Genomic DNA, 72,089 nt, shown 5'->3' with positions numbered 1-72,089 from the left:
CATGTATAGTCCGCGGAATGTTGTCCAAGAAATGCTACACTGCTACACAAAAGCAGGCTTCTGGCTAGCTATGCTCGTGCATATTTATTTTCACTGACTGAACAATGTGCATTTACTGAATCCTCATTTCTTAATCATTGAACCTAGTTCAATTTTATGTTATGGGAACTTTAAGGAACGCCAGGGCGTGATTGGGGTTGCATTATTTCATTTTATTATTTTCATTTCTATGACTAGTTAGGCGATTATTTCATAAACGATATGTGATCGAATTTGCCTCACTGTAATTAGTAAGTAGACGTTTCTTCATAGCTCTTATAATAAGTAGGTAACGAGAACACTCTTATTTGAGTAATTGATATTTTATTGATGAAACAAAAATCATTGTATTTTTCCAAGAATAAGTGCTACGAATTATCGATAATTTTATACTTGATCATATTTTATGTGTAGTTTGACTTTGCTTTATAATGTAAATGGTATCATGTAATATTTGTTACATATATGTTGCCCCTTTTCGCCCAGTATTATGCTAAAACTAATCCGGGTGACGATATTTAGAAATATTTTCAATTCGTTATGTTTCGTATTTACATTCTCACAGCACGCTAAGTTGAAACGCGCGATCAGTTACCGTTTTCTTCAGCTGTCACAGTTTCGTGCTTATAAGCGTATCTGAAATTTACAGGTTACATCCATAGATTTTTGCGCAATGCACGTAAGGAGGCCTACTAACGATATGAAACTGGTGCTCGAAGAAGTACTTCGAGCGTTACTTGTGTATGTGGCACACCGTGAAATAGAAACGAACACACATGCCTTTCCATATACCAAATTCAATAAACAAGCTAAAAAATATAATGTATTCAATAATGACAGCAATCATTTCATCTATAAAAAAAGATTTAAAAAGCAGCTATAACTAGCAAAAAAAAAAACAAAGAGGAATGCATCAAACGGCAATTTCAATCAAGGGCATCGGCCACGACTGCAATAAAAAACGTGCATTGCACTGTTGATTATATTGTTGTGGTGGTGCACATAAAACAAATTAAAACTCGCCAGAAATAACGTCTTCTATCTTAAAATCCTATATTAAAGAAAAGAATTACTTGGAGCTATATATATTTTGATTCTGGGAATAATTATTGGAATCCGCAATGCAGGCCTCAGCAGAAAAAAAGACGCAGGGTACCTTTTTGTGTTTTACGTTTTATACATACCTGCAACGCTCAAACGTGTTGCAGGTATATATATACAAAGGAAAAAATTCGCAGTTGACGCGCGCTTTATATTGTTTCATGCATATATGAAGCATAATTTAGTGATACAATGTAACTAAATATTAATGCTTTCATTAAGATATCTTACCCAAATGTTTATTGCAAATATAAGCCGCCCATGGAGAACTCTCGCTACTTTTTTAAAGTAAAAAATATCACAATATTTATGCATTTTATACAGGCACTGATACGCCTGTATAAAATGCATAAATAATTTGGTTTACCATATTTATTTCTTTTTGTTTTACCATATTTATTTTATTTTTCGGAAGACGGTATAATCTGAATTATGAATAATCGCTTCGCGAAAGGGCTAACTTCTCGCTACTTTAATATAATAATTTTATAATGCCAGTGTTTTATATATTTTTTTCTTTTTTACAAATTAAGTTTATTATTTAAGACTTTTCAAAATTGGGCGTGCCTTGCTGCAGTCATTTTGCTTGGAAGTGTTAAAAAGTGAGCAGGTATTCTGCGCACATTCGAGTAACGTAAAAAATTAAAAAAACTCTGTGTACTCAATGAGTGCAAGCTCCTCTCAGTCAACACAGGTTGTAAGCAAACAAATTAGAAGTATATTTGTTACCATACGTGTGTTTATAATTTTACCGCTTGAATTCTTCTAGGGCTAAATGAATGTTTAGGGGGGCATACGTTGCCCAGTTCAATTCCAGTTGGAGTTACACTAGCTTCTCCAGATTACGTTGCCAATTACGCAAATTAACATATGTTTGGTAGCAGCAGTCCTGTAGTCAGTGGCACCTTGAGAAACGTAAGGTGCGACTTAATGGGGCTGTGCAACGACATTGGGTAGGAGTATTTCTTACTTTACACCAGCTTCCTGGCACTAGTGGGACCCAAGAATACTCAGACGCAACACCACTGACCAAGAAGCGTCTTCGTCGCGGCGGGATTCAAAGGATGAAAGCGGAGCTTTTCTTGCAGTCTCTCCTTTCAAATCAGCCTTTTGCTCCTTCGCGAAATTTCATGACGGAGCTGTGGGGACAATGGCAACTGTGCGATCCCCGGGAATGCGTCTTGGAGCTTTGCGGTGACGATATTCAAATGCTGCTCACACAGTAGATGCAAAGACTGCGCGCGCTTTCTATCTGGGCTCGTGGCAACCGATGCCTCGACACGCATTTGGGTAGTGGCCCGTGTCCAGTGGCTGCAACGACGACAATAGCCGAGCCATAACAATGTCTGGAACTCAGCGCGTGTCCTGCGCTTTGCCAATTCCAGCGCGTGGCTATGATCAACAATGGCGGCCTATAATCTGCTACAGATCACGTGGCCGCTTGTTCTGGCTGCGAGTTGAGGGGGTGAACGGTGCTCGTTTTTCTTTAATTTTTTTCTGGAACTTCTATTGCGTGGGGTGAAAAACAAACGCATGTTTCATGGGTCAATAACGTCAGGGATCCGTTTTAAGCGGTATTTGCGCAAAGTACCAATATTGTTGCGTCGCCCCTTTATACTTCGTCTCATCTTAGTATGGACTATTGTTAGCCGCGCGTGCTAAAAGCGCGAGCTAGTCGCTTTGAATGAAGCCTTGGCGTCTGCACGAGCGCTCGTGCAGCAAGTGCCCTAGTCAGAGGCTGTCAAGGCTGGCCGCTCGCGCTAGCACAGCCTTCGCGGTTAGTCCATGCTAGGGTGAGACGAAGTATAGTTTTATTCTCACGCCTCCTGCTCTGTTTCTTTTTTGCGTTGTTAATTGTTATTGACAACATTACGTTCGCTGGGGAGCGAGAATATGGTGCTCGGGTCACGCTAAGACTTTGGTTTCTGGGACTGTCTGTGAGTGTAGGTATAACCGTATAATCACCTAACTGTATTTGTAACTTAATTAAATTGAATAACAAGTTAGAACACTTAATTAATCCGACTGTTACAGCTCTGCTACAGGCACAGGGGGCTCTAGCTGGAACGACCATATCGTCGGCAGTGATAGAGTGCAGGCGAGCTGGTAATTAATCAACATCTAGTAGATTGTCTCCGGGTCTACAAGATGTTCATATCGTCAGTCGTAAAATATTGAGGTAAACAAAACCAAAACGAACATGAACGTACTGAACATAAAATAAACCCCGAGAGTGCAAATAAAAATAGAAAAAAGCAAGACAACCATTGAGACGTCTTTTTGTTACGGGGCGTACTGAGGCACTTTTTAGAAAAAGAAATCAGCTGTGTTTGTGATTTTTCCATATTTGTGACGTCTTTTAACTAAAAACTCTGTTTTTTTTATGATTAATCTACACCAGCTCCTTTGCGTACTTACATTTAGTTTATGAATGCAATGTTTAAAACTAAGCCCGCGAACTTGTACGGTGGTTCTCAAAACGCAAATCAACGTGTAAACAGTCTCCTGTTTTTTTGCAAGTACGAAATTGATTTTTTAATGAAGGTTTGATTCTGTCGTCTGTCAAAAGGTCAATGTATCTTAGTTTTCTTTTTAACTTGTCCGTCCAAGCATGGCATACATTGTGGTCGTGATGGGATTATTCGCATTGCCTATACAGAGACAAGATACGGCGCAAGCCAAATCAGTCGAAACCCGGTTTTTTGACCCGCGTGAACACACTACGAATAACAGAGAGCTGAAAAATTCTGCAAATGCGAAGTCAATTGGGGTGCACGAAATGCAATTTTTCACGAAGGTGTTAATACGATCAAAAGAGAAATATAAATATTGTATTATGAGTACGCACTTGCTTAGGCCTCGGATTGCTTCAACGAAGAAATTACATTATAGGCCTCTGTGGGGTTTATTTCGGCGGGACATTGCGTGATCAACAAAGCCAATAAATTCCTCAGGCGCCCACAATTCCCTTTCCTTGTTGGACGAATATGAGGCATAAACAACCCTCAACTTAAGCCGAAAAAAAAAACTTTTTTTTTTAGTTTATTAAGCGGAAATGTTTTCGAATTTCCGCGTTCTATAGCCGCCATTAGCGTAACATTTACACAAACTTTCAGATTTTTGGGGATTAAGTGATTAAAAATACTGACTGAACAACTGGTGTCATTTTCACTCTCTCATCCTGTAGATAGCAGAAGTAACTTTCGCTTGCTAGGATAGTGTAGCGAATATTAGATATGGGTCCTGTTATGTCTGATATTTGTTTTGTGCGCATGTAAAACTACAAAATGCTTTCAATAAAACGTTTACAACAGAATCTACCTTTTCATTTTACGTCCATACGAGGTTCCGCCTTTTCGATGTCACTTCGAAAAGTGCGGTGGTAGTTTACTGTCTGACATATAAATTTATGAATACCCGGAACAACAGAGTTGTCGAAATGTTGTTATTTTCTTCCTATTCCTTTTCTTGTTTTGCATAACTAAAGTAATCAGTAGCGCGCAACGAACTTTTTTTTGTCTTTAACACGAAAAAGGCATAACTGCGCATTGATCTGTTGAAAACGTTATATTTTCATTTCTGAATCTCTACTGATAAAACCGGTTTCTTCTATCTTTTCACAAAAACATTTAAATCATAAACCCACCGATCAATGTGCAATGCAGACCTAAAGCTCTCCACTGCACTCATTGGACGCGTTCGAATGTGAAGCGAAACATCGGACGCCATCGTCTGCGTTCTAACGCGTTCGAGGAGTGCAGTGGATAAGAAGGCAGATAGATTTACGTCTACCCTCTGATCCCTCCAATCAGAGCTCGACATTCTGACGTCTCCGCGCGCTCTCGTCTCCTTCTCTCCCGCAGTTTCTCGGCGCATAAAGTTTGGTTTGACAAGTGGCGCCATTCTATAGGGAAGTCCCGCAACTCTGAGGCGGTTCGAGTCCGCAATCAATGGACCCGATCTCCAGCACGAACACCGTAGTGCACTGTCCAACTGAGACCCAGCACTCGTGTCCAATCATTCGGTGGCATCTACAGCACGAAGTTGCCCTTTTTAAACACTAGCTGCACTGACCAGCAGCCGACCGAGACGCCCTCTGTTGACTTCCCAGGGGAACCGATTTTGGTCAGCGAGAGAGCGTAATCGAATTCGCCTCTCGCGGAGCGGGCGAAGATAGCGCTCGTAGACAGTTCGTCTGCTAACGTGTTGGAAGAACGAGGTTTGTCGGCTACGAAGCGCCACTCGCAGACCGAAATTATACGAGAAAACGCCGTTGGTCTTCTGCTAACGGAACCGGAAAAAAGTGTTGACCGTCTGCTACAAATCGAGCACCCCGGCGAAGTGATTTCGGACGCCTTCGGGAGTTCTGGTTGTCCGTTATTTCACATTGTACGCAGTTGACAATTCGCGCTTTGCTGGCGAATCTCAAGTTGTTCTGCTACCATACAGAAGCTGAGTTCACCACTTGAATAAAGTAGTACTAAGAGCAAAAATTACACCCGAAGCCTAGATACCTTTCTCACTATCTGTATGTTGGTGAGACGTTCTCAGCATTATTTTGGGTGACTTTTAACTCACGAACGGGTCCAAAAAATTTTCACGTGCAAACTGTGACGTCACGTCCAATCAACAGCCGAGAGCGCTCTCGCTCTCACCCTGACCAATGTCGGGCACCAGAGGCCCTTGAGGGGGAGACGCAACTGTCGCGCCTCTAGCGGCTAAGTTAAGAACTAAACATATACGGGTACAAAAACTTGCATTATTTGCTCCGACTTCTGACGCAAGGCTCCGCTGAAGTAGACGATTGTTGCGCCAGCTTCCGGCTGACAATGGTGTTGACTCAGTGAAGCGCCAATTGAACAGGAGTTCCGGTCGAACCCGGGTGCCGCATTCGTCTCCGAGCTATGCCCAGTGCTCGATTCAGGAAGATCACGTAAAGAATAGAGTCCACGGTCTTTCTGTTATGTAAATAGGGAGTTTTCGTAGACCGCGCTGCGCCCTCCGCTAAGCGTTCCGCAACGAAGAAGTTGCTACTGCGCCTGCGCGTCGATAGCCTTGACTGTGGAGTTCCCGCTATCGTAGCGGGTTGCGGAGGGCCTTGCGGGACGGCGAAAACGATCTACGAAAACTCCCTAATCACGAGCTCCGGGTTAGCGAGCTGTAGAGGGTCGCCCCTAGAGCTTTTATCTCCTAGCCAATAGCCCTATACAGGGAGTTCCAGAGAAAATGTATTCGCGTTTTTCGGCCCAGGGGTAAATAAGTTTGAGAACGCAAGACGTTACCTGAATGCGAAAAGTTATTCAGAAAAAAAACAATGCCTGTATGGGCTGCCGTCCTCCTAAGCCTAATATTGTCAAAATAAGAACACACATTCTGGAAGCTTGTGCGATTTATGTCAGTTACCAAACACTTGCCAGCAGGGAAACGTTATTTTCTTTCTTTCTCAAGAGTTGTATTCACGGAAAAAGATGTTGAAGGTGCCCACAATGACATTTCTGCTTTTGGTGGTATTAGGCTTAGGTGAACGCCGGCTCATAGAGAAATTCAGTTTTTCCTAATTATTTTGTTATCCAGATAACGTCATCTTCTCAAACTTTCGCGTTTAATACAAACCGCTAATGTGACATCATGACGGGGTTTTAGCTTTCTGTGATGCATTGCCTATTTAGTCGGGCCAAAAAACACGGTTCTTTTTTTTTCGGGAACTCCCGGTACTTCTTAGATAAGCTATATTCCTGTAGCTCGCCTAAACACGTGTTGCGATTTATTTACTTTAGGCAGTCTTGATATGGATCACGCGAAATTGAGGTCTGGCTTTGCGGGTGTTCTTGATTAAAAACCCTTATTGTATACGCGCTCACTCCATGTCATTGCTTAAGAATCTAATATTTAAAAAGCGTGTGCGATATATTCAAGAAGCTTAGCAGCCTTCGTTTGAGTTTATACCCAGGTCGCTCAGGTAAACACAATATTATATCTTTGAATAGTAAGGAAAACATATATGATCGAAGTTTTAATCCTTCTTATTACCCTTATGTCATTTTTCGCCATCTTTGAGCTGATTGTTTCTGAAAAATAAAGAAACTATAACTCACGCTAAGCATAAAGGTATTTATACCACCCCGTTTCTTTCCAAACCAAATATCAAACCTTACAAAAATAACTTTTCATCGAATTTTAATCATTTATTCTAAGCACCGACATAGTGTTTACCTGAGAAGACAAAAAAAGTTTCTCCTAATGATCTATCTCCCAGACTTGTTTTGTAAATTTATTTTGTGTTGTTTAAACTTGAGGTACAGGCTCTCAAAAATGGAAGTTCTAAAACAAAACAAAGAACAAAAAGCGAAGGGATTAGTTCGAAATTTGTAGATAGAAAAAATACCTTCCTCATAATAATGGAAAATTTAAAATTAAGCGTGCTCTTCATTTTGCAAAGTCAGTCTCATTTTTGGTTGTCCTTAATATCCGGTGCAGGAGTTTGTTATTTGGCGGAACATTTCGGGCTCACCATTTTTTCCTCCGATGAATAATTACCTTTGTAGAGGCTTCATGGAAAATTAATTACAATTTCTTTCGGGGAGGCTTAACGAAGGTACGACAAGGTGTATCACACGACAAGGACACATGTTCAGGAAGCCATTTTACCCTGCTGGGCATTCACATATGTCATCGTTTTTGTACCTTCTAATATAAATATTTAATTGTGATATGCGCGCCCTTGTATTGTATAGGCGCTCCAGAATCCTTTCACCGTTCTTGTGATTGTGTATCTTTGAAGGGCACACAGGCCATTTTTGTTCCCATAAACGCCTGGCTCACAACGCACGCCATCTTCACAGTCCAGATTGAACGAGTTATTCGCTCGAAGCCTCAGGCACACTGGTGACACCTCAGACTAAAAACACGGTGTGCCCAGCAGGCCTGATGACATAATCATCTGCGGACAAGACTCTGGTATGTTCGAATTAAGCGGGTTGCCTTCACGCATATATGTATGCTTCAAACGTGTCTGTACACAGAGTTGTTGTATGACCAATGTGACAAGACAGTTACGCCAGGATGAAACAAGGCTCAGACAGTGTATGCAGACTGCTTCTTTTCTGATGTATTAGCAGTGTTGCCGCCACTTTAATGGAGCACTGAAGTGAAAAAAAAAAAATGCTTGTATAGTTTTTAATATTTTTTAGTAAATGTTTCCACTCCAAAGTAGGTTTTCAGCAATAATTGCGCCTTGAGCCGCAATTTAGTGCGGTAACCTTGCTTTAGGCCCCGCCCGGTGCTTACAAAACTAAGCACATTTGCTTGGCTCTCATTGGTTGGATAGATGATGGACGTGTGAAAGGTTTGTTGCAAAATTCTTTCCGTGCCACCAAAATTTTTGAATTCACAATATATATATATATATATATATATATATATATATATATATATATATATATATATATATATATATATATATATATATATATATATATATTGTTTTGTTTTGGGGGTGGGGAACAAATAATTTAGATGGGCTCATGATTGTTTACAAAAATATCCCGAGATTGCTTCGGTTTCAACTGATAACAAGCATGGCTGCCGACGTCTACGGACTGATCAACAGGAGTAGGGATGTCGAGCTCGTCTGCTTTAATGAGTGCGAGTCATTCTGCGTTCACCGAGGTGTTTAGACGACGATCTTAACGGACATAGTTTGTTGCAAACAGCTGTCACAAGTACAGGCCTTCCTAAACGCTATAGCCGCTGTGCGAGTGCTTGGGTTTATAACGGGCGGCAGTGGGACTAGCCTAGGCCTAGCGTCTCACTTGAGCTATGTTGTTTGATCTGGTTCGGTCTGTTTTCTTCTTGAATGTTGATGCTGAATAAAGATATTGGTTCCCGTAAAATCGGCCCCCCTGCTGTGCGAATTTCGTGACCGTTGTGATTGTAACCATAGTTTCAGTACCGAGAAGATACCTACAGAAGTTTTTTCGAGCGATTTGGCTGGACCTGAACGGGCATTCGGCTTGTGAGAAGTTTGTTCAGGTCTGTCCCCGTCATTTTGCTTTGAAAGTGAAGTATAGCTCCATGTTTAGCAGGGCACCAGCCCTGCCAATGGGAAGATTTTTGGGTCCCGTTTTAGTTGAGCGTCATGATGGTCACGTTCCTTGATATCGGATGCCGCACGATAAAATATATAACAGAAAACCTGGAAGGGCTACATACTTATTTTATTCATTTATTAAAATCCTCTCGGTCGCTTATTACCGCCCATGGATAAAAACTGAGAGGCGCTTGTATTTGACCGTACGTCATGCATGATGGAACGCTAGAACGCCGCTTTCATGGTCGCGTCTTGCGAGCGTCGCAGACGTTTTTAGACGGGAGCGGAAGAGCAGACGGACGAAGTCGGAAACGGACGCCGAAGCGCAGCTTTCATGTCCGCATCTGCGTATGGCAGATGACGACATACGATGATGTGAAATAACAGACGATGATGCCGGAGGCTGCCGTGCGTCTGCTCCCACGACTAGCAGGTTCTGTAAGACTTCCAGACCAGATGCACCGGATGTCGGGAAAATGGAGACAACAGGCTTCCTACCGTGTTCGGTCGAGCAGCCAAGTAAGTCCAGTAGTAATCGGCGGGGCCACTGATCTGTGGACAGGGAACGGGCCGTGACCACTACCAACATTGCGTCTAATGCGTTTAAATATCGCCACCAAAGTTTTCTTTTCTTCCAAATATTATGAAACAAATTTGTCCAAACTATGCCCTTAAAAAAATTGTTGTTTCTTTTCGGTTTAGTGATTTTTTAAGGCTGGAACTGGCTGCATCTATCGTTCGTAGTTCCTTCACACGGACCGTCGTGTTTTGGTCATCTGCGGACTAAAATACCGTAAACCTCCCTCTTCTGGTGTTCTGTATTTGTGTTAGAAGTTCAAGCGTAAACTGCTGCACACATACCAAAGCCGCATTAGGAAAGAATGACAATATAAAGACGTCTTTTGTCAGTCGAATTAATCGGGCTGTTTGTGTATTTGCATTCGGCTACGTCGAGGCCTGCTACTGGTGAAAACAGCTGTGTTATTCCTCTTGCGTGTTCTTTACGTGTGTGACAAGCTCATTCCCTTCCGTGTGCGTGCCGGTTTGGAGATGTGTGACTAAGGTGTAAGAATTTCAAGGCATCACTTCCGATCAGCTGATCAGCGAGGATTGGTGTGCGTATATTTGTAGATTTACGTGTGAACGTGGCGGTACATATTAGAACCGTTATTTTACAGTACCTGCTACAGCTTCGCGGCAGCAGTGCACGAATTGAGACATCCTCGTTGTGCTGTGTGAAACGAGTTCATTTGTGGAAGTGTGTGCACGCTCCATGTGGCTGACAGCAACATGCTTGTTGACGTGTTCAAAAGCGCGTGTTAATTTGAAGTCGCTTTATGTTAACTACTATTTTCGTAACGTTGCAGCTGTCCATAAATGATAATGTTGTTTTATTGATCTCGTGACGTTTCTGCGATCTACCTACAGCCAAAATAAAGTCTTTTTGGCTACCCTGAGAATGCGACATAGGAAGGCGGGGGTTCACATACCATCTGTTAAAACTACAATGGCTCTTCGTTGTAACGCAAATGCTCTTCTGCGCGAGATACATCAACCTAGAGACGACGGAGAAGGTGTCAGTAGCAAACAAGAAAGCTCGCGTCCTGTGATCACCAACTACAGGCATTTTCAGTCCTGGTGTCTTGCATTCTGCTCGCAATCTTTTTCATGCAAAGAGAAATAAACGTTGCACAGTATTCATCTGCAATTTTAGCGTTGATTTGTGTTAACAAATAAAGGGCAGAAACCGTATTTTATTAGTTTTCTTGTGACAAGTAGGAGCGTTTATCGAGAACTGCATACCGCGCTGACAGCGCACGCGCCAATGTGAGAGACATCAACTATGATATAAATCTAGGTGTACTTTGATATTACACGAACATAGAATCACACTCGGATGCTAGACCCAAAGCTAGGCGCCCACTGATTTCCCTACACACCCCCTAGGGGGGAGTATACCACCCCCCCCCCCTCCTTGTTTTTTTTAAGGCACCGTTTAATTCACGATGGCTCCACTATTCTCAATGCCCCCCCCCTTTCTATGCTGCTATCCAATGAATTATAGAGTGAAGAAATAGTTAGCGTGCATAATTAAAATTGTGACTGCAACAGAATCTACTTGCAGAGTCCATTTCTTAAAAAGAAGTGCGCAAGGGCCGCCGAAGTGCGGCCGACCGCCTGATCTCGCAATGAAAAGCCAGCGTCTCGAGCTTGCCCAGAGCTTGGTCGGCCTTCTGGGCCGGTCGGGCTACGACGACAGCACCACTAGGCTCGCGCGAACGGAGGGGGCCGGCTTTTCGAAGCGCGGCTAATGCGGAGCTTGTCAACTGAGCTGATCTAGTACCGTTGTGGTTTAACTGGGAGCCAACTGGTGCAAACTGGGACTCAACTGGTGCAAACTGGGACTCAACTGGTCCCAGCTGAGAGTCAACTGGTCCCAGCTGGGAGTCAACTGGTGCCCCCAGCAGGAAGTCGGGGGTTGCAATTCCCAAGTTAGCAGGGACCAGATAATTGACTGGACCATTTAAAAGCCACTATTTTGAGTTGAGCCGTGAAAATAACAAAATACCTCATGCTAATGCACCCGCCTAATCACGGAGCATATTTTATATTTCACGGGCTCCCTGAAAAGCACAGAATGTATGATGTTGCAAACACATTAATCGGGTTTCTTTTAAAAGTGCCCTAGTTTCCAATAAAACTTCGGTGAATTAGTATGAATTATTTATGCCCAAGTCAAAAAAGATATTTGCATGTGCTCTCACTTTGCTAGTAACGCAGTGGTTTTCATTTACCCAGAATGCTCCATTTTTTTTTATAAAGCTGCAAGCATATCAAATGGCACACCCGGTACAGCAGACATGTTATTCACGTGGGAAAAAATGTACAAAGTAACTGAATACTTTTTCATACTGTTTATTTGGGGTGTTCAAAAGATGATTCACCCCAATGATAGTATAAAATAGTGTGAACAGTATGGCAACCAAGTGACCACCATTTCTTTGAAGCAATCTAAAAACACAGGCACAATAAAATGTTATGAATTTCCTAAAGCTCTTTTTTTTTTTTTAAATCAACACGAAAAACATCTACGCAGGAGTTTTGGCAACTGGATTAAACGCCTTGATTATAGCACAATGTATTTGATGCAAGATGCGGTTGGTGTGCATTCACTGTCTGAGATCTGGGGAAATGAATTTGAATGAAATTTTATGTCCTACACCAGGTGGGTAGGACAAATCCCCAAAATTCTGATGTATACAGACTATACAGACATGGCTTACATTTCATATGCAAAAATAAAAATATTTCGTGTTCTGAGTCTGCAAGACTCTTATGAACAGAAGCAGGACCACCGTAGGCATTATTGGACGGGTCACAAAAAATAACCCCTTGTCTGACTCTATCAAAAAACAATATGACATTATTTTTGGTAAATATGGGGCGACACATAAGAAATAAAATTTACTTCCTTGGACAAGGCCACAGCAAGGGTTAGGTATAGACCGACACGCGGAGCGGCTCTCTTTACCAACACGGCCGGAAGGCCGCGCATGCGCGGTAGCTGTGTGGGCAAAAGCGGCCCGGTTCTCCGTGTTTTCGCCATTGCGTTGTGTGGCGTGCGCTCGTTGTTGACGCTGTAGGGACGCTTCTAGCGTTATTTTTGCGTCGTATTTTCTGACAAGGTATGTCGTATGCTATGCCCCACTATTTGAGCAATCTACCCGAGCCTGAACGGCAGCGGTACCGAAACAAACTGTGCGTGGACGGCGTTGCCTACGAGGATCCGTACGCCGTAAACAAGGCCTGCGGGACTTCCGACGTGAAGTTGCTGCCACCGAAGTCGAAGGCTCACGTCGTCGTTTATTTAGTTTTTTCGCCAAGCCAGTTCCATGGCCGGCACGGTGCAGGCGTACAAGTCTCTCGAGGCCTACGATTGCTTCGAGTTGGTTTCCGCACTGCCGGCGGGATCAGCAGACTGTGGGCCAACGGAAGTGTATTTTATAATTGATTAAACACACAAAGCGTCTTGAAGTCAAGGTATGACATTTTTCCTACCCTCATGACCACAAGGCATGACAAGCGGTAACACTTTGTCCGTTCTGCAGTCTTGGCGGTAACACATTACAAGTAACGGCGTTACCAGGAACGCGTTAGTTTTTTCATGAACGCAGTAACCTACTCATTACTTTTTCGAAACAGTAACGGGTAACGTACTTACGTTACTCGTTAGTACTTCCCAAGTCTTAAAATAATTACACTTCAATATTTTACGTGTTTTTAGGCATCAAGCCGTGTTTTTCTTTGCGTTTTTTCTCCTGAGTATTTAGGTGAAACCGTAAAAAAAGATAAAGCAATTATGTTAAGTTTCTGCACGAACATAATGTTTCTTGATATATGAGCTTATGCATATCTTTATCGTAAAAACCGTGAAACGTATAAATCGTAGTTTAAAAAGCAACGCAGAAGTAACGTGCGTTACTTTTTATCGGTAGCGGTAACGCGTTCCTTTTATTTTTAGGTAATGCAGCTCGGTTACACGTACCGTTGATTTGCAAGTAACGAGTAACGTATTTCGTTACTTTTTTTTCGGTAACACCTACAACACTCCCGTTCTGTCGCCGATCCCCTTCTGCTGGTTAGCACGGCTATAGCGAGCCTCTGACGAGCGCTCGGCCGGTGCTTTCTGCACGAATACCGTGGGAACGAAATCCCGGTGGTCTTGATCAGACGACGGTTTTCCTGCACATAAGCAAGCCTCAGCACGGGGGTTGAAATTTAAGCCGCAGTTGCCTTCAAGAAAGTGCTTGCTGCACAAACGATCGTTCGCACGAGGCGACCATTTTTTTTCGACCCACGGATATTATCCACCTTCTATATACGCCCTTCAGAGTCTGCCGGGATCTTATGGAAACTCACTCCACTACTTCTCTTGTGCATTTCGGTGCAATTAACAACTACACAGCTTCGTGGCATGCTGAAATGCTATGACGCCCATGCGAAACGTGCGCCTCTTTGCCCACACCAGCCGGCTCCGGCGCGATCGCGGCGCCGCCGCAGCTCCGTGATGTCAAGCCCGCGTGTCGGTCTGTATAAGAACATGGAGAGTATGGGCCTTCAATTCACAACTAAACGTACATGCCACATAAAGGCCCAGTACTATGTGAAGAATGGACATTGAATTAGAAAATGTTGGTGCCAAGACAATGAAGGATAACTGGTGTGTCCCAGCCAAGGAAAGAAATATTCATTTAGACTACATGGGAATATTGGGAGGTGCAGCCAAAAGCTCAGCTTCCTTGATCGTTACCAAACCTACTCCGGGTTGCTAGAAGAAATTTATTACTGTTTCTTCAAGACGAGGTATTTACCTTCGAACTTACTGAGAGCACAACGGCCTGGTGCAGTTTCCAGTGCGCGTGTACCCCACAAAAACTAACACCCCAGAAAAAAGCTCTGTAGCAACCAGTGTGTCGAACCTAAAAAAATACGGGTTCGGTTACGGTTCAGGTTCAGGTAAATTTATTTTGTTCCGGTTCAGTTCCGGTTCAATTAATTCGATCCGCGAACCAGTTCGCGAACCGGTTCGCGAACCGGTTCGGGGCGCTGAACCGGTTCGCGAACCGGTTCGGAAATTATAAATTACAAATTGCAACATCAAAAGAAATTACAAATAAAACATCTGAAATCAGCACATACGAAACGGGATACATCGTAGTGTAAGGCTCAGGGATTCCTACCAGGAATGGTTTCTTTATGTGCACTCAAAGGTTACCTCACCGACGTTTACGCATTCGGACTTCATCTAATTGGGTCCGACGCAGTAGCTGTAAAATCCGCGACCTCCTTACAAACTCATTTACAAGTAGAACTTGCTAACTATCCCGCCACCTCGGCGTGTAAGCAATTGAAGGAACAGTGGGGAGAAAATACAGCTTTCGTTATTTGAACTAGCCTTCGGTAACTCAAATTAGACCCTTAAAGAAGTTTTCATTAAACAAGATACGGAATATGAAAAACACTTCACCGAACGCAACGCCAGAATGACGTAATAGAATAAATATTAAAATAGAAGACTTCGCTGTCTCACAAATATGTTAGCTTCTAAGTGCCTATACGAAACCGGATGCATTATTATCAAACTCCACAGCCTTTTCTTTTCTCATTCCGATGGAAGCAAGCTTCAAGAACTCGCGCGTTCTAGAAACGTGTTATGAAATGAGCACACAGCAGCATTTAGGATTTACGAGATTGTAGGAAAATGAAAACCTGTGACGCGATTTTCTTTTTTTTTTTGCACAGTTTTCCAATTTTTTTTTCTTCCATGCAAGCCGCGACCAGCGCAGTACTGGTTCCTATGTCAAGATTCATGGATGCAGCGTTTGTCAACATTCATGGATGCAGCGTTTATATTCCTAAGACTGAGTGGAGAAGAAAAATGTGTAAGCGAGGTGTGTGTCAGTCGACGGCACTTAAAAAACAAATGGCATTGATAGCACATTCATTGTCAACAGCGCGTGGCCGAACCGTTTTGACATGAGCCGGTAACCGTTATTTTTTTTCCGGTTCAGTTCCGGTTCGGGTTCATCGCGATAACAATATAACGGTTTGGGTTCGGGTTCAGTTCCGGAAAAAATACCGGTTCGGTTCCGGTTCGACACCCTGGTAGTAACACAACAATAACGGGGACGAAATCAAAACCTTAACCATAATCTACACACGACACTCACATGATATAAAAGTATATTGTTAAAGCACAAAATCTTCTGTAAGAAAAGTCAAGATAGGAACAGAAGATAAAAAACGGTCTTCCCAACAAACAAAAAAATCGAGAAGGCAAGAATACTTAGGTTAAATAATGAAAAGTGAAAAAAAACTGTTAATATACAAAACAATATCATTAAAAAATGCTTAAGGTAAAACACAACTCACAAGGTTTCAAAGAAAAAACAAATTTCCCTTACACTCTAGTTAGAGGCATCCAACTGTCCTGGCATTAATCTCAGTCACCTTCTGCGACGACCACCTCTCAATTTTTATAATACGAGTGGTGCCGAATGACGCGGAGGCAGCATATTTTCCAGTAACTAGAAAGACCCTATTCTGGTCACTGCAGCTCACAAATACAATGTGCTCAATTTTGGCGCACACATCGCACACATTGTTTGACAACTTTACTGCTGTGCAGTCAGTTTTGTCTGGCCTCCGGTACTGTTTGCTGTGGAAAAGACGTCCAGAGATGCGAACTCTGTCGTGTTCCACAACAGGGCCAGTGGTCTGCTGAGTAACTTGCCTCTCAACCAATCTCAACAAAGCCCCCTCCACAGGCCTTGGCATGCCAAGAAGGGCAACGGGCTCCTCCCTCAGGTGCTCCACATTCGAGAAAGTCCCGAACGTGAGGACTTGCAACCGCCTTGCATGCAGTGACTCTGTGTGTCATCATCACACGAGTCATCACTTGGTGAGGTACGCCTTTCGCTGAGGGGACGAGGCTCTTCAGCATCCCCATGTTCGCTTCAAAAGTGAGGAATGAATGTGCCCAAATTGGCCCCTGTAGCACCACACTCTTTGCAAGATGTAGGAACAGATGAACATTAGATGCCATTTCTTTCTCCGAGTAAAGAAATTGAAAGCCTACAACAAACTGCACCAGGCAGTCTGTGCTGTCAGAAATGTTGACAGTAGATACCTCATCTTGGAGAAGCAAAAATATACCCCCCACCAGCAGGCTGAAGTGGTTCACGTAACGATCGGGCAAACTGCCTTCTACACATACCATGCTGAAATAAAGCCGACACTGCTGCCACTCGGAAGCCTTCCAGAACTTCCATAGGAGCAAAGACCTGGGCAGACGTGCCATGCACTATGGGGGCTTGATGTGACACAGTCGCTCGTCAATGTCCTTAAGGAGTTGTGGCGATCCAATGTAGTATGGTGCACCAGCATTGGAAAGCCATAACATCAGAAACTGCCGTGCCACGCCAAGCAGCACACAGTGCATGTAGTCTGGGCTGAAGCTCCATACAATGTCGAAGCCCGGCAAGTTTATCAACGCCGATGGCCCCTTTACGCCACGAACCAGTGCACTGGTCTCAAATGCTTCTGCCATGTCGCTCTCCGTGCCCTCTTTTGTCCTGTCAGGCGTACTGGCTGCAGCAACAGGGTACTTGACAGTCCCTTTTAAATACATTTGAGGAAAAACATTATAATATCTACTATAGCCAGAAAAGACACCAATATCTGTGCATCGTTCACTAGTTAAACTACACCTTGAATATGCACGTGCAGTATGAGACCCGCAAAAAAAAACATCTCATAGACAAGATAGAGGGCATTCAGAATCGTGATGTTAGATTTATTGTAATTAAGTATTCTCGAGCAGAAAGTGTGACAGAGATAAAAGCTTGTATGGGTATCGAATCTCTTGAAAGAAGGCGTAAGAAAAACACTTAAAATTATCTACGCTATTAATAATGATTGAACTGAAATCAACAAATCAAATTATCCTCAAATGCCCTATTATATGTAGAGCAAGAGGGATCATGAGAAGAAAATGCGCCAAATAAAATGTCAAACTATATGATGTTTTTTTGGTTTTTTTTTTCGAGAACTATACCGGAATGGAGTGAGCTACCTCCGGATATTGTACTAGCTGACAGTGCATCGTTTATGAACCTGATCAATGCAATGTGAACTTCCTTGTTAGTATTTTTGGCGTTATTAAATTTTTGAAATTTTATTATTGTGTGTTCTTTTGAATTTTGTTTATTTATTTTGTTGGTTGCTGGCTTGTGTGCATTATGTGTGAGTTTCCGACGTATAAATGTGATCTGTAACCCACTCCTCTGCTGTAATGCTACAAATAAATAAATAAATATTGATTTACAAGCTTATCCCTTTTAGATATAAAACATACATCTTGGCTCCTGTATTTCAGTGAAATAACAAAACACATATCAATATAAGGGGCAAACAAATAACTTTTCTTATTTTCTACTTCCATCCAGTGCTAGACATTAGTCAGTATCCATGTTTAACATAAATTCTCTTAAATTCAACAGAGGTGCCTGGGTGCAAGCACCACCCACACCCGAAGTACCTGTTGTACGTCATCATGTTCTGCATGATGGTCCTGGCTGGGAACCAGCGGAGCAGTTGAGATAGTACACCTGTTAAAAAAGTAACTTAAATTAAATGTGTTTTTTTACCGCATGAAGGAAACAAAATACGGAATACGAGCCATTTTTCATGCTTCAGATATTACTCGCTGATAATAAGTATGCAATGTCACCTCACTGGTTCATACTGACGAAAAGCGTATCTTTACAGCAGTAACACAAATGAGTGTATTAGATGATTTCCATGAGAAAAAAAAAGAAAAATCACAGACAAACTGCCTTCAAGTAGACTGAAACTGTTATCACAGAAAAAAAATGAAAATAAGTGTTTCGTTCGTATGTGCTTTAGAACTTTTACTAGGAAAACACTCAGCTTGCCAAATATTTATTGAAGGAAAGAAAGCTTTATCTGTCGAACCAGGTGCTGACCTGCACCTGGAATATGTATTTAGAAAGAATAAGAGTGAAAGATGTAAAACTGATGTAAAAAAGGCACTTCAGAAAATGAAAATAATTCCTTCCTTCCGGGTTTGAAGTAACAAGTTTGATTCTTTTGGTTTAATGAAAGCTCCAAGACACGTACGGCTAAAATGAAAACCAAAAACTGCAATTTTCAGTACAATTAAATAAATACAATATTACCTTTGAGTGGACGGTCTTCCTATCGCAGGTCCATTCCACGCCCGTCTGGGCTAGTAAGTTCATTTGCTTGGTAAATGCCTGGAGCACCATAGTCATATCGGGATGGCACTGGCCATACCAGAGGAGAAATATGGTCACATTATTGTTTCGGAGATGTGGAGGCAGCTCGCTGATTGTCATCTGGACAGGCCGAATAGAAAACTTCGACGAATTGAACGAGGGCTACCACCAGAGTTCATTGTCATGCTTAGGTCCATCTTGCTGAACTTGAGCTCTTCTAGTTGCTTGCGGTATAACGGTCCATCTGTAATGTCAGAAACGACAGCTCGGTCACCACGCTCGGATATCTCCAAGAAGCACTTCAGCAGTCTGGCCACTTCTTGAGACGAGAGCACAGAAGCGAGCTGCTGCTCGATAGGAAGGCTCACAAACAAATTGCCATCTCTTGTAAGAGCTTCTGCGGGATACTTCTCATTGCCCTTACCACACGTCATCTGCACCTTTTGCCCCCTCTTAAGATCGCCTTCACATTCAGCACTGATAACTATGCAGTTGGGGGAGTGAAAATGAAATGTTAAGCTGTCCAGCGAAATCCCTGCGAATTTTTTTAAGCGGAACTTCATGTCAGGAAGATCGTTTATTTTCAAGAGGAAACACACAAGCTTCATGAGCTTCTCCAGCTGTGTCCACGGCGATCCCGAGGTGGCCGCGACGTCCATGACCAGTGTAACTAGGTCTTCTACCGAAAAGTCGGAGTCGGAGTCGGAGTCGGAATCGGAGTAGGAGTCGGAAGGGAATGCGCCGCTGCTCTCTTCCTGGTTCAACGCCCGTTTGCCGCATCCTTCGGAGTCATCTTGCTCGTCCACGACCAGGCTGCCAGATACTTGGCAGCCATCTTGCTCGTCTGCCGCCAGGCAACCAGACTGTACGTAGTCGACTACCTCGTGCACAGCTTGCCTATCATCGGGAGCACTGTTGTTCAGGGAGCAGTTCCCAGGAGCCTATGGATCATTGACGGATGCGGTCGACACACCGCAGTCATCATGTATCCTTTGTGCGTGACTTCCTTCGGCACGATCTGCCCTGCATTTCGTCAATTTTAAAAAAACCTGCCTCGTCAAAAAAAAACAAAAAAAAACGGCTTCAAATAGGCTTCCGCCACTTTGGTGGCTCAGCCATGTCGGTGGTCTAACACGTTTTTGGACATTCTCTCCTTAGGCCTCACCTGAGCTTTCGCACGCAGCGGCAAAATCAAATTCCAGAAGCATGCGGATTTCGTCGGCTAATTCTGAGACTAAATGGCGCCGTGTCAAATAAGGTTTGATATCTTATTTCTATTCATTATGCTTGAAAACATAAAATAAAGTGCGTTTTAAGCTAATATATCATTTAAGCAACTTTGATAAGACTTATATGACCAACATTTTCGGTGAAGCGGCATGGAGTTGGATGTTGGGTTCTGTCAAATTTGGCATCCGGCAACGCTGAAAACGTTTATGTAAGTTCTTGAACTTTGTTTTTGCCTTTTTTTTTATTTTTTTCCTGTTTTCTTGCCGCAATCATTCTCTGACTTTTTTGTGCTTTGATTAACGTATTTCCTTGTAGTATTTTTTGTTTGTTTATATTTTACGTTTTTCACGCGATGCATGCGCTGGTTCGATTTCTCAAAAACCAGGACAACCACTGCCATGTGCTACCTGTGCGCGATATCTGCAATTTTGCTCCAGGACACACGGTGGACTTTGACAACAAACCTGTATACCGGTCTTTTGCAATGTCGACGTGGACAGTGGAAACACGTGAGACTACTCCGCTAAAATTCTCATACTCGGCGGTAAGCATTCATTATTACGCCTCGTTTAGGTTCCATTTGCACCTCAAAAATGCTTAATTGTTTTTCCCTCGTTTTGCAGTTTTTTTAAGAAGAGGTGCGGGAATGCCCAAGAGAGTTCCAGTGCCCATAGTGACGGTGAATGAGAGCTCCGAGGACGAGACGTCCACTCAGAAAAGGAATAAAGAGGTGATTTTCAATCCCGAACTTCCTTTTAGCTACTACATTCATTTCGACCGGAGAGAACTGTAAAAAACCGGACGAACGCGTCCTGAGATGCCTTGGCCCCCTTTTCATTTCCGAAGCAAATCAGTGTTTGGCACTTACTTAATTCCCTTTCCAGCAAATTCCTAGGTTATTTGATTGGCGCTGCTCTGGCCAAACTAATTGTAATCCTTTATTGCATCACTTTCACTCACAGGCAGCAAAAAAGAAGAAAGCTAATCAGGCTGCTGCCAAGAAAGATAGCTACGAGGCTATCCTTCGGAATCAGCTGAGCCAGGCTCACCAGAATAATTCTGGAATCATTCACCATGGAGTACTGCGAATTGTGTGACAATTCAAAATCTTTGTTACTCTGTCTCATTCTAGCAGGATGGCATTAATCAGCTTTTTTGTATGTTTCGAAATAATGTACAGCAGAAAAGACAGCGGGCTTCCATTAGCACATCGGGCTCGGATAACTCGCTGGTTTCCAGCAGCGAGGTGCATGGAGCCACAAGGAAGGCAAAATAGTGGAAGGTCAGGTGTAAGGAGCTGCGGGAAGACAATATCTTCACACAAAAACAAGTGCGTTCCGGGGCTGCGAGCTCTTTAGAAGTGAGTAAGACTGAGTTGGCTTTTGCTTGTCTGTTTTGCTTTTGAACCTATTACATTGTAAGGTTTACTCTGCAAGTTGTTAATTATAATATGTAATGTCTGTGATCAATTGTTCTTCATAAATAAATTTTTATTAAATTGTTTTGACAGTGGAAGAGCAGCAGAATCAAAACAAGGTGGCAGCTCTGGATCACGGCAGTCCAGGCATGGATTAGGTTTCTGATGGTATAAGTGTCGTAGAGCTAGCAAATTTGCATCTATGTGGTTTGATCTGTCTGTTTTGGTTTCATCCTCAGAGTCTAACTTAAAGGGACACTGACAGGGTATTTATACTCGCCGAGGTTTTTAGTTGTACGTGACATATGAAAGCTCAACTACCCAGAATAGAATTTGCGGCTCGAAATTCGGTTTCTTTCCGCCCGAAAATCGCCGATCAAGAACTGGCCGGTTCGAGTCTCGCTCACTCTCTTTTTCGCGGTCACGGGCCGTTTTCCAAGGTATCGATGCGACCACCAAATTTAATCAAAATTGTGGGTCACTGAAGGTACACACTGAATATTAAAAATAGAAAAAAATATGAAACCCATTTTTTGTGGCTTCTAAAAAGCTGTAAATACACACTAAACTTTTTTACACCCCTTAGGGGTGTAAAGCACTTGTCCCAGGACGAGCACCCTTTGAGGGTGCAAACGAGCACCCCTGTACCAAAGCACCCTATAGGGGTGTGAAGTGTATAGGGTGCTAGGTGCAATGCACCCCAATCCAAGGGTGCTGATGCTGATTTTAATGGGTGCTCGAGGATGATTCATTCTAATCGAAATAGACTTTTGTAAAACAAAACTTATCTTATTTACACAGATGATCTCGTTACAGATGAGCACTTAGCCAAGCCGACACTTTGTACAGGCAGGCTGGCACTAAAAGTGGACTATTATCTAAAATTAGTTGATTAACTTTTTCAATTACTGGTTCGAGAGCTGTTTCGAACTTGAAGACAGTCACCTCCTTAAACCAGTCAATTTTCTATAAATCCTAAAATGAGCACACAGGCCAAAAAAAAAAAGAGAAAATATAATTTCACCAAATGTAGCGGTCCAGAAAGTACTGTATCTCACAACCCGTTTTGTGTGCAAGAATCTTTCTCAATCGTTTTTCTAAGGTTAGTGCTCATTTCACGAAAAATAAGCTGGTCTAAGGTGACTGCCCCATTTTCACAATATGTGCTGGTGTCATCAAAGCAGTCACTAAAAAGCTAATCCATGGATTTTATGCAATAAGTCCACTTTTAGCTGTCATCTTGCCTCTATAAAGTGTCTGCCAGGACCACTATAACTCAACTGTAAAAAGATAATTTGCATAAAACTGAAGTTTAATTTTACAAGAATCTGTTCCAATGAGAATGAATCACCCTGTATCTCAGCACCTGTCAAACTGGGTTCAGTATACCAGGTATGGCAACCAGAAAACCACGAAGTATGCAGACCAGATAAGTGATGAAATAAGGAGATGCAAAAGTACAGTGCCAGCATAGGACCTCGTTACAGAAACTGGATTCATTATTTGATATGTGTGCAATGCATCGGCACACATGCTACTTGAAGCAGCTGTGCCTAGATGCACTGTCCGATAATGAAGGCAAGATGTGCATGGCAGAAAAGGTAATATTTCAATGTGAATCTTAACTTATGTGCAAACGGAAGTTACAGGAAAATCTTGCGTGATTTAAGTTTTAGTTCCCACAAAATTTGGAAGGAAAATAAAAAAAATATCCCAGAATTTGTTCCATGGCTAAAGCTTCTGAATTTATTAATTGCTTGATGGTCTTAATACTCGTATACTAGAAAAGATCAGTGGGAGATATTCTCAAACATCATATTAAAGAAGGAGTCTGCCACCAATCTCAATGTGTCATTAAAAGTGCCCAATTGTCAAACTGCCAACACAGAAGTGTGATATGCATCACATGCATGATCAGCACTTGCTCATGCAAACTATGCAATGTGAGAAAGTGTATGGTACAAACATAAACAACAAGGAGCTTAGCTTGTTCAATCCCGATACTTGGTCCTTGCATCCCGCTCTGGCTCGTCGGTCATTTGCCTTGCATATGAAGTGGTTACGAGTCGTCATACTTGGTATGCCGTAGTACCGTTACACATTCGCCCAAGGCATGGCGAGTGGCATCAGCTGCATACAAACAGCATGTGATTAAGCTGCAAGTAAATAAAAGTCGTTATAAAATGAGAAACAGAAAACTGAAAGGAAAACTATATTAATAACTATTTATTGAGCTATTATGCGACCACAAAAAAATAATGAGGGATGTCCTCCACACACATATCAAAATACAATACTTGAGGCATTCTGTCAAATATCACAGCATATATAGGCCTAGATGCTAGTAAAAATCGAGAAACAATTGGGGGGTTTGAGTCAATAAAAGCCAAATTAAATGAATACTCATTTATTGAACTATTATGTGAGCACAACAAAATAACCAGCTATGTCCTCCATACAAATAAGCAAATATATTTTCTTTAAATATCACAGCATAGGCTTAAGATGCTAGTAAAAATAAGAAAAAAAACAAAAATCAATACAGATTACCTCAGTACATCACAATGGTTCTTGATAAAAATGACTATAACAGAAGAACAATCTAGATGCCTTCCGTTTCGAGTGTATACTTTTTGTTCCACTGCACATGCGACTTTCCTTCAGGACCCTAAAGTTGCATAAAAATCAAGCTACACTTCCTTTAGTTTAGGACTTAAAACATTAAAACAAGCTACCATGTTTTCCAGACTATAGTACACAATCCGTTGTATAATGCGCAAGGGTAAATTTCGGCTAAAAAGAAAAAGTATTTTCTTAGATAGTCTGCACTCGGTGTATAATCCTCGGGGAAAACTTCAGGCTGGAGAACTCCACAAAAGGGATATCTGCGGATGAATGTCAGGGGGCTTTCTGTGATCCGCTCGTCAGCCAATCGCAGAGCTCCTCAAGATTAAGCTTGACCTGAGTTGGTTGCTTGCAGGCTCCCAAGCAAACATGTCAGATGCGAGGTATCGAAAGCCTGGGAAACAGACTGACAGTAGGAGGTTGTCTTGATTACTTTATCCCAGCGTAAAATATCTAAAACACGGCAATCTGGCCTAACCAGTTTTGTAATAATGAACAATCTTGAAACAAAAATTGTAGAGTCCACACCTGTAGATAGACTGTACGATGTAAAATATCAACTTTTAGACATGTATAGTTTGTGCACTATAGTCTGGAAAGTATGGTACATTTATTTTAGTTTAGAGTTAGAAAGTTAAAAGTTAAATGGGTGCTGGTACTGAAATTAGACTTCACAAAACAAGGCACCAGAAGCACACAGTGGGATGCTACAGACCCCAAAACACCACTCATGCAGCAGTATCTCAACTGGATGGGCATATTTTCGAAAAAGAGAAGAGGAGAATACAGATGTCGCAAGCTGTGTTCAATCATGCTCATATTTTCCAAAAAGTACTGCCATCCATTAGAGATACCGTCATATGAGTTATGTTCTAAGGTTTGCAGCATCCCACCTAGTGCTCCTGCCTGGTTTCGTGCCATCCAAATCTCGGTTCAGCATCCCTTTGGTACTAGAACGGTTGTTTGTCGGCCTCATTGATTTTACGCTCTTGCAACCTTGTTCAGGAATTTCATCACAACTGGCCTCAGAGTAGTGCTGCTGAGGCCGACAAACAACCGTTCTAGAAGAGCAACTGTGTTTGCTGCCTTTTTCAAGTACTTATATTAAAAAGCCAGTAAGCCAACATGATGGCAGTGATGTCGTCCTCTGCATTCTTCACGGACAAAAACCGCTGCTTATCGACAGCGAGGTACAAAAAGTCAGCCCCCTCGGCGTCATTGCCAGAGTACACGTCGCACGGCATTGCCGGGATGTCTTGCTCCTTTGTTAGCAAACAAAATCAATGCAATGTAAGGCAGGCACCATGCGTGATAGTCTTCTCTAAATCATCACAGTTAATATATTACTATATACCAGCGAGCTAGTCCACTGTTATTTGCTATAGTCACTTGATCTATGTTAAATATGTAATACCCCCACCCCCTGCAGGCCTGATTACAGTTGTGCAGAACGCAACTTAGACAAGTGGCAGTAAATCATGCTTTGCCAGCACTGAAAAATATGCAAGATCGTCAGTGCAACAGGGACACCTGCATTATCTCTGCGATTAGTAAAATTTCGGCAATGCTAGCCAGAAGTCTGGTTCCACATAGAGACGTAAACGTTGCTTTGGCTTGCTCATTGCAAAAAAGCCACAATCAGTCAACAGGAGCCCACATTCTCCTTGTATGATCTCCTGATCTGCAATTACTTCACCTCCCATGTACATTTTGGCCAAAATATTTTGCTTTAGATGGTTAGAAATCTTGTGGAAACTACTTTTGGCCATGATATTTCCAACCATCAGTGTGTCAGGAAAGACAGCCACTGGATCTTTTGTACCTTTCTAGAAGAGTGTGCCGTGCAGTGATTAGAAAGCTTGTTTGTCGAAGTTGTAGTCAAACATGTGAAGCAGTGCCATCAGCATCATATTGGCTCCCCTGAGACCATGCGACTTCTAAACATCACCTCCAACTGCATAACTTTGCTAAACTCTGATCTAGATGAGGGCTAAACTAGGTACAAGCATGGAACATGGCTCTATCTGTTGTGCAAGAAAGGTGCTAGTTTGTAGTGTACTGCATGCTTGGCTGCCATTAAAAAAAAAGAAAATGGAAAACTTTAATAAGATGGCTACATTCACAATTGAATATGGGTGATTCCACGTCAGTTCATGCAATGGTTTTCCGGGTCATAATTTTGATATTTTTGTTAAAAATATATATGAAAGCCATGTTCTTGGGAGGAACATTCCGCTACATATGAACGCCGTAACGTTTTTTTTCACTGAGATATAAAATAGAGAAGCTCGAGGCGTGGAAATTGAGAAGATTTCACTATGCTACTTTGCACAGTCGTCATTTTCTCATCGAAGCTTTCACGTTACCATAACTTTTTTAATAAATTCCACAAGAGATATACAACACATACCCAAAAAAGTAAAAATATCAATAACATATTTCTATGCAAACAAAAAAGTCAAACATGGCATAAAAACACGTTTTAGAGACATATTCACAATTTTTTTTTTTTTTTTTGCAAATAAACTATCCTCTATAATACTTCACGAAACATATCAAAATGCGCGCCTTTGAATTATCCTTACGAATGTATAAAGATAATATGGGCCCATCCTTAATTGACTTTTTGTTATTAACGCGGAAATGCGGCTGATTTCACAAAATGTGTCAAGATTGGGCGTCGATATTTAAAAAAACTCCATCTTTTATTTTTTTAAAACTCCCCTTGGCAGTTTGCAGTGACATGAACTAACCTGTGATGGCAAAACATTGAGTAACATATGACCTCCGAACGGGAAAAGCTGCGACAAACCTTCACTCGGAACGAGCCGACGTCTCGTTATAGCGGCTTTGCCGCATAACGTCCCCTTGATGGAAGCGTCAAAAGCTGGAAAGCGGGACTCTGTCGTAGAGAGCGGAAAGTCGTGCTGTTCCGAGCATTGCTTTATCGTTGTGTGACTATACCCCCCCCCCCCCTTCCCCCCGCCCTGCCCTCTTCTTCCCGCCCCTTAACATGAGCAAGAAACGCCTGCGAACGTCACTGCTTGCGGTAGTTAGTAATCGTAAGCACATCACATTGCCTTGAAACCCAAAGCTGTGAAGAGTCAATTACGGCAAAATAAGGCGAGAGTAGTTGTAAGGAAAAATATGCATGTCAGTTGGTCAGGAAACATTTCAATCTAAACCCAGAGACGAGGAAAAACAAAAATAACGGACAGTGCGAAACGAACTCTCAAACGCAGCTGAAGTTATTCAGAACAAGAACGACAATAAATGCATGTCCACGCGGAAAGAAATAAAATAGGGAAGATCAAGACATGCGACCGCAAAGACTTGACCGAACCTAACCAGACAAACTAAATCACTCCAAGGTTGAGGACAGCAACGGGAACGGGCACCTCTCCCAAGGACCTGAACAGATGGGTTGCACCACGCTATGCGAACCGACCAAGACCGAACCCCTAACCCTCTCTTCTATTTTGCTGCCGTAACCCCCTTCCCCAACACACACACACACACACACACACACACACACACACACACACACACACACACACACACACACACACACACACACACACACACACACACGCACACACGCACACACGCACACACGCACGCACGCACGCACGCACGCACGCACGCACGCACGCACGCACGCACGCACGCACGCACGCACGCACGCACGCACGCACGCACGCACGCACGCACGCACGCACGCACGCACGCACGCACACGCATGCACGCAAACTACACTCCAACACCGAAAACCCCAAAAACGTTACAATATAAAAAGCTTTTAGAAAAGAAAAAAAAAAGAAAAAAAGACGGCTGACTATCGCTATGCTTACAGGAGACTCGGTGTCTTTGGTGCTCAATAAGTGGTACTACAAACAAACAACACCAGCTTAACCATGCGCGACGCACCGATTATATCTACAATGGAAGACAGAAGTTGATAACCACAAGGACATTTTCTTTCCGAACTCTGACCGGATATTCGGAGCCGGGAGAGAGGAATTCAGAACCCCTCAAATAGGCGTTTGCGAGGAGGTTTGAAGTTCTGTCATTTACGAAGCGAGTAAGAGTCTAGTGTCAAATCGAACAGCCATGGCCCAACGATTCAGCACCGTGCGATTGTTCTGTGTGGACTATCTACGGAGACACAAGAAGAAAGTGTATAGCGATAAGCACCTCGTATCGGTAGGGAGACTCAACCAAGTGCGGTTGGAAAAGCTACTAGCTCCACGGACAGTGAACGAATCTGACCTTTTATGCCAACATTGCTACAAATACCTCCAGAATGAGATTGCTTCTCCTCACAACGTGAGTACATCAGACTCTTCTTTCCGGGACTCTGATGAAGTTCTGGCTAATGTGAGTCAAGAATTGTGTGCTGCTAGTCCGTCGGTAACTCCATTGAAACCACGTAAAACCATTAAAAAAAAAAGGCGCGAAGCGTATTTGAAGAAAAAACAAGCTCAAGTGAGTTCTTCCATTAGAAGAAAGCTGTCAGGCGTTTATGGCATGAAAACCGGCGAAGACAGTTGTGAGCACTGCGCGGAGTGGTTTGACGCATTCTGCGAAGCGCTGAAGGCATGCAGTTCCCACCAGGAACGCAAGCTATTGTACACGCTTCTGCCACCAAGCATCTCGAAAAAAGAAATATTGCGTCTGGTGCCAGAAGCGACTGCCTACATGATTGATCAAACGTAAAAACTGAAGCGTAAAGGTGGTGTATGGGCAACGCCTGATCCCTACATGGGGAAAAAGGCGAATGCCGAAGACGTGAGAGTTGCACTTGAGTACTACACACGCGACGACCTCGCATGCTCTATTCAAAGCCCCAACAAAAAGGACGTCGTCAAAGCCATGATCAACGACAACAAGACCAAAGTCGTAAAAAGGTTTATGACCCGCTCTGTTAAGGAAACTTACCAGCTGTTTGGGAAGGACCATCCCCATCGAGAACTAGGCATCTCTAAGTTCTATTCCCTACGACCAAAATGGGTAAAAAAGAGTCCCGAGCATGAGGTGTGCGCTTGCATATGTTGCGTCAATTTTCAGTTGCTTTTAACGGCAATAACAAATGCCTCACAGGAGACATTTACTGAAGACGACTTCAAGCGCATCTACCTCTGCAGCCCTCCACAAAACGATTGCTTCCTGCGCCGTTGCGAAAAGTGCCCAAAAATGCAGAGCATCTCGCTGCAGTCGCTCCATCTCGATGAAGACGAAGAGATCTGTTACGCGTTATGGGACGCCGGCGAACTCGTCAAAAAGGTTATGGACACTTCCGCTTTCCTAAAGGAACTGGAGTCATCGAGCGAAAAGTATATGAGGCATTCTTACATCCGTGACCTTCAACGAAGCCTGATACGTGACACAAGAACCGCCTTACCACCCAAGGCAGTGATGTTCCACTTCGATTTTGCGGAAAATTGGACAGTCATCTTCCCAACCGAAGTGCAGAGTTTTCATTGGAAAAAAACTCAAGTGTCTCTCCTCACATGTGTGGTTACGTCCACGCAAGGCACGGAAAGCTTTGCCGTTGTCAGCGATGACACGATACATGACACAGCTCACGCTCTTCTAGCCACAAATCCATAGAAGAGTATGTTGATGAACATTACCCGCTCTTTTCTGAAATAATTTTTGTATCAGACGGAGCGGCGGCGCATTTCAAGAATCGCTTCCCATTGCACGAATTATCTCGGAAGCCGTACTCTTTGGCAAGATGGATCCTTTCAGCCACTGGACATGGAAAAAGCGCTTGTGATGGAGTAGGTGGTGTTCTTAAACACCACGCAACGCTCACCAACTTGAGATCTTCGCTCAACTCAACGATTGTCACCGCTAAAGACTTTGTGGAAGTGCTGCGTGAAAAAGTAACAAATGTCTGAATGTTCCACCTGTCTGCGGAACGGGTTCGAGAGTTTCGTGTGGTGAAGCAAGAAGAGTGGGCCACCGTAAAACCTGTGAGAGGAATCCAGGCATCTCATCTGTGGAAGTCATCATATGCCGAGAGGCCGGATGTATACATGGCCACTTGCGCAACTGAGAGTTTTAAGCTTAGGTATGCATAGTTAGCGAATTTGCAGAGTGGGGCCATTTTGTTTTTGTGAATTGTAAACTAAGTAATGGTATTCCAGCCTAAAGTACATTTTCGTGTCAGTTATACTAACCCCTTCTGAAAAAAAGAATTTGAAAAATATAAAATGCATGCCATAACTAACGCTCAAAATATTTGACGCTGTGCGGCAAAGCCACTATGACAAAGACGTCGGCTCGCTCCGAGTGAAGCTGTGTCGTAGCTTTTCCCGTTTGGAGGTCATATGTTACTCAATGTTTTGCCATCACAAGTTAGTTCAAGTCACTGCAGAGTGCAGAGGAAAGTTAAAAAAAAATAAAAGATGGAGTTTTTGAAATATTGACGCCCAATCTTGCCACATTTCGAGAAATCAGCTGCATTTCCGCATTAATAACAAGAAGACAATTAAGGGTAGACATATTATCTCTATACATTCGCAAAGACTATTTATAGGCACGCATTTTGATATGTTTTGTGAAGTATTATGACAAATGGTTTATTTGCAAAGAAAATTGTGAATATGTCTCTGAAACGCGCTTTTTTGTTATGTTTGATAGTTTTGTTTGCATAGAAATAATTTATTGATATTTTTACTTTTTTGTGTATGTGTTGTATATCTTTTGTAAAATGCATTAAAAAAGTTATGGTGACGTGAAAGCTTTGGTGAGAAAATGACGACTGCGCAAAGTAGCATAGTGAAATCTTCTCGATTTCCACGCCACGAGCTTCTCTATTTTATATCTCAGCGAAAAAATTTGTTACGGCATTCATATATAGCTTAATGTTCCTCCCAAGAACATGGCTTTCATATATATTTTTAACGAAAATATCAAAATTATGACCCGGACCATCATTGCATGAACTGACGTGGAATCACCCATATGTGCCCCAATGTTGCCTAAACATTTGCTTAGAAAGATTGTGCGCAAGGGAGTTCATAAAAGCGCTAGGTTACATTTCGCAACCTATGCTAGAAAGGATAGTTGAGAGCTTACCTCCTCTCCAACAAACAGATGTGACAGTGCCATGGTTTCCTTGACATTGTAAACCACGATCATCGTAGCCGCTACTGCCAAGATGTCTGAAAAATAGTAGCACCGTTCCAGTATAAGGTTAGTAAAAATTCTCTACAGTTTTTATGCCCTTGGCGCCGTGGAGGGCTCGCCTTCCACGGCGCTTGCCTACATGATTTGCAAGGTCCATCGAAGTTGGAGCTTCGGGCACTAAAAGGAGTGTGGAGCTGGATGCAGTGCTGTACAAGCATACTTCTTGTAAGCGTCTAAAGCGCACTAGCGAAGACTCTTGGCTCTAGCCGATATCAGGGGCAGCAGAAGACGACCAAGACCATGCTAATGTTCCGAGCATGCCTACTTACAGCGCCCGGCGAGTCGAAGGCACAGATTGGCGAGCATTTGTTGCATTAGTCCCATAACCACCTGTTGCACAAAATTAAGGAGCTTGGTTCTAAGCAGTTTCCTGCGATCACACAGGTGTAATCGCAGCCACTGCACAGCTGTGACAACTGCTCAAGTCACCTTTACTGCTGAGAGCTACTGTGGTGCACCCCCTGTTCCACCGCTTCATGGCGGGTGTGTTGATGATTTGATGTTTTCGTTGCTTTCAGATGTTCCTTGTTTATCTGCAATATTAAATAAAAAGTACCTTAATAAATAACTGGAGCAGCTCCCTGATTATAATATTCATTTTGCTTTAAAAAAGACATAGCGGGTCTGACCCATCGTAGTTGCTTCATGAGGCATCGCCAATGCGTCGCAAGTCACGTGCATTCGGCATTATGTGACGCCACTGCAGCACAAGCTGGTTCTGCCTTGTTCAATTAAAACATAATGCACTAGTAACATAATTCTCTCCTTATTGCCTAGGTTGCCCAAACCACCAATACAGGGATTCTAAGGATTCTTTTTATCTGAAGAAGCTGAAATGGAAGGTCATAAATAGCGACAAAAAAAATGCTCCTTCATCGTCTTTTGCCCAGTACAAACTGACATGTCTAGCTAATTGCTTCAGGGAGCCCAACGACGTCACAACGCACAAAATGAAAGCAACTGCATGGCAACTCCATCGGTAGTGGATTATTCTTTCCGTCTTGTTTTTCTGTATTATTGTTCTGTCGTGTGTGCATTCAATTTTGTTATCCTCTGCCTGCATTCCTCCAGGGCAATTTCTCGGCCACTAATACATATTATAGATTTTTGGATCCAATTAATTTGAAGGATATGAACTCCAGCTTTCCCAGTGGCACAGAGGCATTGCCAGCGCCTGTCCTACTCAAAAGATAACGAAAGCCCATCATCTCTCCGCTTCCCCCCCCCCCCCCCCCCTCCCCAAAGTCTTCCATTTTGCTGGGGCCTCTTCTCCCCCATCCCCCTCATACAGCATTTTGTCATGGGTGCCGCCGAATCAAGATTTTGGTTACGTGGCTGGCTTGCTCTCATTTTTCTGTTTGTTCATTACTGTAGGATTTAACTGTAAGCACAGTGTTAACGCAGGGTAAAAAATAGCAGCATATTCTTGTTGGCTAGTGCTGATGATTGGGCCAGTTGGTAGACAATTATTAAAAATAAATTGTGAAGAATATGGGAACAGAGCATACGGACATGGCACAGCACTGTGTTCATCTCCTCCTCCTTGTCTGTGCGACTCCCATTCTTTGTTTCTAATAATAATTCATTTTTAATGATTTTGTTTGGTATCATGTGTATGGGGGTTCACTGTAACGACCCACCTGCCATTGCATTCACTTTGGGGGCAGCTCCCTCTTCCTTATGGTGCCATCGTAGAGGAAGTGCAGGGTGGGCGTCACTCTCACCCTTGTGGTGCAGTTCTCCAGGTTCCCATAGGTTGCAAGCTGCCAGCCAAACTGAGTCAGGCCTGCGGGAAATGTCAATTCCACTCTTTTAGACGTAGACACCCACGTTTTGAGTGTACCTGAAAAAAAGCTTTAATAGAGAGGAAACAAAATAATTAGCCCTTTTTGAATGCATCTTTTTCTTTCGCTCGGAACATACATAAAAGTCACAAGCTATTGTACATTCAGTGGTGCGGCTTAATTTACGATGAGCATTTTTTATATAACTTCAAGCATTTAGAGAAAACATACAATATAATGGGTCGGACATAAATTGTTCCTGTGAACTATCCTATACATTTACACATTACCTGATATCATGAAAGCAACAGAGCAGGGTAGACTGTACTGCTTGAATTACACATGATTTATAACCAATTAGAAGTTGGTATTTATTTCATTTATTACTATTGGCTATCATTTTTTTACAGAAAGAATAACTGGGCGAGTCGGTACGTTGGTAGTCTTTCAACACCATCGAATATTCAGGAGCGTGCCGCTTCGCCATACGCGAAGAGACAGCGCGTCTCTGCGGCACAGGCATAGGTAAGAAATCATGCTGCTCGCTCTTGTAACGTTTTTTCTCGCTCCCGCTTTACGAAACGAATCGGTGGCGAGCGGCTGTTGAGACCACACGGCAGAACTAGCATGACCTGTGATTGCTTGAACTGCCGTCAGACTGCACTTGAACGCTCCGCAAAATGCGTCATCGGACGAACGTCGTAGAACGGCGCCCAGAACAGCCTCTCGGCTCCGCCGCACACGAATCTTTCTCACCCTGCGGAGCAAGCCATAGGTTTTGAACAACGTACGCTCTTTTTAATTAACGAAATAACACCGGCCAGAAGCATCGTTAGAATCAAGCATAGCTTAGCAAGCACATGGTACACGACAAAGTTTCAAAACAGCGACGCAGTTCGCAAAAACAGAAGTGCTCACCGGTGTTTGCAGCAGTGTTGATGGACTGTCCGCAACTTGCGTTGGTAAGACGCAGCGTCTCCCAGCTCTCAGTCATCCCTTGCTACGCTTGAACACGTTATTCGTAAGGAAGATATCTAAAATATCGGCTAAAACGTAAAAAGGAAGCGATCCTCGAAGCCTGCCTAACTTCCAACGGCTGCCAACGGTAGCTGAGTGCAATAGCGATGGGCCTTGCGCAGTCTTCAAAAGGCTCTTCTTTTTTTTTTTTTTGAAAACAAAACTAAGCAAATAAGTATTATGTTACTATTAATAGTGTCACTATAATGTTGTAGAAAGTTAACAAAAATTTAGCCTATCTTAGGTTTTATCTAAGTTTTAGGTTTTCTTTTTAAACACGAAACCGAAACTATAGCTCAAGCACGTTTCGTTCGTCGTATTCATTTCCGTGCGTGTGTGCGTGTGTGCGTGCATGCTCCCGTGCTCGTGTGCGCGTGTGGATACGTCCGCGTGGTTGTTTGTGCGTGCGTCTGCGTCTGCGTGCGTTTGCGCGTGTACATGCTTGCGTACGCGCGTGAGCGCGTGTATGTGTGTGTGCGCGCGCGCAAGCATATCTGTTTATGCATTCTATTGAACTACGCTAGCAAGAAGGCCAATAGATCGATCTCACCAAGCGTTCCACGCATGCGTGACGCCGCCATAGCTGTAGTTTGTAGGAGGCAGACGCCAATTCACGAGATAGCTCATGCCGCCTCGTGCTCTGCTCGCGCAGAACTCTAGCAGGGTTGTCGCGTGTGCAGAAAGACTACAGCTCCCACGATGCATGTCGGCAGCGGTGGCGTACTCAAACTAGCTGTGGGATCGGTCTATTGAATGTCCCTGGGCACTGCAAAAAACAATAAATGATTTTATTTTTATTGTTATTATTGAACTATGCCAGCGTGAAATCCAGTGATTCTTCCTTAACTCTGCAGTAAATACTAGTTGATTGATTGATTGATTGAGCTTTATTTTTGCTGGTCGTAATTTGAAATAGATGCCGATCGGATTTTCGGAGTATACAGATTTTGGTTGATTAGCCATAAATAAAAATAAAATGAATAAAAAAATATACTGTGGTTCATCAATTCATTTAATGTACGCTGAGCCTAGTTATATAAACTGAAGACGACATACAGATATCTATCGCTTCCTTTTTTTTCTAAATTATGCTGTTAAAAATAAAGAACACCCTTGACCCAATAACTGAGCACTGTTCCAACACCCTTCCAGCTCTCAGCACCCCTCACAGTGAATCGGAAGGGTGCTCGCGCAAAAGCACCCTCGCGCTCGTCGTGAGGGGTGCTAACCCTGCAAGAAATAGGGTGCTAGACGGCTAAGTGAAGGGTACAAACCCCCTGCAGCACCCCTAAAGGGTGCTGTAGCACCCTTAAAGGGTGTAAAAAAGTTAAGTGTGTACGTTGTTTGAAAAAAAAAGTTCCACAGACAACCGGAAGCATTCTGTGCGTTCGTCGTTTCGCGTATCGTGGGACTCGCGGGGACGGCGATGGTAGCGAACGACGGGCGTGGGACCTCTATTTCAGAACTGTCGTTCGCGGTACCAGCGAATTCTGTCTACCGTTAAAAGAGAAATTTGGAACTGATCAAAAGAATTGGTATTCATCCCGTACGACACGCCCGGCCACCAAGCCGATTTGCACGAAGACGTCGCCGAGCCGTCGCTCCCTTCTCGTGGCTGAAGACATCGCTCGCGCAAACGTCAAGCACGACGTGTCTACTTCGAGTTGAATATGCGCGCGTACGATTTCTTTACTAGGTGCGAATGTCCCCAAAGCGTGGTGCTTCCCGACTTCGACCCGGGAGTGATTTTGCTAGAGAAAAATCGACAGCAAGTTTTCCAACTTACACTTAACCGGCTGAATTATTACTAAAGAAAGAGATCCACCAGGAGAGAGATGCCCCAGTAGCTCAGTGGGAAAGACGTCCGGTTCACACGCGGTAGGACCGGGTTCGATCCCCCGTGAATTTTTTTTTCTTTTTTTTTTCAAACATTTTTTGATGCTTACATATCTTTTTCTCTTTTTTTGCAATCATCACTGAAGAAACAAACAAAAAAATAACAAACAAATGTTGTGGACGATACTTCGCTGAATAAATGGTACGGGATTTCCGTTTCGACACCTGCGAACTCAATGTAATCACTTTCCACAAAATGCAAGGAGCATATAAATCAGGTAGCGTCCGCTTTCCGAGGTGCCCGTATATGTTCGACAAGAATTGCAGCCAGCCATTGGTCCCGATCCCGTTGATCTTTCGGAAACTCTGTCGCACAATGCCACTTTTTTTTGGATGCAGGACATGTGAGCCAGCTCTTCACGCAACATCTTGGTTGTATTCTTTTCGAAGCCGATCATGGAAATTCACCACGGGCACTCACTACTCATCTCCAACTCCTCAATGTACAAAATAACTCATCTTGGAGTACAGAACAACGAACGGAACAAACATAACTGCAAAAGAATAGCACGGCGAGCAGTTCCCGCACGCCGCATCGCACGCCGCATGTCGTGTCGTCTGCTACGGAGAGGAGAAAAAAAAAAAACGCACGGTCGGGTGTAGCACGTGACTTCCGCCACTCACTCTCTTCTCTCCACTTCTCCGACCTCCGTCGGGTTTCGGTTTCGAGCAGTTGCGTCTTTTGGCTTTATTAAAAAAATACGCTACTCTGTTGCAAAATATTAATTGGGTAGTCCTCCGACACCATAATAAAGCGCCTGGCAAAAAATAAAAAAAAAAAATTTTGGAGGGTGTCAGTGTCCCTTCAAGACTAATTAGCTTAGCTTATGTAAATATTTACCTAGCTGTTCACCGGAATGTATGAGTTGGCACACATTATTTGTAATGAATCCATGCATAAAGTTCTTGGGGGGCCTTTAGCTATTGTTGCAATGGTTTAGTATGTAATAAGATTCTAAGGAGGGGCAACAATCGCATGACGACTTCGCATTCTTGAAGTAGCTTCTTTTATGACACAGCACAAGAGAGTGACATGCTTGCCAAGTCTTGTCAAGCTGCACAGGGGTTGAAACCCAGAGCAGAGGGTAAGTTCGTCGGACATATGACCCTTTATATGACACTTCATTCTTAATGTATTGTATATATTTACAGCAAACCCGAGGCTGCCGGTTCAGAGAACTATGAAAAAGAGGTCCTCCGTAGAAGTTTAGTTGGCATTTGTGCAGCTTTTATACGTGAAACATAATATATTTTATGTGCTGCATATATTTTCAGCTAGCGAAGGTAGTCATAGACAAGCTCCTTGCGCGAGTGCTTCCATCACCGGCGAGTTGAAATTTACGCAGCTTTTTTGCATCTGAAACTGACTGATCTGAGTGCACTGTTTATAATTTCAGCAAAAGCTGCAGCTGCACAGTGTTCTGAGGCTGGTTCTGGCGCAGATGAATTGTTGGCATTTACGAAGCTTTTTGCATCCGAAACCCACCGTTCTCAGTGCACTGCATACATTTACAGCTAAACAAGCCGGGGCTGCGAGTGCCTTTCTTGCCAGTACTCGTGCAGGTAAGTTGACATTTACACAGTCTTTGCTGAGTGTACTTTATGTAGATATCCGAGGTGTGCTGCATGGAGTTCTTGGGCCAATAGTTCTATGACAATCGATTTTGCTCTGTGAATGTAGCATTTCTCCGTGAGACACGCTGACCTGCATTATCTATGTGCAGCACATGGAGGGCTGGCTGCACAAGCATCTCAAGCTCTGGGTCCTGTTACAGGTGCGCTGACTCTTGCCACTCCAAAAAAAATTACCTCCCTTTGAAACTTTAGTAATCTTGTTTGATTTTATTTCTTCCTGCTTGCATGCGTGACTTGAGAAGACAGAGTTGTGAATTGTGTCAAAGGTAAATTGCCTAAATGTTTGACTAAATTATAATTTCAGCATTGACTGGCTGATGCCCTGCAGAGTTTACCTACATGGCTGATGGTCGTGTAAGTGTCTTTCTTCTTGTCTTTTAAGGTGTAAGTGGAAACGTTAGTGCCACGAAAAGAAATAGGAAAATATCTGGCTCAACAGCTATAACATTTATGTGCAAGGTACCAAGATCAAAAAGCTTATTTTCTGCATGAGCTACATTACACCTAAGAATATAAGCTGTCTGCTTATATGTTTGTTTTCTGAAGCTATATGGCAGTGTGTGAAAGCACGACTTTTGTAGTGCCGCGCCCAGAGATGAAAAGATCAATACCTTTCTTGATTACCTTTGAATGAGGCACCCTGTAATCTGACATGCATTTCTTTGAGCGAGCCTATTCAAAAGCAATTAATCGGGGTATTGCTTTTTCGTGTCAGTGTGCAGCACTGCAAAAGTTCTGTTTTCACACATTGGCAGATGGCTTCGGAAAACAAAGTGATAGACTCCAAACAGCAGGGTATCGGCCATCTGCCTTAGATGGGACAGGCACCCTGTTGAAGAGGGGATACCGACCACAGTACAGAAAAAAAACCGTCGCAGGGTGTTTCAGATTTAAAAAAAAAAAATGTTGAAAGCCGATTTGAAGTTCCAGTGGTCTATTCAGTACCCCCCGAAAACAACTCAATTATTTGCTAGTGTCAATGCAAAGGCCAAGAGACTATCTGGAAACAAGTGCACCAAGAAGCATGTCAGACTGTTTGTTTAGTGCTGTTTGGGAGTTGTGTACAGCATTCCACTCCTGTGTGGCCGCAACTACGTTGGCCAGACGGGGCAGTGTCTGAACGACAGACTCCGAGGACACTCTTGGTTTCCTAGAGCCACAGTGTAGGATATGTTCTAATTCACTTTATGGAGTGCGATTGTGGACCTTCCTTCCACAGCACTACTATTTTAGGCAGGAACAAGGACGAGACAACGTATGAAGTGATGGAGGCCTATCGTATTAACAGCAATGGAAGTGACCGTGTGATCCATACATCAGGTATTGTCAGATGAAGAGTTGGAATTTCTAAAGTGGATAACGAAGGTTTCATGCATGCCAGTGTGAACTTGAAAATAAGTTATTATGAGACTGTGGCAGACACACTTGTAGCAGTTTAAGTATACTTTGTCTTCATTCTCTCCTAGTAAATCATATGCTTGTGAATCAGCGCCTTTCCTGTCGTGTATGTCCCTTACTGTCCTCATCATCTAGTAGCACGTACTGTTTAACATAATTGCGGCTTCACCTCCAGAGGAGAATAATTCTTACGCCAACCAAGGCAAAACGAGTGATGGCTCACACCAAGCCGTCTCTCGTCTCGAAGGAGACCGCCCAGTTTATTTGGACTGCACCTGGCTTGGCAAGACGAAGCATGTCAGGCCAGCTGCCAGACAACAAGAGGGGCTCGGGGGAACAACCCAAGCCGGCATTGACCCCAGAAAAGATCAATGTTGTTGAAGGTGGGTACGTAATCTGAGCAACATGAAACAAAAGATAATGTTTGGCCGATTCATTTGCGGCGACCTTGCACCATTGGCCAGCGGTAAAGAAGGCGGACGTCACTGCAGTGGTCTCCAACCTTGCAAATATCCTGACCGAGAAAATAAAGATTCCATTAAATCAGCGTGGCTCAAGGAGGCATGCCAAAAGATTAAATGAGCGTCTTCCTGCAGCTCTCATCTGCTGAATAAATTGCAAACAAAATGCATTTGCATCGCATTTCATTATTTTGACTAGTTTGGAGAGGATTTTCTAGTGTCAAGCGACCAGCGACATCGGACCAGCAGCTACTAAGATTAGGCTGGTCCTGGTTGCAGCTGAGATCTGACTGGTCGCAGTTAGATCCCAGTTGCAGCTGGTCCCAGTTAGATCCCAGCTGGTCCAGCTGGTCCAACTGGGAATTGTTCTTAAACCAGTTTAACTGGGACCAGTTGGATACCAGTTGAACTGGGCCAGCTGGTCCCAGATAGATCCCAGCTGGTCCAGCTGGTCCAACTGGGAGTTGTTCCTTAAACCAGTTGAACTGGGACCAGTTGGATACCAGTTGGAAAATTTTCACCTGGGCAATTTATGATTTAATCACGATTAAATTTTGAATCACGTAATCCGTTCAATTTTGACAAACGAAAAAGTAAAAATGTAACGCTTTCACCACGCAGTTGTATACGAGTACACCTGTATGAAGGCAAACTTTAGGTGAAAATTTGACCTAAAGTAAGCTTTAGGGGCGAGAAGTGTGACTCGAAAGAGATGGAGAAGGTACTATGTGCCCCCAGCCACTTTAGCGCCATGCGATTGCCCGTCTAGCGCAGCTGAGTCTATAGACCTATTACTAAATTACCCAACCATCAAGGAGAATGCCGGGAATGGTGTTCCACGTGCCGCACGTGCTGACGTCTGCAGCGGTGACTGTCCTAAAGAAAAAGCCTAAAAAAAGGCATTTTGCACGCGCGTTCATTAACGCTTTATTTTAGTTGTTTACCTCGAATCGTTTATACGCGGAAGGCGTGCGCGTGTGGCGCGTGGAACACCATTTCCTGCATTCTCCTTGAAGCTCGGGTAATTTAGCATTAAGTCTATTGTGATTAATCAAAGGAGTTTCTTATTGCTGAAAAATATTTACGAACCTGTTTGCTTCTGAGGCTGAAGTAAAAACTTGTGAGTGCGGCTGTCTTTTGACTGTTCTCAAATACACATCAAAGTAGACTTAAAATTTGAAATTGTACATTTTGCCGTTTATCACAAATTTAACAAAGGCAAACAAAAAATTTCATTTTGGCTTTTTCTTAAATATGATGCATGGCAATGCATCAAATTTAAGAAATAGACCTAATAGACCTATCGCTATATTACCTTAGCATTAAGGAGAATGCAGGGATTGGCGTTCCACGTGCCGCATTTGCTGGCCTCAGCCGTAGTAACCTTTCCAAAGCAAATACCTAAAAGAAATGGCATCTTGCACGCGCGTTCGTCAAGGCTTTATTTTGATTATTTACGTCGAATATTTTATACGGGGAAGGCATGCGCGTGTGGCCCGTGGAAAATTAATCCCTGCATTCTCCTTGATGATTGGGTAATATAGCAATAGGTCTATTGATTACTTATTATATTAAAACTGACGCTCAGTCCTAGTTATAACTTAGTCCGTGGGACATCTGTGCTTCCTATGTCGCATGCAAATCTACTCTTTGAATTCGATCCCCAGACTCAATCGAACCACGAATGTCCCGTGGACTTTGAACTTAGTGTACAACGCTCGCAGAGCTGCTCGCGCCAGCATGGGATTTAATCTCGCAGATACTTTGCACGTGTTATCGCGCAAACGAAACCATGAATGAAGCCACGTGCCCGCGCCAGTAACCGAGTATATGACTTTCCATAAAAATGTACCAGGGCGCGTTCATTGCTGTGTTTGTGTGTTATGCACGTGTACTTTCTGGCTGGCAGCAACTGCGTTCGAGCGTTGGCTGGATTGTGATTTAGCATGCGGGCTCTGTGCTTTTTGTGGACAGTGTAAACGTGCGCAGAGGGCGAGAGACGCACTGTCGTTGTAAAGTCCCTCGATGCAATTCACTCTTACAAGTACCGCCAATCATTGTAGCGGAAACGCGGAATACACGTGCCACGAGGGGGTGTTGATCCGCCGTTATTCGCTTCCAAGGGCCGCTCATTTCAGTTTGGCGTCGCCATTTGCTTCCAAGGGCCGCTCGAGGCAGATGTCTCGTGCACTGGAGAATTTGACGCAAATTGCAAGACAAACGCCAACACGCCGATCGGCTTTATATCTGTGGCCACCTCAGCATTCACTGCCAAGACTTTTGCTCTTTTCTGGAACATGCAGACTCTTCGACCTCGGCGTACTATTTCAACAATATCGGAGTGGTTATTTATAAGGTCAGATAATTGGTAATCAAATTTAATCAAGCTATCATCAAAATGAAGAGTTATATAGAGCGCCCCTCTGAACACCCGTCTAGAAAAAAAAAGTATGCTATTGCTTGTTTTATCATAGATCAAAATGCAGTCAAAGACTATAAGGTACACAAGCACAAACACGCATACTAAAAGCGCAAGGCCATGGTGCATGGTTTGCGCTTGATTTCTTTGACCGGTGTTAACAAACGCACCATAAGACGTTGAGATCCGTGACATAGTGTTTTTGACTTTACTTGATTGGCCTTATTGACCTGTTATGTCGGCTGCGCTCTTACTCACAGCGAAAATTAATTTAAAAGTTTATGTCGTGCATAAGCTCTTTAATTCACGAAATGCTGACAAGGTATGTCTTATATATGTTCTTTATCGTTTGATAACATTCTTCATTGATTCATTGACTACGTTTTTATTTCTTGAATAATTGAAACGATAGCTACTGGCTTGTGAGCTTCTAACAAAATGGCTTTGCCAAACCTGCAGCGTGGAACAAGGACAGTATCAAAGAACAAATTTTGCCCAGTTAGGCACTCTCACTCGGGTCGATGAGCTAGCTGGGCTCCGCTTCTGTGCGAACTGGGCAATGCTAGCACCACTGGCACGTTTGCTGGCGTTTGTGACACCGGGAGCACGCGCTGAGCGCTGAATGTGCATGGGCGAGCAGCAGAAAGGAGGAAATTAAGAGCAGAGGAGGAACATCACTGCCGCGAGCCTGTTTTCTGGGCACACGGATGAGTGCCGCCATCTAGTGGTTGAACTAATGGCTTATTCAAGATGGCCGCCGTGGGACCGCCACCTTAAAAGGGTACTCCGGCGATGGTTTGAGCTACCGCAACTAGCTAAATATGCGGAATCACCGATCTTGAACTTTTCAGCTAAGGTATTGAGTATCGCGAAATTCGAAATTTCTTATTGTGAAATCAACAAATGAAAATGATACGAAAACCGACACCCGCACTTATCAGTGCCGTGACGTCAGGGGAAAACAGGCTTACAGGTCGAGCTGGCAGTCTAAATATAGACATTTTCTGCTTCCAGTCGCTCTCAGTCACGTGAGTTAGGTATCTGTTATGCGGGACTAAAAAAATAAGAAAACATTTCAACTTCGAATATGCGAGAAAAGTACACGTGAGGCGAAACAAGAATGTGTCACAATCAAGTATCTTTAGTAGACACCTTCCAGCGGGGTGGAGAGATTAAAACAATTGTTTAACCGCATACTAGAATTGACGACATTCAAGATGGCTGCGCCCTTGTGGAAAAGGTGTATAGACTTCGTCGAGCATTAGTTTCGTGCTGCTGCGCGGCTGCCGGAGCGAGCTTCCAAAGCATTCATTCAACACCTTGAAACTGCTCGTAATCATTTTGGAATGAAGTCTACAGTCGAAAGGGCGAACTCCTGCTTTCCTCTGACGTCCCTTTTTCATTGTTGCCCGCAGATAGTTTTACTTTAAAAAACACGGTGACGACAAAAATTGTGAATGCAAAAACTAAAAAAAAAACTAAAAACTTTATTTTGGTCAAATATTTGGGTTAGTCTTTTAGCGATGCTTACTGGGGTGTTTAACAAATTCTTGGGAAAATCGGGAACTATGCGAAAAAAGCGCCCGAGTATCCCCTAACAATAGTCGCTGCTCTACCATCCCGAAAAACAAATGTGTCGACCGGTGAAGTGCGTCGCAGGTCACGGCAATGCCTCCTATGGACGTTTGCAGGCACAGCCGCCTCTGGGCGCCACCGTCTTGCCTCCGATGTGTGGGTATAGATCGCCTGATTGACAAGCATTGCTGAAGCGTACGGTATCCAGACTAGCACCCAAACAAAACGTTTTTTTTTTTTTCCTTCTTGTTGGTTAGATTATTTTTCGAAGCGCGGCTGCTTTCTGACGTCTATACACTCCGTGCGACGCGACCGGCGCGCCGCCGCGCGGCCATTACCGAAGGTAGGCAGTGAGAGCCCCAGCGAAACGAAACCCCGCCGCGTACATTGGTACGCATTGAAGTCGGAGCGGTGCGGTTGCGCAGGGTCGACAGCATGAACTGCTGCGTCCTTAAGTGCTCCAATAGTTATGCGTTGTATCTCGTGGGGACGAAGTTTCAGTTTCTCACCTCGCCGGTGTTTTGTGGGACAGCGACAACCATGGACCCGTGCCGTACGACGCAAGAAATTTCGTCTCCCGGTCATGTCTGCCACTGTGTCGGCACGGCTGACATATTCTACACGGCCGCTTTGCGCTCTGCGTTTGTTTTCGTACAAGTAACGCCTACATGTCTCAGCTCGAACTGAAATGCTATCCCACACTCGCAGGTATGCAGTGCGAATTTCGTTGAAGGAATGCCCTCCAAGGAAGTTTCGTCCCCATCGTATACGTGTCGATGATATTTTCGTACCAGTATGGCACGCAGTCTGTACTTCATGAAGAAAGATTCGGACGGTACAAAAAGTGACAAATATGAATCTAAGGAAAACTACAATGAAACTTGGAATCAATGGAAAATCGATGTTTGAGTATGGGACTTTATGTGGTGTGCTTTCTTTTTTGATCAGCCTCCTTTTGGATGTGGAAACGCTGACACCCCGAGTCTTGTAGACAACAATTTTTTTTTCTCGGCTTTAGAGCTACCTATCACAAAGTTGTTCGAACTGGAAGTACCGTCCACTGGTCCCTTCATACCTGTAAAGTGTGCACCTCCTGGCCATGATGAGTGGTATTCTCTTGACAGCCTGTCAAAACCGGCTCCCATTTAGTTACGCCGCCCAAAAACATTTCCACCTGGTTAAACTATGCCCCCTCTTTTAGGTATAATAAGTGTTTTGTCAAGTTGCGATTGACCAAGTACCTGTGAGCCGAAAATCAGCACCTCGCACAACCAGATTACTACACAACAGCTGACCGCAAAAGCCTTTGACGGCCAAACCGTCTGTCGGCCGGCAACTTGGTTTTCTCGGCTTTGAAGCCACCTTTCGTAAGGTTGTTTCAATTGGAAGTACAGTGCACCAGTCCCACCCTACCTGTAAAGTCTCCATCTCCCACGACGAGTGGTATTCTCTTCAAAGCCCTTTCACGGTCAAAACCGTTTCCCATTCAGTTACGCCGCCCAAACCAAATTTCCACCTGGTTCCCCTATCCCACCTATTTTTGGTATTATAACTGTTGTGTCAATTAAGTTACGGTCATGTCCAAGAACCTGTGTGTCCAAATCTGCACTTCGCACAGCCCGGTTATAACACAACATTTTGGATCCAATATTGGATATTCCTGACAGCTTTATTCCTTTATTCGTTCGAACCATAACTTCCACACCCGCTGTCTTAATAAAACTTGGCCCACTTAGTGCACAAACTTAGTGAACATCTCACTTGTCTCTTATCATCGTTCCAGCAGTCCTACGTTTACAGCGACGAGCGAAATAAATTTCCCACTGAGAGCAATTATGGTGGCGGCCGTCTTGCTTTTCGGAAAATTGCTCAAACACCTTTTTCGACCGCAACTAAAGAAATTACCCTTAATAACGGCTCAAACTCAATATATAAGAAGCGGAGAACAGCTAGATGCCCTCCTTAAATCTCTCCCAGCACCCATGCGACCGTCACCCTCAACTTATCGGCTCAAAAAGCAAAAAAGTTCCGTCCGTGCGCGCTTCTGCCGCCACAGCTTCGCACGCGAAAAAGCGCCGCAGGCTGCTGAGCGCGCCTCACTGTCGAACGCCGGCCCCTCCGCTAGCGGCGCTACGCGCGTTTTTCAAAGCGCCCCCTATAGTTCCCGCACGGAGCGTATAGACCTGCGCGCTGCCTTCTTTGTCTGCTGGGTTGTGGAACGCCTTCTCAGCATGCGCTGTTGCTCTGTTGTGCGCATATCAGACGCTGCGCATGCGTCCATAGCTCAGTCATTCTGCAATTTTTGCCGGGGTGATAAGGACTGGAAAGGTTTATAGGCCACTTGCAATGCTGTTTGGTTTGGCGCTATCCAGCTACTGCAGCAAGAAATAGTGGGTATGCCGGAGAGTGGAGGCTGCGTTGTTCAACCGTGAGCTATTACACTAGTGGCGCCGCTTAGCCTAGCGTTTCAAGCAAGAAATACTGGGTATCCCAGGAAGCCGTGATCGCAGAACATGCCAGTACGGCGGAAGCTACGGCCCTGGCGGGCCAATCGGAACGTGACTGCGTATCACCGGAGTGCACATTTACTGCAAAGATTTGTGAAGCTTTTTGCTGCGTCATGCTCTAATATGTGTGCGTTGCGATCGTATACGTAGCACATTTCGAAGCAGTCAGCACGCGATGTGGGGCTTATCGTTTAGCCTTTGGCAAATTACAATGAGACAGGGTGTAACCGTGGGCTATCACTCTGCTGTCGCCGCCTGGCTGTTGTCGGCTGGCAATACTCCATTTCAATTTAGAGTTGGACCACAGTCGACGCGCTACGATCTAAATTGCTCAATCGAGCATCACCAAAATCACACTGTCACGGCGCTCCATTGTCTTCGTGGCTTCGCTATCGCCGCGACTAAGGCAATCGCGTACAGAAAAAAAAAAAAAAAAAAAAAAAACGCAGGATCGCGGCGTATTTATTGCACGTGGCTGCTTTGTCACCGGAAACAACAAACGCGCGAATTCGAGAACCGCAGTGACGACGCACTTTTCACGCACCGCCTTTTTTGCTGCACTTAAAAGTTCCTAGATAAGGGCTTCTAACAAGTAGCGACATTTTTTGGAGCGGCGACTGCGTGATGGTGCAAATTTTAGGAAGCGAATGACGGTGTACGGCAGAGAACTGAACTGTAGGACGCCGTTTTGTTCTTGAGGAATGTGCTTTGTCATTCGTTACTTGTAAAAAGGAAGTATCAAGCGAATTTAGCTCCACGGGATGGCAGCGGCGGCTGCGGTCGGGACTTTACGTGAAACGGATTCGGACAGGCATATTTTTTATTGAAATTTTATTTATTAAAATAACCTCATTCATTCATTCATTTAATGCTTTATTTTCAAACTTGCTATCAAAATACACAAAAACTGTTTGGACCCATAGCCGTTCAGGCTAGTCCGGGGTCCAATCGTAATATAGGTTCAAAAAGCGGCAGAATACAATAGACTCATACAGTGCGCAAAAAAACAAAAGAAATCACATTCTAGAAAATAATTAGCTTAACTGCATTTCATAATCACGAAAGAATCTTTTTAAGGAGGGCAGAAAGTTGTTTTCCAACTTTATAATAATAGGTATCTCATTCCAAACTAGAGCACCACGAACTTCTATCAGCCTTTGTCCATATGCATTATGGCATGGCGGTAAATTAAACATATAATTCGCTGCAGCCCTTGTTTGTCTCCTGGGAGATCGAAATAAATTCAAAGAAAGGGGTTCATTAGACTATGATTTTACGAACTTTTTGAGCTATTTTTAATTTGTAAATACAACTGAATGGCAACACGTTTAGCGATTGGAAAAGAGGTCTACTAGGGTTAGTGTTTCTTTAAAATGTTATAAATCGTATCGCCCGTTTTTGCAAGCGAGTTACCGGATCTAAGTATGTAGCGCAAGTTTTACCCCAGGATTCAATACAATAGACCAGCTGACTGTGGACGAATGCAAAATGGAGTATGCGCAAAATAAATAAATCAAAACATTCGCGTGCCTTTAATAATGTATAACAACCATATGCAATTTTCGAACACATGTGCTTAATTTGGCTTTTCCAGTGCATATCAGAATCAAACAGAACACCTAAATATTTATAACAAGTAACGTGTTGTAATTCCGTATTATCTAATTGTATAACTATCTCGTCGTAATTAATCACCCTTTTCCTGGAATGAAACACTGCATACCAAGATTTATTTAGGTTGATTGTAAGTTGATTGCTTGTGAACCATGACAGTACCCTAATCAATTCCTCATTGATTTTATCCTGCAATTCGCATAACGTACCCCAACAAAAATCAGTGCCGTATCGTCGGCGTACATTAATGCTTCTGAATATTTTAAAATCGATGGAAAATCATTTACATAAAGAGAAAAAAGAATGGGCCCAAGAACTGAGCCCTGTGGCACACCAGTTAACACTGTTTGGGGGGTAGAGATAAAAGTATTTATTACCACGCACTGTTTACGGTTAGAGAGAGAGCTAGGAAACAGCTCCGACGTTTTCCCCCGAAACTGATGGAGTTTATAAAGCAAGATCCTATGATTAACTATGTCAAATGCTTTTTTTATATCTAAATATACAACAACGGCAATTTTACTTTCATGGAGAGCTCTGTTGAGATGTTGAGTTAGGACAAAAACAGCTGAGGACGTTGATCTATTTGGTCTAAATCCGTGCTGATTGTGGCAAAATATTGAGTATTTAGTTATAAATTCCTTTATACGTTTGCATATTATTTTTTCAAAAACTGTGTTAATTGTACTTAAAACTGAAATTGGTCTATAGCTGGACGGTGCCGAAGAATCTCCATCTTTAAAAATGGGTACTACTTTAGCTATCTTCAGCTCGTTAGGATATATTCCATTTTCTAACGTGTGATTAAACAAATGTAAAAGATGAATACCTAAAATATCAATATTATCTTTTAATAGTTTAATAGGAATTTTATCTAGTCCTTCGGCTTTACCTATTCTAAGATTCCCAACTACTGATATTATTTCCTTAACTTCAAATTCTTGCATTACAAAGCTATGTGTAATTGGTGTCAATGGCTGCTGGGGATCAGGTACGTGCGGCAACTGAGCTGCTAGGAGAGGCCCTATATTAGTAAAATAATCATTAAAAGTGTCTACCGTGTTCTGTTCAATTAAATCAGCTAATACATGCTTATTTGGACGAAGGCCAATAGCATCCTTGACTGTGTCCCAAATTATTTTAATGTTTCCGTCCGCTTGCCTAATTTTAATTGAGTAATATTCTTTCTTTCTTTTTCACAACATAGAAACTGATCTGTTCCTGAAATGTCTAAATTGGCTTAAATAGTAATTATTATTTTTATGTTGTGTCCATTTATGATACTATTTATCTTTTTCCTTTAGTACCCCTAAAATTTGGCTTGTCATCGAAGGACAAACCGGTACATTGTATTTATTAGACGTCGTTTTTACAGCACTCAACATTATCGCGTTTTTGAGACTAGTAAGGAAGTTGTAGTATTCGATGTGAACGTTTTGATTATACGTGGAGTATATATCTAGTCGTTCTAATACCCTGTGAAGCTGCGCATAATCTATTTTGGTGCGCTGTTCAGGACGACAAGATTTTCTTTTATGAATAATCTCTTTTTGTAAAACAAGAAAAATGGCCAAGTGGTCAGCTATTAAGCTTGGGTAAACACCAGCATGGGCATCCGTATCAGTATTGCAAAGAGCATGATCACTTAACGTACTGGAGGTGCTAGTAATGCGAGTAGGTTCAGTAATGAAGTTGCGCAAGTTGAAAGATTCTAAAAGCAGCGTATAGCTATTATGCGTATCACTAGTCAGATCAATGTTAATGTCGCCAACAACTACAAAGCGATCATTCTGTCCATTAGACAATGCCGTAAGTACTGCCTCGAATTTTACAAGAAAAGAGCTTACTAACGAGCCTGGAGGTCGATTGACTACACCGACTATTACGCAACAATCAAGCTTTATAAAAAGTGCTTCAATGACATAACTAATAGTGGCAGGCGATAGAACCTGGAAAACAATATTTTCTTTTACAAAAAACGCGACGCCTCCAGCTCTCGTATGCGTGCCACGTGGAAGCGATGATAAATTGTACCCATGCATAAGAATGATTTCATTGTTTTTTAACCAAGTTTCACTAACAGCGATTACATCAAAACCAGGCACATGCTGGGAAACATGCCCAACTAAAGAGTTAAAATATTTTCGTAAACTACGTACATTGCAATGGAAAATCGAAAGCTTATCTACGTTCTGTATCAGTTGTTCAACATGCTGAAAAGTGAAAGACATGATAAACGTAGTAACACAAGTCTTTGCGTCAGGTTCAGAACAGTTACACCACCCTGATAAAATCCCCCTCACACGTGATCTGCAAGACAGGCGAGTTCTCGGTCTTCCGCATAAGGACCTTGCCCTGTGACACCCAAACATATTTCCAGTTTTTCTCTCGCTTTGCCTGGCGAGCTTGGTTTAGTAATACCTTGTTTTCGACACAAAGATGTTCATTTCTATAAAGTGGCTCATTGGCCCGAAATCCAAGGTGGGTGGTGTTTAACCTCATCTTCTTAGCCGCTGATAGCAGCCTGTCACGCACCCCACGAGAGGCGAACCTTACCACAACATTGGGTTTCTTTTTGTCCCTCGACTGTACCCGATGTACAACGTTGATGTCACTCTCAGATACCTCGGTTCCAATACATGTAGCAATTTCCCTCACAGATGCTGTCAGGTCCTCGTTTGCAACAACTGGAAGCCCTTTGATTTCGACATTCATGTTCCTACTGTATTGTTTCAGTTCTACTATTTCCCTCTTTGCTTCACTGAGCTCCCTGCCAAGCTGCTGGTTTTCATGGAGTAGCCGAGAACTTCGTTTTTTTACTTCCGTTAGCTCTTGGCGAAAGCCCACAACATCCTTCTTGACTTGCTCAACATCCGCGTTCAGGAATGTGATTGATTCTCGTATACCAACGAGCTCGGCATGGATCTCAGTGTTTGAACTTCACACCTTCGCGACATCTTTTTTAGGCCTGTCGCAAATGCATCTAGCTTAACTACTAGGTCGCTTAGAACTCTGACGATTTCCTTTATGCTATTGGGTGGCTTCTCTCCCTTAGGCTTGACGACATCACTCAGGTTTCCAGGATCTGAGTCTACCATAACTCTGAGTTCAAAACACTGTAAAAATAGTTGTTTTTCGCCCCGCTACAATAGTTACACAAGGCAAAACACGGCGCACAGAGGACACTTGTGGCAGCAACAGCGACAGCAAAATACAAACTTTTAAGGACTTAAAAAGGGAAACCACCAACCTGTAAAAATGCAAAGACGGTCATCGAACGTCCTTCCGCTGTCGCTGCCGCCACCAAAGTGATCGTAACACCCGCAGACACCGCCCACTCGGAGCGAGCGATAACAAGTTCCGTAGTTACAAGTAACTTGTGTAGATGGCAGTCCTGGCGCTGCAGTGTAGATATGTGATGGAAGGCACACCGGTCGTGTCCACGAAACTTGGCTCAGGAAGCGTAGCAATGCCGCGCGGCGAACCTTGCCCGAAGACGCCTTAAGGGTCACCAGCTGTAAAAATGCAGAGACTGTTATCGAACGTCCTTCCGCTGTCGCTGCCGCCACCACCTCACAGCACCCGTGAGGGCACTGATCCCCGCGTCCCACTAGAGCGACAAACAGAATGAAACGCCAGCAACAAACCTCAAACCAGAGTCTTTGACGATTTGAAAAGCTTTGTAGAATAAAGTAGGCCATGCTCAAACACGAGCATCATGCGCGCGATGGTATCCTTTGTAGGCTTGCAATCACTCGTGCTTATGTCATGAGCACCGAACGACCTAATGCCTGCCAAAGGGACCATCGCGATCGCGAGCATGCTGTATGAGTTGGAGCATAGCCTCCTCTATACTGACAAAGCCTGGCAGATCGCCACGAGACGCGGCCGCCAAAAGTAAAAAGATAGAGCGGCAGACAAGAGGCCTATAGAGTGCCTTCATACAAACGCGCGCTTTTGCTTGAGTGATGACATCTCAGCCATTTTCTCGCCCAATCGTTTTTTTTATGCATTTTGAAGCGCGCGCAATCTGGTGTCACTCAGCTCCAGCGCGTAACTTTGGCTAATGCATAGACGCCATTTTACCACCCAAGTCACACACCAAGTGCGGGAGAGCGTCACGAGCTCGCACATTCAGGGCAACAATGGATGTCTTTACCCCAATTGCTGGATCGCGCTTGCCGCTCCCGCAAGTGAAGCCACCGGACTTCACTCGCTTGGGATACGATTTGCCGTTTTTGCTAGCCTTTGCTGCGGTTTTCCAGCGTGCTGTGGACACGTTTTCTACTCGTTCGTCGTCATTCGCCGAAGAAGTTTTTTGAAGACTCTGTGTATTGTTGAGACTTGCCGTCGTGAACACGTGGAAAATTTTACGAAAGTGCAGTGTCGCTGGAAAAAGGCACAACGCGTCGAAAGGAAGGGCTGGCGGCGTGTTCAAAGCTTCCTTGGCACGCCGAAGTGCCGTGTCTCTGTGCCTTCGCACGCTTGGATACCGACCAAGAATCGACGCCGTGTGGATGTGTTTTGCGAGTGCAATGAGCGTGAAGCCGTATCAAAAGGTACAACTCGTCGAAAACAAGTGTCGCCGGTGTCGCGGCGTGATCAAAGCTTCCTTGGCACGCCGAGTAATGCATCTTTGTGCCTTCGCATGCTTGGATACCGGTCAAGAATTGACGCCGCGCCAAAGTTCTGAACGTGTGTCGCGCGTAGAAGCCTTTAGATCATTTATATATATCGGCCACGGAGTTCTGGATCGTCCAGCTGTTCCGGTGAGTTGCTATCAATAAAAGGGGGAGATCTGTACGTGTTCTTATGTACTATATTAACCATGGCTATGTCCCAAATCTACTCTAATAGATTCCGTGGGAGCACGAATAGGGCAACGTTGTGGAGCCAGGGGGGTTTTCGAAAGCAAAAGTACAAGACGGCGAGAATGAAAATCTTTGAAGCGCGGCCGATATGGTCGTGTGCAATCTGCTGACCAATTACAATTAGGCGAGCCGCGCTCAAACGTCAAGTGCAATTAAGTAGGTTGATAATAAGCCAGCACTGATCAGTGATGAGGAGCTGTTGTGCACGGTATTGTGTAAATCGTCTAAGGACGAAAAAAAGACGTACCTTCCCCCCATCTTCCGTCGCTAGTGGACGCTGGATTAAGCTCGTTCCTAAACCGCGAGGGGAAAAGACGCTGATCCAGAGGCACGAACAGCTTCACGCACATTGCACTCGCTAGACACATACACACGGCGTCGGTTCTTGGTCGGTATCCAAGCGTGCGAAGACACGGTACTTCGGCGTGCCATGGAAGCTTTGAACACGCCGCCAGCCCTTCCTTTCGACGCGTTGTGCCTTTCTCCTGCGACACTGCACTTTCGTAAAATTTTCCACGTGTTCACAACGGCAAGTCTCAACAATACACAGTCTTCAAAAAACTTCTTCGGCGAATGACGATGAACGAGTAGAAAACGTGTCCACAGCACGCTGGAAAACCGCAGCAAAGGCTAGCAAAAACGGCAAATCGTATCCCAAGCGAGTGAAGTCCGGTGGCTTCACTTGCGCTGCAGCGAACAAGCGGGGAAGCGCGATCCAGCAATTGTCATAGAGATCAGTGCTTTACCCTCAGACAGACAGACATGTAGGCACCCTACCTGAGGCTAGGGTGCCTACATGTCTGTCTCAGGGTGAAAACATTCATTGTTGCCCTGGATGTGCCAGCGCGTGACGCTCTTGCGCACTCGGTGCGTGACTTGGGTGGTAAAATGGCGTCTATGCATTAGCCAAAGTTACGCGCTCGAGCTGAGTGACACCAGATGGCGCGCACTTCAAAATGCATAAAAAAAACGATTGGGCTGAAAATGGCTGAGATTTCAGCACTCAAGCAAAAGCGCGCGTGTGTATGAAGGCACTCTACATGAGGCATGTAACGGGCGCCCCGCTGTGGCGAGACGCCGAAACCTTTGTCCCGAGCGATGGAATGCCCGCTCGTGCTTCTCGCGTTTCCTGGGTTACGGCTTTTTTTCTTGTCGGGTTTGAAAACCATGTTTCGGATCGTCGCCACTGCAAAAGCTGTGCGCTGAATACCGCACTCCCCTAGAGTGCCTTCATACACACGCGCGCTTTTGCATGTAGGCACCCTACACTCCCCGAGAAATGCTCAGTGCTATTAGATCTTTGCGCTCTAAATCTGCAACCGGGCACTCTTTAGCTCCGTCATCGAACTGCCAGGCTTTGCGAATATAAAGGAGGCTAGGGTAGGAGGCTTGTCGCTGTCATTTGTCTCTGTATGTCGCTCTAGTGGGACTCGGGCATAATACACGCAAGTCGTGGCAATTCCCGGAAATCTTATTACCTCGTCGCGATCTCGTTGGGCGCGGAGCGCAGCCAGTGGAATTGCGGCATTAGTCGACGCGAACCGCGAAATACTAATGAATCACAGATCAAGAAGCGAGAAAATGACAAACCACGTCATGGCGGACACTAGTTTTTTCCTTTCTTTCGTAATTTGCGACGTATTTTGAGATTTGTAGTCATGCAAACACTAAAAAACTCCACAGCAGCACGTGTTTTTTTTGTTTTTTTTTTAGGAGTGCTTGATTGGTGGCGAACGTTCCAACTAGCGCTTACGTCAAGGCTCGTCCATTTGGAGCGGATATGGGGGAGCCTATACAGCGCGAACTGCCGCTATCACCTGCGCCTGGGTAACCACGGTCTGATTGAAATGGGGAGAGCATTCTTGAAACAGTAGATGACAGCGGCAGTCCGCGTTGATGGGCTCACCCCTGATCTGCTCCACATTGACGAGTCCTGGCGTCAGCGCTAGTTCGAACCTCAGCCACCAATAAAGCGCTCCTCAAAAAAAAAAAAAAAAAGAAGAAAAAAAAAAAAAAAAAAAGGGCCCGTTCGCGTGGAGTTATTTAGTATCTGCGAGACTGCACGTAGCGATTCTACCGAGACACGCTTCCGAACCGTACACATGGTTGACCGCCTCTAATCTTCGGGGATTCCGGCGGCTTAAAAATCGTCTTTCGTCGATCGAGCAAAAAACCCGTTCGCCAGGAAGCGACACCACCAAAAGACCGCGCGACTAACTCACGCAACGTAGGTAATATATAAGCGAAAGAAAGAAATGTAAAGCGTAAGGCGGAAGGAAGACGACGTCTTTATTGGTACAGGCGCCGCGCCATTACGAAAATGAGCGCGCTCGCACTCATTAGGCAAATTACCTTAATAAAGCCAACGTCGCTACGCGGGCTCGGTGTGTTTTGGATCTCCTAATTAAGCTTGTTGCACGGACACTCCGTTCCCGGATTGTCTTGTGGGCGCCGCCATTTTGCTACCTAGTGCAGATTGGTCGCAAGCTGGCGGCAGTGACCATTTAAAAACTGCCACTTCCCGTGCCTCAGACACGGTATCAAACAACTGAGGCATTTGCATTGTTTGTTGATCTGCCGCAGATTGTTTCAATATTTCTCGGGGGAAATAAAATTTCCTAGGATTAGTAAATAAAGCTTCAGATAATTGGAAATCGTGATTTTAAGCCAGCAGTTCAGAGTGTCCTTCGTTGCGTCTTTCTAGAAAACGTCACTGAACGAAGTCGAATGCAATAAGTCCAAGTCACACCGCCCCACGCATCATACAAAAAGAAAACAACTTTTAGCCTTTCCACTCTGGGGAAGAAGGAAGAGCGGCGGAGTTGCACAATAGAAAGTAACGGCTGGCCGCAAGTCGGCAAGTCAGAGTGGAAAAGCTGCCGCGATCTATGACCGACGGCGGCAACCAAATACGTGGCTTGCCGCCGCCGCACATGGATGGCGGTGGGTGTCCAGAGTTTGGTGTCTTCATCTCTTCGCGGGGGACGCAATCCTGGGGAAAGTAGTCCTTAACACCTCCGCTCTAAAACACACGGGTGTTCGCGACAGACAGGAGGACAAAATTATCCGCGCAAACGCCTTAAAAGCATAATCGAGACACGTTTGCTTGTTTGACCAATGTAACGCGACCGATGTAACGGGAACGTCTCGGATGTGCGAAAACGGTCCCCTAAAACTCTCGAGTGTCTCCAGAGTCCAGACTGTCTTTCGTGGGATGTATTAGCAGTGTCACCCTGGTTGCTTTAGAGTGAGACGGTTTGTATTCGTGCAGCTAATGGGAGTCAGACAAGCCGAGTTCGGCACAAAAAGAAGGAAGTGTAAAAAGAAGAAAGTGGTTTTCGTTATCAGTTTTTCTTGTTCTTGTCTTTCTCGTGCGCTGAAAAAAGAAGAAATATAAGAACATTTGGAAGTATAAAGTGGAGAAATACAAATGTAATTGGTGGATTGATCGATGTGCTCCGAACAATAAGGTTCTTAAAAGACTTTCGGCGCGATTGGACCCGTGTAATTCGTTGTTCTATTTTTGTTTTGTTTTTGTTTTTTGTCTATGTTTGGTTCTGAAAGTGATGTTGCGTCCTTCTTTTTCTTTTTTTGTTTCTTTTTTTATGACCAAATTGGAGCATGGTTTTGTGACGTCCTCGGTCCCTGAAGTTTAAGTGGGAGGCACACAAAGAAGTTAAACGGGATTCTGTTGATGACCAGTTAGTGCGTTTTGAATTGTACGTAGCTCGAAAAACTTGAAGTAGTGGCCCTACAACCAACATCCAAGCAACATGAGAAAAGATTTTTAAAAGAACAATAAAGGCCATTTCAAACTCACATTTCGTAATTAAAGGTCGTGGGCTTGGAAATAATATATTAGGAAAAAATGAAAGGTAGTCTTTTCTTCTTTTTTTTTTTTTGCCAAAAAAATTTTCAGAGCAGCTTTTGTTTTTGAAAAAAAAGTGTTAAATAAATATAACCAAAAACATTGTTTTGACAGATTTTTTTTCTTCGGAAATCGAGGGATCTAAAACAATCACTTCACTATGACGAGAGAGTAGAAATACGAAAATCCTCCGAAATAGATAAACGTGCTGGCTTGCGTATTCTGCTGCCAGAGAAAGATCTACCACAAACGCTTCACATTGTTCTCCTTTTCAAACTTGCGCGCCATCTGGTAGTGGTAGCGGCAGTTACACGAAGCGGCCATTGTGTGGCCACATCCTCCGAGCCATAGCCCCCACTATCCTCACCAGGCTTCCTTTCTTTTCAACACTTCTCTCTCTTTCTCTCTCTATATATATATATACTCACAAAAACCGGCAGTTCGACGACGGAGCCATAGAGTGCCCGGTCGCAGATTTGGAGCACAAGCATCTAGTAGCAGAGAGTCTTTCTCGAGGAACCTGGACGTGTGCGCACAGCTTTCGCAGAGGCGAGGAGCCGAAACATGGTTTTCAAACCCGACGAGAAAAGTAGAGGTAGCTCGAGGAACGCGAGGAGAACGAGCGGACATTCCATCGCTCGGGACAAGTGTGTGCCGGCGTCTCGACGCAGCGGGGCGCCAGTTATATGGCTCTCCTCTCATACGCTTTCTGCCCACTTTTCACTTTCGGCGACCGCGTCTCATGGCGATCTGCCAGGCTTTGTCAGTGTGGAGGAGGATATGTCCAAGCATGTATTGGATGCGAGGGTTGTGTTAGCGTTCGACGTGAGCTCGAGCCCATGACATGTTATGTGCCAATGAATGAATGGATAGATGAATGCTAACGGTTATACCCTTTATGGCGACGGTAGCTTACACCAGCTAACCTAGAAATTAGAAACCAATCCTACCGAAAAATCCGGTATAACTTTTCGCTATCCGGATTATGGAACCGGAAATTTATCTGGATTCTATCTGGATTTTATCTCGAATTTAGGTTTTCAGAAATTATTCTTTTGTCTGATATCTGGATTTCGGGTTTCCAGAAACGAATTTCCGGTTCCATAATCCAGATTGTGAAAAGCTATACCGGATTTTGCGGTAGGGACAAGTATCATTTCTTAATTTTATGAATTGGCTTCCCCTCTGCAATTTCATGACTCTCACCAGGTGGTGTGGGGTATATCCAGGATGACCTTTTAGTAGAATTGGGCAGAAAAAAACAAAAAAAAAACTAAAATCATGACGTAAATAATCCCTGGAGAAGGGCAACAAGAGGAACAAAGGACAAACACATGTCATCAAACACATCTAGACGACTTGTGCGCTACCGAAAAAATCCGCCTCGTCCGGGTATCAAAACCGGGACCTCTCCGATTCCAGTGGAGCGCTCTACCAACTGAGCTAACCAGGGGTTAGACGTCAGTAGTTCTTCCCGTTCTCCAGGTGTTAGTTACGTCATTCTTGTCCAGCTCGATTGCACCTTTGCATTTAGTCCCATTATAATCAAAACTAAAATCATCACTTTTCACCTCTTCTCCCCGGCGAGGGAGTCACCAATTTTTCTTTGGTCAAACTTAGTCGGCGATACCCCGGCACCGGGTCCACTGGGCGACAGGGTAAACATTTGGGCCAAAGCCACACGGGAGAGAGTCCCAATAAATGGCGAAAGCCAACGGTCCTTAATGAACTTTTGAAAATGGTATGTTGAATGATGGCTGTGGAATCACTCGCCAAGTGCTGAAGAGTAAAGAAGTACAAGCGTGTTTTTTGTTCGTTTTTTGATGAAATATGATGAAAATAATCCCTGGAGAAGGGGAACAAGGGAGAAAAGGACGCGCACCAGTTGCCTAGCTGTGTTTACAGACTTGTGTTTAGTGGGAGCTTCATGCCTTTGATAACACATGGACATGGCATGAGCACGCGCACCCAAAGCATGGCGGAAGGCAAGGAGCGCATGATGATGGCGGAGCTTCTATCGCGCTCACAAATTGTCTTCGATTATGGAAAGTTATGAATAAATAACCTTTCTTCATGAACGTACTGTTAATTGAAAAGAGGGTAATGACATAGCGTATGAATATTCGTATGTGTCTAATTGATTAATCCGATATCCACCTTACATTCAAAATAACAAGTCACAAAACACGCGAGAATAACCAAGATAAGTACCGCCAAGTCGGTATCTCCACTAGGTTAAGACACAGTTTGGACAATTAAACCCGAAGGAAAAATCCATCAATGTAACCCTGTTTGGCAGTCAATGTTTTCTAGTGGACCGCTGACTGTGCCTGACTGTACGTCAAGCATGTCTGATTGGCCAACAAGTTACTCTGACCGACAGTCAAACTCCCGTCAGACCCCGCTTGTCGGCTTTCTGATGGTTTCCTGGTGGCAGTCGGCCGCCGCGAAATGCCATCAGGATGTCTTGGTGGTGATTCTGACTGTACATCGATTGTCTCTGACTGTACTTCAGAAAGCTTTGACGTGCAGACAGACGTACGGTCAAAGGACGTAAAGTTCGTTCGGATACCACTATTTCGTCAAATCTATGAATACGAAAAGTAATCTATGCACGAGAAAACGATTTCAGGACGTGAGCCCATAAAACCGCTGACGTTAGAGATGTGACACGCAACCGACCGACAACCTTGATCAGAAGCCCGCCGAAGCACCGAACACGAAACTTCGCATTTCGCTTCGCCCATAGAGGCTTCGCCGAGCTTTCATGAACGATCGCTCTCGACTCGTTTTGTTTGCCCGCTTGCTCCAACGTGTCGATCCTGCCCGGGCTCTACAATCTCTTACGTATTAGTAGAATTTCTACTCGACAAGACCCAGCCTGTTGTGAGTTCCGACGATGTAAGGGACTTTAGCGGTGTAGTTGAAGACGACAAGGTGTACCAGGTCTACTGGGCCGGTGACGCGCGAACAGAAGGATCATTTCTACGACGCGAAAGTACTCTACATGGCAGGTGAGTAGAACTGAAGTACGGCGAGTGATGTACGAGTGCTTTGCATAACATGCTGACAGCTTAACTGCATTTGCAGCCGAAGCATCTCGTATAAAACGAATAGTTAAATCGAGTTTCTGTAGCGGTGGGGTAGCATAGGGGTTAAGGTGTCCGGTTTGTACGCATGTGGTCGCGGGTTCGATGCGCGGTGGTCCTGCTTTTTTTTCTTTTTTTTTTCTCGAACCTTTTGTTTTATTGAGGAATTTGGTGATATTTATGAGTGCGTATAGCTTTACTCTTATATAAATGCTGCCCTTGTTGATGAAATTCCCTTGGCGGTGGCAGTCAGACGTCATCTGATGGACCATCAGATGACGTCTGATGGTCCATCACGTTCCACCAAGGCTGCTGACTGGCAGTCAGTGTCCCAAATTACGTACCTTGATGGAATTTTCAATAGGGAACCTGTGCAATGCACTAGATAAAACGCAACATGCAAACGAACAAAAAGGTTGCAAGAAAAACACGAGCGCACGCACAATACGAGCTGCACGTAGGCAATTTTAAAATGTATTCCACGTTGCTAAGCACCCCTCGTACTTATAGCAGATAAAAACAAACATATGTTTGCTTGCCACTTGAAGCACCTTGCAATTTGCTCGCGCTGCAACATCTTTTTTTTTTTTTTTATGCGAAGGCAGTAGTTATTTATGTAGCGGAGCCGGCGGCGTCTCTAACCGAAAAAAAAAAAACGCGCAAGGAATGTTTATTTATTTTTTTATTACAAGATCCTAGATCGGGTGCTGCCGTCATTGTGTTGCGTTCTTAAAAATAAACATCGATATGTTTTTTATCTTCTTTTTGTGTTTCTTTTATAGTCTGTTTTTGCATCAAGCATTTGAAAATCTCGCTTTGATCGGTTGCGCTTTTTAGACGAGAAACTTAGACCGCTTATAGAAAATGAACTAAATCCTAATAGCACTTTATATTGCTCCTTGTTAATAGAAACTTGGGAGCGTGTTAGATTTTGCTCAAAGACGACAGAAAAAATAATACACTTAACAAAAAGGAACGATGGACACTTCTTCTTTTTCTTTTTGAAAGAAGAAGTGTACGTCATCCTACTGCCCCTAAATAAGCTACGCTTCAGAGTAACGACACTTGGCCATACTGTGTCTTAAAATCCTGGTTGCCAGTTATCTGAGGCTTTAAAGGAAACTGCAGAAAACGCTTTTATGCCCCACAAATCTTTAAACAGTTCGCGACAGAGCAAAAAATATTACAGGAGCTTCCTAACACCGAATTTAATGCTACGGGAATCGCACTTTTGAATCTTGACGGTCGGCAGTTGCGTCTGCTCTGCACAAGCACCAAAATGGCGGCGTCCACAACAATATCGGTGAACGAAGTGCCGATACTTTAAGCGCAGCTCATTTAGTGGCTCTATGTCGTCCCTTTGTCTTAAGTACGTTATTCTTTCCGTCGCATTCATTCCAAGTTGACTAATTCCTCTTTAGTCTTGTAGATTTCTTGCTGGTAAAAAGAACCAGACATGAAGCGGGTAAAAAATTTAAAAAATAACACAAAAAAAGATGTAACACACTGGCATTTTGATAATTTGAAATGAGATTAAATGAGAAGATGAGTGTCAAAGTAACAAGATTTGGTTTAGTAACTGTGGAGTGACGGGTAGCACTATTTAGTTATTCCTGGAGAAAAGCGCGTACAAGAAACGTTACCTTATTTTGTTTTCTCCTCAGCTCGCGCCTATGGCATTCACGGCAAAAAAAAAATAAAAAAGTTCAAAACATATAAAATGCGTTAACAAGAAAAAAAAAGTTGCCCATGAAAACGTTAGAAAGCTAGGTATTTTGCTCTCCAGCTGACGGTTATGAACAGTTTGTAGCTCAGTTTAACCTTTAAAAAAGGCGGCTACACGCACTGTAAAAATTAAACATCGTAACATAGACCAGAAATGGATGTTTTCAGAAATATTGGCAGCCATCAAATAAAAATATCTTCTATGGGCACAGGCAAAACGCTCCCCCGGTAACACTATGCTACGAATGAAATTTAAGCAATACATACATAAGGTTAATGCCATGATTCGTCAGGTCAAACGCATGCACTTTATAAATAAATTTAAGGACGCTCGTTCTGATATAAAAAAAAAACTTGGTCGCTCATTAACGATCTCCATGGTACGAAGGAGTGCACTAAAAGCAATGACAGCTACCTTCTTTCGCAATTCTCTACTGATGGACAGAGTATTGCTAATGAATTTAACAATTTTGTCTCTCAAGTATAAGGTATTGCAGGGCAACACCCAGCTCCATGTACCTTAAAAAAGTGTCTTAGACTCGGCTTATCTTCCTCTTCTCTCTGAAGAAGAGCTTAGGTCAATCCTTTTTAGCCTTAAGCCCAATAAACTCCAGGTATCGACGGTATTTCAGTTAATGACTTGCGCAGAAACTTTGAAGGGATTAGGGCTGCTCTACTTTAGATTTTTGATCACATTATATCTAATGGTATCATTTCATTATTAATGAAAACAGCTTTGGTGATTTTATTATTCAAAGGAGGCGCGCGAAATAACGTAGAACATTATCGACATATTACCACTCTGTGTTGCTTTGCTAAAATCCTGGAAAAACATATCTGGATAACTATGAATGGCTTTTTAGATAAACACAGTTTACTATCTTCTTATCAGTACGGATTCACACAAGACCGAGGTACTCAAAAGCTCCTTGAGGACTTTTCTGACATGCTCAATTTATCTTTTGAACGGAATCAAGTTGCCTGCGCACTGTTCCTTTATGTCCGCAAGGCATTTGACAGTTTTAACCATCACATTTTGTTCACAAGGCTTTCAAAGTTAGGCTTTGGAGGTTCTTTTCTAAATTTACTGGAAAACTTTCTACAGGATAGGCGTCAATGTGTTTCATTTGGAGGGTATCAAAGCGGATTCATTTCAATCAAAGCGGGTGTCCTCCAGGGCTCGGTTTTAAGTCCACTGTTATATAATCTTTATGTTAATGACCTCTCCATGGTGGTACCAATTTCACTATTTCAATATGCTGACGACACCGTTATTTTATCTACAGCGTCCAATTATTCAGATGCCTTTTCGTCTTTACTAACTGTGGCAATTAAAACTATGGACTGGTTTGAAGCTAATTTAATTAAGGTTAATGCATCCAAAACGCAGCTAATATGTTACCACAACCCTTTGAAAAAAGTTAATAGGACCTCCTCTTCACGATTACACACGTCTAGATGTCTATAATGTGCATGTGAGCCTATACAGCATACACCTTCTATAAAATATCTTGGCCTATTCTTTGACAGTGACCTAACCTGCAACACCTATCTTGCTCATGTGTGTAAGAAAATTCGTGCAGTGTCTTGTTAGCTATACAACACCAGATATTTTATGCCACTATCCGTTCGAAAAATTGTTGTACATGCTCTTGCTTACAGTGTGCTCCGTTACGGTATTTCCGTGTATGGTCAATGTGCTCAGCGTTGGCAAATTAGAATTAATTCGATTCTGCGTTCATTGTTAAAGAACCTTTCCTGTGATTTATGCCTTGGTAAAGACATTGACATGTTTAAAGCACTGCATTTGCCTGATTTTAACTCGCTATTGATGGAAACTGTTGTTCATATGCATTTTTGGGATAGTCAATTTAAAGTTCCATAAGTACATTATCGTATTCTTAGACCCAAAGAGCGTTACCGGATACCCCGATGTTCGACAAGATTCGGAAAAAGAGCTCGGAGTTACTATGTACCAGCATTTATGAACAAACTACCTTCTAGTATTCTAAATTTAAGAACAAAATACAAGCTCAAGAAAGGCCTCAGAAATTTTAGATCGTAAAGTGCTCACTAGTTTGCTTTTGTTATTCTTATTTCTTTGTGTGGAGTTTATTTTACACGTTTCCTTTTGCAAAGGGCATGGTTTCACTGATTTTAAGACGCTGCCAGTCAAACCCCATGTGGCTTAGGCAGGTCAGACTTAACATACGTTTTGTTCATTTGGAATAAAATATTATTATTATTATTATATTTTTAGCACCATATATTGGCAGGCTGCTGCTGGAAAACGACACATTCAAAGTGGCGAGAAATCATATAGTTACTTTTTGAGCCACTTTTAGTTTTTTTCCAGCAACGCGTACATGTCGGTACACAGCACAATTACGTTTTTACAACATATATTTTTTGGATCGTGCTGCATTCCCAAATCAAAACGCCAAGCGGGTTTTGTTTTGTTTTTCTTCTTTTTTGAGCTTTCTGGGTACGTGATTTATTGCGGGTGCGCTAAAGCCGCTTTTTTTTTTTTTTTCTGTAGCAACAAGCTCCGGTAATTGATAGGTAATCGTTAACGAGGTAAGGTTTCTCAAGGATAGGTGGCGCAAGCTGCACTGCCCCCCCCCCCCCCCCCCTCCCCTCGATATAAGGGCTACGACCGTTATTATCCATCCATCCATTCCTGATGGTCCTGTTACAGTGGTCATGAAAAAAGTGCCTGCAGACATCGAAACTAAAGCAGGGGTGCAAAGCGAGCTTGATCAACACAAACACGGTAACCCAGGAAAAAAAAAGGGGACGGGGGGGGCGAAAAACGGTTGGAGCCTGTGTCGTTCGTCCCGTTTGTTTTCCCGCTCCTGGGCTAACTCTGCACACACGTTTCAAATCAATTACTGTATATGTAGGAAGCAAACAGACCTCGAAGAGTAGTAAGTAGTACGACGGCGACCTGACATATTGCGGCGTGCATGAACGAGAAGGAACGCTCCTCCGTACATCTATAGGAGATTCGTGTTTATTCTTAGCCCCGTGCGTAAAAGAGAAGGACGCCAGAATGACCTTGCCTAAAGTAAGTCTCATCCTAGCTGCCTCTTCGAACATTCTAGGCCCAATATTCGAGGTACCGAATGTGGTAGATAAGAAGTCGAGCGTGGGCTTTGCCGACTCTTTGAGACTCTCCCGACGACAATGCCCTCTTTCGCCAGCGCTCGACTCCGTGCTTCCGCGGACTCTGACTTTCGCGACGCTCTGTAGTGATATTCATTGAGCCCTTCTGGCTTTTTTGTTAGTTTTGTACGCAAATTCGTCTCATTAAACTATTCTTTTAGTTCATCCTTCATCGTCTCTTTGCCTTCATCCGCGACAATATTACCGTTCATCCGGAATTTCCCCCCCCCCCCCCAGGTTTTTTCTCTGCTCTTACGCGGAATTTAATTTAATATCACACAGAAACAATATACAACCTATTTTGTTGATTGTTTACAATTTTGTTTTTCACGGTATTTTCTACGGTATTTTCCTACGCCGGAAGGTGTTTATGTTTCCCGTCAGAAAAATCGGATTGCACTTTTAAATAAATGGAAGGCGTTCCTCTTACCCTCATAACATTAGTGCCTTGCATTGTGCTCCATCGACGGGAGAGAGGAGTTTGACGGAAGAAGGTGAGGAGAAAATAATACATTTGGAAACATTTAGGTGTCAATTTAGGTCAGCGTCATGTTGCTTAAGGTCTCGTAATAATTTGAGTGTTTATTCTCTGACCGAAACACGTACCACCATTTAAGTAGAGTTGTGACAATAGTTTGAAACGCTTCTATTACAACGGCTAAATCGAACTATTTAATAACTTAAAATTAATCGAAGTTCTCTAAAAAAAGGAGAACATTAGGCTTCACTTCGTTTGTTTTTAACTTATATGCACTACACGTGCATCACTGCAAAATGGCAAAAGTTTTCTTAATGAGGAAAAGAAAGAAACTGTGTCATCTTAGTCGTTTTTAGTTTCACATCAAAGGTTACGTTTTTTTACTTAATATATTCTCCTGCAGTACCTCTTTTTTTTTAAGTTTGGTCCAGCAAGCGTAGTGCAGTTTGTAAAACGTGCAACCAATATCCTTTCTTGATAATATTTTAGTGTTTTGTACAACATTTGTATTAGCGTGGTTTCGCTGCGATCCTGTATATATTTCTTTCTTTTGGTCTGGGGTTCCGAAATAGCGCATAAAATGCATAAACGCCTGCGTTAAAAAAAAATACATGATCAGCTTAGTGAGATGAAAATAACCTAATAATGATGTTCACCTCGGCAAAACCGATTTCATCTTACAGGCAGTTTCAACCATCTCTAGCCATAATGGGAGACGCCTGAGTCATCAATTTCGTCCTGAGGTCACGGGGGCTTCCGTTCGATTGCGAGACAGAAAACTTCCCTCTGTGCTAAGGCAGGTTCACACACCCAGCGAAGCGCTGATGTAGCGCTGCTGACGTGTCGTCAGCTACTCACCGTCTGCCATGAGCGTTTTAAAGGGATACTTCAACGAAATTTGAAATATTCCCGTCGTGTTCAAAAATAGGTTGAATATGATCCACAATATCCGTAAATGACAATCGCACGTTTGTATTTTGATCCTGGTGGCTGTATTTTTCGTTATAAACGGCCCACTCTGGCAAGAGCTCGGAGAAGGCCCAGCTTAGAGCACGTGACATCAAACGCAATCGTGACGTAGGTCGTCTCAAGACGAGCAAAGCTACGGCGAGGCTGACGTCGAGAGGATGGCCTAGTCGTTCCAGCCACCGAAGCGGCTGCTTTTGTACGAATTTTGAGTGACGGGTTAATCTTCTATAATCTTCTAGGGGGACAATATCGACTTCTGCCACACACAAAAGGGATTCTCGGGAACAGGGGAGTCCCTCCTTTCCCCCTTCTCTCGTCGTGGCCGGAGACGAGACAACATCCGTCACTAGCTGTCAGGGTTCCTAGACGAGCATTACAAACGAGGCGTTAGCGACATCCACCAGGTGCTCTTTGCTAATCGTTTAATTCGTTTTAAAATTCTTTTTCGAGACTTTTTTAAATAGATATTGGTATGCTCCCTGTGATAATGCTCTTTTGAACACATATAGACCAAAAAATGAGCGCCGAAATTTCGTTGTAGTTTCCCCTTAACGGTGCGATGCAAAGCTGGTGAACGCTCCCGTCAGCAGGCGCTTAGCACGAGGTCAGCACTGCGCTTGTAGCGCTCCGCTGCATGTGTAAACAGGCCTTTCACCGTGTTTTTACAGCGGAGCTGTTAAGGGCTAGTTTCCCCAGGATTGTGTCCCCCGCAAAGAAATGTCGACACAAAACCCTGGTTGCCGCCGTCGCTCATAGAAGGCGGTACCTGTCCCGAGTGTTGTGTTTGCCGATTGTCCGCTTGCCGCCGTCGCTCATAGATGGCGCAAACTTTTGAGCCTTTCCACCCTCGCTTACCGACTTGCGGCCGTCCATTACTTCATTTCCACCATAGTACAGCTTCGCTAGTCTTCCTTCTTCACCAAAGTGGAAAGGCTAAGTGTTTTTATCATTTGGTTTACTATGATTGAATTTAACTGAACCACTGATCTCAATGACAATTGCTGGATCGCGCTTGCCGCTCCCGCAAGTGAAGCCACCGGACTTCACTCACTTGGGATACGATTTGCCGTTTTTGCTAGCCTTTGCTGCGGTTTTCCAGCGTGCTGTGGACACGTTTTCTACTCGTTCGTCGTCATTCGCCGAAGACGTTTTTTGAAGATTCTGTGTATTGTTGAGACTTGCCGTCGTGAACACGTGGAAAATTTTACGAAAGTGCAGCGTCGCAGGAAAAAGGCACAACGCGTCGAAAGGAAGGGCTGGCGGCGTGTTCAAAGCTTCCCTGGCACGCCGAAGTGCCGTGTCTCTGTGCCTTCGCACGCTTGGATACCGACCAAGAATCGACGCCGTGTGGATGTGTTTTGCGAGTGCAATGTGCGTGAAGCCGTATCAAAACGTACAACTCGTCGAAAACAAGTGTCGCCGGTGTCGCGGCGTGATCAAAGCTTCCTTGGCACGCCAAGTGATGCATCTTTGTGCCTTCGCACGCTTGGATACCGGTCAAGAATTGACGCCGCGCCAGAGTTCTGAACGCGTGTCACGCGTAGAAGCCTTTAGATCATTTATATATATCGGCCACGGAGTTCTGGATCGTCCAGCTGTTCCGGTGAGTTGCTATCAATAAAAGGGAGAGATCTGTACGTGTTCTTATGTACTATATTAACCATGGCTATGTCCCAAATCTACTCTAATAGATTCCGTGGGAGCACGAATAGGGCAACGTTGTGGAGCCAGGGGTGTTTTCGAAAGCAAAAGTACAAGACGGCGAGAATGAAAATCTTTGAAGCGCGGCCGATATGGTCGTGTGCAATCTGCTGACCAATTACAATTAGGCGAGCCGCGCTCAAACGTCAAGTGCAATTAAGTAGGTTGATAATAAGCCAGCACTGATCAGTGAGGAGGAGCTGTTGTGCACGGTATTGTGTAAATCGTCTAAGGACGAAAAAAAGACGTACCTTCCCCCCATCTTCCGTCGCTAGTGGACGCTGGATTAAGCTCGTTCCTAAACCGCGAGGGGAAAAGACGCTGATCCAGAGGCACGAACAGCTTCACGCACATTGCACTCGCTAGACACATACGCAATGCGTGGGTTCTTGATCGGTATCCAAGCGTGCGAAGGCACAGAGACATGGCACTTCGGCGTGCCGAGGAAGCTTTGAACACGCCGCCAGCCCTTCCTTTCGACGCGTTGTGCCTTTTTCCTGCGACACTGCACTTTCGTAAAATTTTCCACGTGTTCACAACGGCAAGTCTCAACAATACACAGAGTCTTCAAAAAACTTCTTCGGCGAATGACGACGAACGAGTAGAAAACGTGTCCACAGCACGCTGGAAAACCGCAGCAAAGGCTAGCAGAAACGGCAAATCGTATCCCAAGCGAGTGAAGTCCGGTGGCTTCACTTGCGCTGCAGCGAACAAGCGGGGAAGCGCGATCCAGCAATTGTCATAGAGATCAGTGAACTGAACGCTGTTACTTTTTTGTGTTCTCGATAACGCTAAGATTTACTTTTTCGCAGATTGTTTTGTTGACTTCCAGCTAGCTACAAAGTTCACACTCGCACTCACTCTCCTCATACATCGTTCAAAAGAAGCTGCGTTTGCGGCAAACATGATGACAACATTATCTATCGACATGCCTGAAGTATGTTCGTAGCAGATTTGCTTCGTACATATAAGTATGCTTCTAACACGTCGACAGTTTTTGCATGACCATAGCCTCCTTTATACTGATAATGCCTGCCCCATTCCTGGCTTCCCCTTGCATCGGCGCCTTTGCGCCTGCATCACCTAATCACCGCCAGGGGCGCCACCTACGTATACAATGAAGACTGTGCTTATCAGCTGCGAACGGCTACTACACACAACACACGTAATTCCAACAATTTCGGAACGCGTATTTCATAGTGGGTTAGCAGCAACATGTATAGTTTCCTATAGCGCATAAATGCAGTGGACGGTAGGTAAGATCCAACACGAATAATAGACAAATGGCTCAACTGCCAAACTTTCACGAAGTCAAAACAACAAACTGTAAATTTTTCTTTTTGGCTGGGGGTGAGGATTAGGCGAAATGCAAGAAGTGAAAAGGAATTACAACTGCCAGAGTTTTTCTGGGATTACAACTGCTAAGACGTCCCCTAAGCAGTGTGGAAGGTGTTAGCTGTGCCGGGGCTCGCGTTTTTGTAATGGCGTGCTCTGCCTGTCGCTAGGCACTGGTCAATACCTCGAGTTGCGCGAAAGAGAGCTGTGTAGGTCATTCAGTCAAGCAGCACAAAACGAAGCCGGTGAAGTTTGCATGAGCTGATCCAGCTCTGACGACAGGGACGCCCGAACCAAGCTGGTCTTTGAGTAAAGCCTTAACAGGATGCTGAGGCTTCACTGGTATGGACATTAGAGGAACACTGGCACCCCACAAAAAATGTATTTTTATTTTTAGCCAGACAATTTTGTATGACATCAAAAGACTACCGAATCAATTGCTTTACATCACAGTAAAATATAAATTTCATATTAAAAAAAAATCTGCTGCTCAAAGTTTAATTTGAAACACGTTACGGATTAATGCCGCGACATATCGACCACAGAGGAGAGAGAAATATAGAGGAGGAGACTGTTGCCGGAAAGCACGTAACTACACTCGAGAGCGTGTTTTTTTTTTTTTGTTTTTTTTTCTATACTGTTTCGCTTCTGCGAAGCAGACGACTGTTTTAACATTGTAATGGTGAAGCACACAAAGGGGAGCTCCTCGTTCGGAGGAATGCAGCCAGTCGACTGTAGATCGGAAAGTTTCCTGCCAATTCCGTACTGCAAAGACACTCGTCAGGCTCAAACTCCGGTAGCATTACGCATTGGCTGCATTTGCGCCTAGTAAAGAAATCGTAGGCAGGCATAGTCAACATTAAGTGCGCAATTCATGCTTGCCGTTTGCGGCTGTGTAAAGCTTTTTCCAATTCGTGTTCGTAAGACGAGGGATGTTTTCAACCAAGAAAAGGGGCGACGATTCGGCGACTTTTTCGTGGGAATAAGCTTGGTGGTCGGGCGTGTCGTAGGTAAACAATCCTAATTGCTTAATCGGTAGAAAAAACAATATCTCTATATATATATATATGTATATATATATATATCTATACATGGTGTGTTTTTTAAGCTTAACAGATTTGTTTTAAAAAAGCCGTGAAAGTAACACTTATGCCGCTTGTGGAGGTGAGTTATACGACCAAGGGGACATATTATAGGAGGCCAATCGTAACAATCAGTCGACTAATTAACTAAAATGCATTAATTAACTTTTTAATAATAAAAATAGGCATATGGTTCCAATTAGAAACTTGCTCAGCGTCATCGAAAACCACTAAATCAATCATTTTCAGAAAGACTTTGAGCGCGTGAGAAGCGTAGTAGTGCACTAAAGTTACCACGTGTGGAGCAGAGGGGGAAAGGGGGGGGGGGGGGGGGGGGGGATTGGACACGGGTCGTGCGCACACCGAATCAAAACACGTTGACCTTTCGCTCCCCGTTCTCCGACCTGGTATGAAAGAAAGATGTGCGCTAGTCCACTTGGCCACCGATCTCCCTTCAGAGCATCGAGCAACATTGATGGTCGCCAAATTAGCTGACGCAGTAGTGTTCGTTTTCAATACGATCTGAACGGAGTTTACGCCGAATGGAGACACAGACCACGTGTCCGATACATGCTCAAAGCACGTGACCAAGCAATGGCGGACAGGCGTTGGCGCGGAATTTCGAAAAGAATCTTTCGCACTGAGCATAGTCTATTGCCCTGAGCTCTCTCAAGTGCTTCTCGGGAATGTAGACTCGCCCGATTTCATTGAGTTGCACCGTTTTCTGTTCATACACTCTAAAAAAAAAGGGTATCACCTTACACCCTTTTGTCCCATATAATACACCCCAAAACTTCATTTCGACGTACAGCGCCCTAGAGTCGAACAGACGGCACGAAATTTTACCAGGGGCTTGATAACGGTGCAATATAACTTATTAAATTTCTAAAGCACGTATCAAAGACCAAAGAAAGAAAACATGAAGCTTTTGCAGTGCGGCAAAGAAAACTCCGATAATCTTTTTTGTAGTCAATAATACGTACATCAGCTATCTTAATAAGTCGTACCACACGGCTATCAAGCCCCTCGTAAACTTTGGGGCCGCCTGTTCGATTATGGGGCGCTGTACGTCGAATTGAAGTTTTGGGGTGTATTATATGGGACAAGGGGTGTAATAATACACCTTTTTTTCTGAGAGTGTATGTTTTTACTAATCATTGCGCTCATGCCTCGGGGCATCTTGTTAGAGCTCTAATAACGACTGACTGATCATCCCAAACCAAAATATATTAAACAAAAAGATGACGTGACGCGTCACTTAATTCAGGCCTCCTTTGACGTAAGAATTGCTACGTGAAGTTATATATGAATAAATAATTGAAAACAACTGCTTGAGCGCGGTTCACGCTCGCAAATTGCCTTTCTAAGACGTACCCTGACCGGACAACGGTTTTATAAAGGTGTTAAGCCCGGTTTAGTACTGACACTGAGGACTTTTAGAAAACCGTGAGCTTGTTTTGCGTACGGCACAGCTTTTGGAGCATGCTTTTAGGCGCGCTCTCCGCGGTCACAGCATCACCCGTGCGCATGATGCACGCTTCAAAGGCTCCGGGAGTTCGGTACGCGGAACACGGTAACAGTTCGCTAAAAGTTCCTGTAGAATAGACTGAAGAAAAATCCGAGGAAAATACAGGACTTTTCGGAACTATTTGCTGGAGCTGTATCTAAAGACCGGAGAGTTGTTTTTTTTTAATTGATTTTTATGATGTAAGTGATAATATTAATAATAATAATAATAATAATAAATTTATTTGTACATTATGGGTGCAGTGATGAAGCAAGGCCGGTTCGTCAAAGCCTTCAAGGGCTTGTGTGACTGAACCATGGTAGCACTGGTGACGAAATATTCTCAAAAAAAAAAACGAAAAGAAAACAGTGGAGGATTTGAGCAAAATGACGTCAGTTGTCACGATAAAAAAAGAACAATCACAAAAACTGAAAGTCATAGTGGAGTCACGTGAAAGTCACACGAATGTCACAT

General features: G+C 43.8%; 3 pseudogenes; all 3 read right to left on the bottom strand.

Annotated features, from left to right (window-relative positions):
- Positions 1-16,141: 16,141 nt before the first annotated feature.
- Positions 16,142-17,339, bottom strand: LOC121833907 (annotated as a pseudogene).
- Positions 17,340-20,683: 3,344 nt separating this feature from the next.
- Positions 20,684-37,927, bottom strand: LOC121833906 (annotated as a pseudogene).
- Positions 37,928-48,992: 11,065 nt separating this feature from the next.
- On the bottom strand, positions 48,993-50,540 carry LOC121833905 (annotated as a pseudogene).
- Positions 50,541-72,089: the final 21,549 nt, after the last annotated feature.

Source organism: Ixodes scapularis, unplaced genomic scaffold (assembly GCF_016920785.2).
Source record: "Ixodes scapularis isolate PalLabHiFi unplaced genomic scaffold, ASM1692078v2 ptg000035l_1__unscaffolded, whole genome shotgun sequence".
NCBI lineage: Eukaryota > Metazoa > Arthropoda > Arachnida > Ixodida > Ixodidae > Ixodes > Ixodes scapularis.
This window is presented reverse-complemented; position numbering and strand designations above follow the sequence as displayed.